The 70,960-nt window shown below is 38.4% G+C and overlaps 6 protein-coding genes across 11 annotated transcripts in view; 1 reads left to right on the plus strand and 5 right to left on the minus strand.

Annotated features, from left to right (window-relative positions):
* The first annotated feature begins 10,939 nt into the window (after window positions 1–10,939).
* On the plus strand, window positions 10,940–12,612 carry LOC115410114 (neurexophilin-1-like). Its single transcript, XM_030121560.1, has 2 exons — window positions 10,940–11,210; window positions 11,656–12,612. The coding sequence occupies exons 1-2, from the start codon at window positions 11,151–11,153 to the stop codon at window positions 12,391–12,393; spliced, it is 798 nt and encodes a 265-aa protein (XP_029977420.1). The 5' UTR covers window positions 10,940–11,150; the 3' UTR covers window positions 12,394–12,612.
* A 2,370-nt stretch (window positions 12,613–14,982) lies between these two features.
* spop (speckle type BTB/POZ protein) lies at window positions 14,983–35,393 on the minus strand. Of its 3 annotated transcripts, XM_030121557.1 has the most exons (11): window positions 35,283–35,377; window positions 33,697–33,856; window positions 25,972–26,174; window positions 25,755–25,876; window positions 24,787–24,938; window positions 24,519–24,646; window positions 21,733–21,910; window positions 21,490–21,545; window positions 20,240–20,362; window positions 17,209–17,351; window positions 16,576–16,720 (listed from the first exon to the last, which is right to left on the minus strand). In XM_030121557.1, exons 3-11 carry the CDS (start codon window positions 26,047–26,049, stop codon window positions 16,576–16,578), a joined length of 1,125 nt encoding a protein of 374 aa, XP_029977417.1. In that variant the 5' UTR covers window positions 26,050–26,174; window positions 33,697–33,856; window positions 35,283–35,377. The 3 variants fall into 3 exon arrangements, with proteins under 3 accessions (XP_029977419.1, XP_029977417.1, XP_029977416.1); XM_030121556.1 differs by lacking the exon at window positions 33,697–33,856 and having other exon boundaries at window positions 35,283–35,393; XM_030121559.1 differs by lacking the exons at window positions 33,697–33,856; window positions 35,283–35,377 and having other exon boundaries at window positions 14,983–16,720; window positions 25,972–26,049.
* A 2,950-nt stretch (window positions 35,394–38,343) lies between these two features.
* cenpt (centromere protein T) lies at window positions 38,344–45,299 on the minus strand. The gene is made up of 13 exons (XM_030163253.1): window positions 44,862–45,299; window positions 43,810–43,939; window positions 43,581–43,725; window positions 43,407–43,500; window positions 43,140–43,276; window positions 42,984–43,038; window positions 42,666–42,811; window positions 41,479–42,393; window positions 40,742–41,392; window positions 40,377–40,473; window positions 39,994–40,161; window positions 39,776–39,880; window positions 38,344–38,783 (listed from the first exon to the last, which is right to left on the minus strand). The coding sequence occupies exons 1-13, from the start codon at window positions 44,945–44,947 to the stop codon at window positions 38,654–38,656; spliced, it is 2,859 nt and encodes a 952-aa protein (XP_030019113.1). The 5' UTR covers window positions 44,948–45,299; the 3' UTR covers window positions 38,344–38,653.
* A 1,328-nt stretch (window positions 45,300–46,627) lies between these two features.
* ndufa4b (NDUFA4 mitochondrial complex associated b) lies at window positions 46,628–48,715 on the minus strand. Its single transcript, XM_030163009.1, has 4 exons — window positions 48,516–48,715; window positions 47,316–47,404; window positions 47,167–47,227; window positions 46,628–46,961 (listed from the first exon to the last, which is right to left on the minus strand). Exons 1-4 carry the CDS (start codon window positions 48,564–48,566, stop codon window positions 46,905–46,907), a joined length of 258 nt encoding a protein of 85 aa, XP_030018869.1. The 5' UTR covers window positions 48,567–48,715; the 3' UTR covers window positions 46,628–46,904.
* Window positions 48,716–50,928: 2,213 nt separating this feature from the next.
* Window positions 50,929–60,518, minus strand: LOC115410789 (protein FAM117A-like). Of its 3 annotated transcripts, none has more exons than XM_030122579.1 (8): window positions 59,882–60,518; window positions 58,714–58,859; window positions 57,993–58,088; window positions 57,525–57,641; window positions 56,690–56,818; window positions 56,033–56,219; window positions 53,697–53,868; window positions 50,929–52,779 (listed from the first exon to the last, which is right to left on the minus strand). In XM_030122579.1, exons 1-8 carry the CDS (start codon window positions 60,003–60,005, stop codon window positions 52,491–52,493), a joined length of 1,260 nt encoding a protein of 419 aa, XP_029978439.1. In that variant the 5' UTR covers window positions 60,006–60,518; the 3' UTR covers window positions 50,929–52,490. The 3 variants fall into 3 exon arrangements, with proteins under 3 accessions (XP_029978439.1, XP_029978440.1, XP_029978437.1); XM_030122580.1 differs by having other exon boundaries at window positions 56,690–56,812; window positions 58,714–58,862; XM_030122577.1 differs by having other exon boundaries at window positions 58,714–58,862.
* A 4,761-nt stretch (window positions 60,519–65,279) lies between these two features.
* Window positions 65,280–70,960, minus strand: part of rundc3ab (RUN domain containing 3Ab) — a 13,609-nt gene continuing 7,928 nt past the window's right edge. The window contains exons 7-11 of one of the 2 annotated variants that reach the window (XM_030122230.1): window positions 70,605–70,770; window positions 70,213–70,370; window positions 68,786–68,905; window positions 66,644–66,744; window positions 65,280–66,531 (exon numbers count right to left, since the gene is read on the minus strand). In XM_030122230.1, coding sequence (XP_029978090.1) covers window positions 66,389–66,531; window positions 66,644–66,744; window positions 68,786–68,905; window positions 70,213–70,370; window positions 70,605–70,770 — 688 coding nt within the window. In that variant the 3' untranslated portion in view covers window positions 65,280–66,388. The remainder of the gene's footprint in view (window positions 66,532–66,643; window positions 66,745–68,785; window positions 68,906–70,212; window positions 70,371–70,604; window positions 70,771–70,960) is intronic. The other variant, XM_030122231.1, reaches the window with a different exon arrangement.

Raw genomic sequence — 70,960 nt, forward strand, 5'->3', positions numbered from 1 at the left:
CCGCCTTTGGCTCTGACGTGGCCCATGACCAGTCTGGGCAAAGAACGCAGTACCCTGCCCTCTGCTGGAGGACGGCAGGGGGCTGCATGTCTGGCCTGAATGGTCATGGGCTACTAGACAGCCAGAGGCGGCGGGAAGGGGGCCGCCGCCTTTGGCTCTGACGTGGCCCATGACCAGTCTGGGTGAAGAACGCAGTCCCCTGCCCTCTGCCGGAGGACGGCAGGGGGCTGCAGCTTGGGCCTGAATGGTCATGGGCTACTAGACAGCCAGAGGCGGCAGGAACGGGGCCGCCGCCTTTGGCTCTGACGTGGCCCATGACCAGTCTGGGCAAAGAACGCAGTACCCTGCCCTCTGCCGGAGGACGGCAGGGGGCTGCATGTCTGGCCTGAATGGTCATGGGCTACTAGAGAGCCAGAGGCGGCAGGAAGAGGGCCACTGCCTTTGGCTCTGACGTGGCCCATGACTAGTCTGGGCAAAGAACGCAGTCCCCTGCCCTCTGCTGGAGGACGGCAGGGGGCTGCAGCTTGGGCCTGAATGGTCATGGGCTACTAGACAGCCAGAGGCGGCAGGAAGGGGGCTGCCGCCTTTGGCTCTGACGTGGCCCATGACCAGTCTGGGCAAAGACCGCAGTCCCCTGCCCTCTGCCGGAGGACGGCAGGGGGCTGCATGTCTGGCCTGAATGGTCATGGGCTACTAGACAGCCAGAGGCGGCGGGAAGGGGGCCGCCGCCTTTGGCTCTGATGTGACCTATGACCAGTCTGGGCTAAGAATGCAGTCCCCTGCCCTCTGCCGGAGGAGGAGGGCAGGGGGCTGCATCTAGGTGGCCCCTCACGGTTTGGGCCGCACTGTCTCTGGGAAAACAAAGTCCGCAACAGAGATGGGGGCCAGGCGGCGCCGCCCTCCCTGTGGGGGGACAAGGGCTGCCTGAACCCCAGCATTGGGGTCCAGGCAGCCACATCGTTTCCCCTGGGAGACAGGGGTCTTAATATAGCAGCTGCGCGCTCCCTCCGGGGGGACGGGGGCTGCCTTCACCCCAACGATGGGGGGAAGGAAGCCATGCCTTACCTCTCGGGGGACGGGGGCCGCCTTCACCCCAACAATGGGGTGAAGGAAGCTACGCCTTACCTCCAGGGGGGCAGGGGGCGTCTTCACTCCTACGATGGGGGGAAGGAAGCTGCTCCCTACCTCTGGGGGGACGGGGACGGGGGCCGCCTTACCCCCAGCAATGGGGGGAAGGCAGACGCACCGTCTCCCTGGTGCGTTCCGTCGGGCAGGGGGCGCGACCAGCTGCACCCCGGTGGTCCGGGTCAGGCTGCCATGTCCTTTGGCCAGGATGTCCGTGGCCCAGTGCGTGAGGTGGGGCTGTGGCAAGATTCCATTGATCATCTTTGGCTGTAAAGTAAGAAAACAAAGTAAGCATGGAGGGAGAAATGATTTTCAATTTTCAATTCAAAGTAGGCCTAGATAAAGTTAGTGTGTATTCAATAAGTCCTGAAGTTCTAAGTGGAGGTTTAATAAGTATCTACTTAATTAGTGTGACCTTAGTGAATAATCTGAAAAGGTTTTACAAGAGTTTTCATCACTTTTAATCCTATTTTAATTATTTAGATTAACTGACTAGTTTCAATTCAGTTTTTCTTCAGTATCATTTAATTTTATCTAAAACTTGCCAGATTATTGAATAAATCTCACATTTTCATCAGTTTTACTCCTCTTTTTAGTATTATTTAGATCAACTAACTAGGTTTTTAATCAGTTTCTATTTAATATCAGTTTTAGGGTTATCTAAAACTTGCCAGATTATTTAATAAATGTCACTTGTTCATCAGTTTTAGTCGCTTTTTGATTACTATTCAGATGAAATTAGTGGTGTTGGATGAATTTTGCTTAGTGTTATGTAAAACTAATTTATTCTTCCAAATATAACTCCGTCTATCTACAATATTTTTTTTTATTTCTATCAAATAACCTGACATGGTTTGCATCAGTTTTTCATCTTTTAGTCCTACTTTAAAGGTGGGGTGGGAGATGTTTTTCTGAAGTATTTTTACTATATTGCTTGAAATCCCCTTCACACCCCAATTACAAACAATTAAATGCTCTAACACAAAAATTAAATAAAAAACAAACAAAAAAAACCCTAAACTTTCATACATTTCCTGAAGGAAATGTAACCTGTGTCCTTGCCTCTTGTCGGATTGGTGGACTTGTGGCTAGGTGCAAAAGCAAGAACTAGCTCCCATTCACTTCATATGTGAATGTGTGTGTCAGTGTTTGTGGACTGACGTCACCACAGACTTTCTGTAGACCTGTATTCAGATGAGAAGCCTCTCCCACAGTCTGTGTCAGTCCTGTTAAAGCAGTGTTTAAATAGGCTCCTCTGACTGAATAGCTCCATGTGTATGTGATCCCAGCTGAGCTCATTCATTTCATATAGAGAATTTATGTGAAGTTTTTGAGCTTTATATTTTTATGTTTACTTTCATTGTATTCATTATTTATTATTTCAGTTTATTTATTTTTTGTTTTATTCATTCATTCATTCATTTTCTGAACCCGCTTTATCCTCACTAGGGTCACGGGGGTCGCTTGGAGCCTATCCCAGCTACATAGGGGCGAAGGCGGGGTACACCCTGGACAAGTCGCCAGTTCATCACAGGGCTTATTTTTTGTTTTAGTGTAGCTGTATTTTTTCTGCTTTTTTTTTTTGTGGAGCCTTAATTCCCCGTGTACTTGCATGTAATGCAAGGCACAGGCAATAAAGCTAATTAAGGCTCCACAAAAAAAAAAAAAAAAAAAAGCTGAAAGAATACAGATAAACCAAATTAAAAATTAATAAATTGAAATAATAAATAATGAATAAAATAAAAATAAATATAAGAAAACAGCCTTAATTAGCTTTATTGTCTGTGCCTTGCATTACATGCAAGTACACGGGGAATTAAGGCTCCACAAAAAAAAGCAGAAAAAATACAGCTACACTAAAACAAAAAATAAATAAATTGAAATAATAAATAATGAATACAATGAAAGTAAATATAAAAATATAAAGCTCAACAACTTCACATAAATTCTCTATATGAAATGAATGAGCTCAGCTGGGATCACATACACATGGAGCTATTCAGTCAGAGGAGCCTATTTAAACACTGCTTTAACAGGACTGACACAGACTGTGGGAGAGGCTTCTCATCTGAATACAGGTCTACAGAAAGTCTGTGGTGACGTCAGTCCACAAACACTGACACACACATTCACATATGAAGTGAATGGGACCTATTTCTTGTTTTAACATCGCACAAATCCACCAATCCGACAACAGGCAAGCACACAGGTTACATTTCCGTCAGGAAATGTATGAAAGTCTAGTTACCTTTATGGTCTACAGCTGTGCCACACAGACCGCATTTGCCGTTACCATGACAACGAGAACTGCATACACTGAAGACAGACAAAAGCATGCTCATTTGTGACTCTGAAATGAAACAGCTCCCGAACAGCTGCTAATTACGTAAAACCGTAAATGATAGGTGAAACCTAACATAATAGTGAGTTGCAGACAGACCTGGGGAACACACAGATGTATTTTTTTGCCCATACTGTGAGAAATGACCCAGTTATGTCAGTGTAAAAACAGTCAACTCACCAGGAGCAACACTATGTACAGGAGCCGAGAAGGGATTTACCCCTGAACTATACCTGCCATTTCACTTTAAAAAGAGCTAGGTCTCCAAACATGGGTTCATATGAACCCCAGGAACCGTGGCTACATCTCTGGAAAAGATCATTGACCTCTTATGTATGGTTTGGCTCGGAGGGCGAGTTGTTCCGAAAATGTTCAAGTGCAGTTGTTTGTAGAAGTCAGAAGTCATAAACAGAACACTAATAAACATGGCGGACAACGGTCCCCTGTGCCTTGCATTACATGCTAGCACATGGGGAATTAGTCACCTGTGGAACGGACAGGACTGAAAAAACACCATCCAATGATTTTTAGCGCCGGAACCGGAGCCGGTTTTGGGAGCCCCAGCCGGCCGGAGCCGGGCCTGCGTTGGAGCGCGAGCTGTGGCCGGCGTCAGAGCGGGAGCCGGTGCCGGTGTCGGAGCGCGAGCCGGACCGAAGCCGGGCGAATTGTTGGACTTGAATTTTCCAAATGCAGCTGCTCTAACCCTTTTCCTAACATCTCCTACCCCACCTTTTACTGTTATTTAGATGAAATAACAAAATTTATGGCCTTACCATGTCCATACTGCAGTGCGTCCGACCGATCCGTTGCTAGCTGATGAAGAACAGAGAACGTTATAAAGCTTCCAGCGTACTTATAGAGAGTATACGTGACGTCACGGCTAGCGGAAGTCACCGCGGTTCCGTCAACTGAGTGGCAGAAAGAGGGAGATGAGTAACAAGCGTTGGCTTCAATACTGTCTAAACTTAAGAACAATAATTTTTTTTTAAATGGGGAAGAGCTGTTGTGCGATTGATTGTATGAACAGGTTTGAAAAGCAGTCGGAGCTATGGTTTTACAGACACTGAAAGACAAAGAGACGCAGATGGATCCAGAAATCCAGGCAACGAAACCTAGATCTGTGGATCCCGTTTGGTGTCAGGTAACATTCATTTATGCTGTATTTTTGGGTCAAATCAGACCTTAAATGACGTATTGTTTTGGCTAACGTTACTTCCTAGTAAAGCTCTTGGTTTCATGATCAGATCTTTCATGGCTTTTGTCTTCATTTTGTGATTATGAACCTTGTGCTCCTACATGATGAGTAAACTAACTTAAACTGAGGCTAACCCAGTTTTTCAAATCCGGGGAACTGGAGAATAAAGCTACGACAGAGTATTAGGGCCACGTGAGAACATAAAAACACTTGTCACTATGAGTATAAAGTCATAAAATATCCATATTAAGCCCGTAATTTTATGATAATAAAGTCGAATACAAAAAGAATCACAATATTATGAGAATAAAGTCGTTATAAAAAAAAAGCCTCATAAAAATGTAATTCGTTTATGAGATTAAAGTCCTGATATTCCGACAATAAAGCCATAATATTACAAGAATAATGTCGTATTTTAAAAACAGGTGGGAAAATTACAATTACAAAATTACAAGAATAAAGTCGTTCCCTGCTCGTACAAAGCAGTAGTATCTGTGTTGTATAAGGTACTTGATATGAACTAGTCGTAAATCTCCTCAGTACCAGTAGATCATGCATATATTCACTGGGGTCAGTACACAGTCTGCTGTAAATGCACTTTGGATCAGCTGGCTCTTTGTTTCAGCTGAGGAGGGATTTACCCCTGAACTATACCTGCCATTTCACTTTAAAAAGAGCTAGGTCTCCAAACATGGGTTCATATGAATCCCAGGAACCGTGGCTACAATTCTGGAAAAGATCATTGACCTCCTATGTATAGTTTGACCCGGAGGGCGAGTTGTTCTGAAAATGTTCAGGTGCAGTTGTTTGTAGAAGTCAGAAGTCATAAACAGAACACTAATAAACATGGCGGACAACGGTCCCCTGTGCCTTGCATTACATGCTAGCACATGGGGAACTAGTCACCTGTGGAACGGACAGGACTGAAAAAACACCATCCAATAATTTTTAGCGCCGGGGCCGGTGTCTGAGCGCGAGCCGGGGCCGCGCTGGAGCACGAGCCGGGACCGGAGCCGGGCGAATTGTTGGGCTTGAATTTTCCAAATGCAGCTGCTCTAACCGTTTTTCTAACATCTCCTACCCCACCTTTTAGTGTAATTTAGATGAAATAACAAAATTTATGGTCTTACCATGTCCATGCTGCAGAGCAGTGTGATCTGGCAGCTGATTCGCCTCTGGAGAATGATGAAAAGGGAACGTTGAAAATATTCCATCGTATTTATGCGCAGTCCCGTAACCATGGAAACAGTAGAATTCCAATGCCATATTTAAGAAATGCTCGGCCTGACTCGGGCTCTGGGCTAGACCTGTGTAGAACAGTGCACATGCGCTGCCTTCTGGCGTTAGGTTCCAGTGGTGGAAGTACCTGGGTTCAACCAGGACATGGGACACGTGTTTACTTCTACCACTTAATACCAGTGTTGGGCAGTAGCATCGCTACTTGTAGCGAAGCGAGTAATTTACTATAATTTTCAGTAGCTTGGTGGTAACGTCACTATTTCCTGAATCAAGTAACGTTTCAGTAGCTTAACTCTTTTATTGATCAAGTAGCGGTAACGACCACAGACCTATTTTTATATGGTTTAACACAGTGGAGAAGCAGTTTGTAGACTAGAAAATGTAATTGTATAATCCACAACACAAGCACTCCTGATAGTTCAGAACGGGGCACACGCACACACACACACACACACACACACACACACACACACACACACACACACACACACACACACACACTGTCTGCACTGGATTCACTGTAAACCAGACCTCTCGCCCGGAGTGGGCGTGTCTTACTGGAACGTCGTCGTGCACATTCTTGGAAGCGCCGTGCCCGCGCTTGTGGACTGCAGAGCAATCTCTAGGCAGTGATGGAGCTTTTCCCACTTCCTGTTCTCTGACATCCTCCCGCAACGTTGCTGGCGGTATCAGTGAACGGACAGCAGATTGTAGTGATGGAACTTTTGGCTCTTTGAAGGGAGCCGTTCACTGAAAAGAGTCGTTCGAAAGACTGGCTCTTATATGTTTTTTGCATAATTTTGAAACACCAATGTTTTAATGACTAAACAGGCTACATGTGATGATTGACATTACATTTTAAAGGTGTGTAATTGGCGTGGCAGTAAATATTATCTTACCATAAAAAAGAATAGTTAGTTAAAATGATTGATCTGCCTTGGCGGAGGTCTGCGCTGTCTTTGCTAGAAAAGCACTTGTACCCATGTCAGTCTAAGACTTGGTCCTAATTGTGTCAGTTGTCCTGCATCACACTAATGCACCTTTTGTATCACAACCCCTGGTGTCAGACCCCCATGTACTTGATTCTCACTATATATGGTCTCTGCTGTACATAGCTGTTAATGACAATAAAGAGGATGTTTTCTATTATTTCACATTTACATTGTGAGATTTTTCACGGATATTTATTTCCTTTTATATTTCTTCAGCTTCAGTGAAACTTCTGAAGTTAAACCACAAACTAAATATAAATAACCTCTTGGAATAACTCACTTAACCTTTATAGTTTGGTTATTTACACAATTGAGTCAAGTTTTCTGTTTTGTAAAACCATCAGTAACGAAATAGAACTCAACTATCATACATAACTAATATAACTATGACGTATTCTAACCCATGAGGCTTATATGAAAGAACATTTACAAGCAGTATCATGTAAGGACACAATTTTTGTAGATGTCGGAGGAGGTTTTACAACCATTACAGTAGCATTAGTTAACTATTTCCTTGCTCACCAGTTTACACTTAAACAATAAATCTCCAGTTTCTAAGTCGACAGTTTGTTGTGGACGCCTTGAGAAAGGTTTGAACTTTACCTTTTAAATCCTCCATGGCGATCAAAGCCTTATAACCAAAAAAAAAAAAGGATTTGTTTCACATCAATCGACCATGTAAACCTGGAGATATTAATAGATAAATAGATCTACTTTTATTTGTTTTCATAGTAAAAAAAAATGTATTTTTTTCCCCAAATTGAATTCTGTTATTTTTGTGTATTGTTGGGTCCAATATGTTAATTAAGTAAGATAAAGTGTAAAAGAATTATCAGATAATATTGGTGAAATAGTTACTGTGTCCAAAGAACCGAATGGACATGACCGGGTCACCAGTCAGCTGACCACAGCCCGTTTATTTTCTATATTTCAGGATGAACTCCACTGTCAAAAGTTTGAGAATCACTGCCTTAGAATGAGGGAGGTAGCGATTCCCTGCTTTGGAGGCCACAGTGTTGTGACAGTGATATTCCAGCATGTCCTTAGAAATGACCTCCTTTTCTCCTTTTTTCTCTTAGAGCAAGTGGTATCCAATTATTGTCACCTCCTACACTTACACACCTACTATGTCTAAGTGTGGATCAGAGTTATTATCTCACATAGAATTCATCCCATAAATCACTATTTGATATTAGTTGTATAGCATTCATGTTATTAAACTGTAGTTGTCTTTTTTATTTTTATTTAAACTTATACACTTTGGTTAGTCCTGTGCAAAAGTCAATTGCCAGAATTAGCTTTGTTGGTTTAGTAAAGTATAAGATCCAATCTGGATATATGGGAAGTATGTTCAGCAGCAAAAACAAAGGTTTCAGGAAAAAGCAGCTTCTATAAACCAAAGAGGTTGTATTAAGTGTGCCGTCCCTTTGCACTCAACATGTCTTTAACCCTTTTATTCAGACAATATGAGATTTATCACATTAATTTCATTGGTTTCAGGTTTCATTCAACACATGTCAGATGTTTCTAAATGTTTATGCTGCTTCTTCTCATTGGGTCAGAGGTCACATTAAATCAATTCACAAATCATTTTAACCTTTATAACCCAGTTTTTGTGTGTGTGTGTGTGTGTGTGTGTGTTAAGGCTGTGCATATACAGCTCTGGAAAAACATAAAAGACCACTGCAAAATTATCACTTTCTCCGATTTTATCATTCATAGGTATGTGTTTGAGTAAAATTAACATTTTTGTTTTATTCTCTAAACTACCGACAACATTTCTTGCAAATTTCAAATAAAAATATTGTTATTTAAAGCATGTATTTGCAGAACATGACACATGGTCAAAATAACAATAAGATGCAGTATTTTCAGACCTCAAATAATGCAAAGAAAACAAGTTTATATCCATTTCTAAACAACACAATACTAATGTTGTAACTTGGGGAAAGTTCAGACACCAATATTTGGTGGAATAACCTTGATTTTTAACGACAGCTTTCACGTGTCTTCTCTCTCCACCATTGCTGTTGGATAACTTTATGCAGCTCCTGGCATAGAAATTCAAGAAGCTCAGCAATATTTGATGGCTTGTGACCATCCATGTTCCTCTTCATTATATTCCAGAAGTTTCCAAAGCGGGTTCAGGTCTGGAGATTGGGTTGGCCATGACAGGGTCCTCATCTGGTGGTCCGTCATCCACACCTTTATTGACCTAGCTGAGCCCAGGAGCATTGTCCTGATAGAAAACCCAGTCCTCAGAGCTTGGGAATATTGTCAGAGCAGAAGTCCAGTAGTTTTCAACAGTTATTTTTTGATCCCAATTACTTTTGTGGTATTAATAGCACTGTTTTTGCCTCTTATAAGAAGATAGTGATGGCCACAGTAATGGTTTTTATACTTCTCCTTCTTAAATAAGACATGGCTGATCAGGTGTTTATTCAGTAGAATAAGGTGTGCTTGTGTTGGAATTCAACAGACACAGGAATGGAATGGCTGTCATACATGCAGACATGCTGATTTCACAGGAAATTGCAGTGGTCTCTTAATTTTTTCCAGAGCTGTATTTCCTATATTTTCTTGTATCTGACGAAAACAAAATGAGAAATAAATATGTATGTTCATTTCAACCCAAAAAACAACAAAGCTAAAGGTGACGTAAGACTTTTGCACAGTACTGTATATCAACATCGCCTACCCACGGACATCTAAGTGCACAGCTGTGCATTCTGCATCCTCACCACTTGATGTCAGTACTTCTTTCTCCACACTGTATCTGTCACAGCAGAAAGCATTAATCATAATGACTGTACTTTTCCCACAATGCATAGTCATTAAATCTACAGTGAAAATTAGCAAATTAAGTTAACAGCTTTTAAAGAAACTCCTGTAACTTTACAACCCCAATAAAAATTGTATTTACACAGTTGTAATTGCACTGTTTTCACCACTTACACTGGTACATGTATACATGTCTGCTTACATACTACATTGTCTGCATTGTTATATTTGTACTGTTTACACAGTAACACTGTCACAAATGTTTACATTGTTTACACTATTACATCTGCACGTTTTATACTACTTAAAAAAATTTAAAATCTTAACCTTTCCTACAGTATATCTCTATTTTGTAGATATTATTCGATTGCACACTTTCTTATTTTTACTTTTTAAAAAAATTTGTCTGTATCTTATGGGGTTGCTACTTAAATGCCAATGCACTGTTGCTGACAGAGACCACCTGCAATTTCGTTGCACAGCTGGTGTAGTGACAATAAAGCCTATTCTATTCTATTCTATTCTATTCTATTCTATTCTATTCTATTCTATTCTATTCTATAGTCGCAGAAAAAAATATTAGACCATCAAAAGTCATCAAAAACAATGGTTATGCAATCAAGTACTAAATCCTGTGTGTATCATGTGACTAAAACAGACAGAAAAGAAGAATGTCTAGAAGCACTGTTTTTGTCAGTACAATACCATAGTTATTGATGTAAGAACTGAAGTGATTTTGGTTATTATCAAGAAAACATGGAACATGTCTAGATATCAGCTCTGAAATTAAACTCTTATGAGCTATTTTTGTTGTTATTATAATATTTGTCCAAACAAATGTACCTTTAATTGTACCAGGCATTAAAATGAACAAGAAATTGAAGAAAACAAGGGTGGTCTGATAATTTTTTCTGCCACTGAGCCTGTACTGCATTATTAGACCACATGATGGCAGCATTGCATCATCTCTAACATGTTTGCCTCCATCAATACTATGAATGAAAATTAATTGCTATGGGTTATTAAAAAATGCTGTTTTGCTGATGTGGCGACAGCCTATGATAATATAAGGTGTTCTTCAGTGACACAGAGCAGAAGAAGGGGACAAGGGGAAAGCGGGGGACGACTGCACAACGCTGTTGGTGCAAATCCACAAAGAAAACTGCATATGTGTGAGCGGTTGGTTTGCTGTGGGAGTGAGAGAGAGAGAGGGCAGACACAGCAAAACTGGGTGCTAAAAATCTAGAGGTCTGAGAAAGACTCCCAGTGAGAGTGTTGTGAGAGGAAGCAGCAGCAGCATCCTGAAGATTTTCCTTTTGGTAACAATGAGTGTTCCTCCTTGAGCTTGATGTGGGGATATAGATATTTAAGTTGGACTTAAAGGAGACTCAGTGCAGCTTGTGTTGACCCTCACATGTTGGCCAAAACGTGAATTTCAGGTGAAAGTGAATGGATCATCAGACAGAAACCTTCCATTATGAAGATGCTCAGCAGAAAGTGCTTTGTTTGGACACTTCTGAAAGGAGCCTTTTGTTTGGTAAGTATGAGCTCAAATGAGAGAAACCTAAGCAACTATGTGCAAAGTAAGAGTTCACTGCACATTTATTTACTATGGATTATTTAGAAATGCATTTTTACTCTGCTTTTACTAGACTATTTTGGTGTTTACTATTTTTGTTCAGGTGAAGGATGCAGTCAAATCATAAATGTTATTTTCAGGACATATTGATTAAAAATACAGGCTTTGCATCAGTGATTAAAAATATACCATTCCTCATTCTATAACTTGTTGTTTTGATGCTTAATATAAATTTTTTTGCATTTATCTTAACCTTAGTGTTTCCTACTTGAACTTAAGTAAATATTTTCACTGCACTCTTTGTTTTGAGTGGCTTCTCTTGGAATTAATAACATTGTCCATAACCGTCTACGTGCTGCTAGTTTCACTATCCATTCTCTCTTTCTCCTCATTTTCTGTCTAGTTGGTCCTTGGGCAGCGACAGACAAACAGCAACTTCACCTTCAGCAATAAAGCATTGCCTCATCTCAAAAGAGTCCAAGACCCTTCCCTACACAGGAACTGGGCACTCAAAACCAGGAGTGTGATTCAGAACACCAAATTATCTGTCAACCCCTTTATCCATCTCTCAAAGCATAGACTTGGTGACATACTTGGTGGAAGCTCTCCATCACACCTCAACCCTGAACCCTTGAAGATAAAGCTTCAGCCTATCATTAAAGTTCATGGAATTTCCAAATTCAGTTGGGGGGACTTTTACTCAAACATCAAGACAGTTAAACTGAATTTGCTGATCATGGGTAAGATTGTGGATCATGGGAACGGTTCTCTCGGGGTCTACTTTCGCCACAATTCCACAGGTGTAGGTAATGTGTCTGTCAGCCTTGTCCCCCCGATGAAAGAGGTGGAGTTTGACCTGGAACGGCAAAGTGTGGTTAATCCTAAAGACTCCAAGACGTTCAACTGCAGAGTGGACTATGAGAAAACTGAACGCAACAAGAAGGTGATGCTGTGTAACTACGACCCATCAAAGACCTGTGCTCAAGAGCAGACCCAGAGCCACGTGACCTGGATGTGCTCCAAACCCTTCCAGTTCATCTGTATCTACGTATCGTTCTACAGCACTGACTACAGGCTTGTACAGAAGGTCTGTCCAGACTACAACTACCAGAATGTTGGTGTGTACCTGCCTGCAGGTTAATCAGAGGAAAACACATGAATACATATTCAAATAAATCCACAAACAGGAATCAGGAGGAGCAGAAGTGATGCAGTAAAGGGGGGGGTCCTGGAAGACTTTGGGAGAACGTCTCATGGAAAATATATTTTATTGGTTTCACAATATAATAGTTTATATTGCAGTATCTTGCTTGATGTATAGTTGCACTGGCCTGTTGTTTTTTTTTTTTTTTAATTATTACTAATTAACCCATAAAGATCCAGTGCTACTTCTGCAGCAGTTCCCAAATAAATTTTTCTCTCTAACCTTTCTTATGTGATTTATCACCATTTATTATAATGTTATCCTCTGTATTTTGTGTTTCTTTAATAAAAATCTGATATTTTCCCATATTTAATTTAATGATCATGTAGATGTTCATAAAAGCTCAGATGAAAGTTAACTGTCATAACACCAGAAACAGGGAAAAATTAAGAAACAATGACTTTTTCAACAAAATGTATCATTAACTGAACATAAACCAAGTGTCTCCATCCACTGTCATTGATCCAACTCCATGGGTTTTACTGGTGAATCAATGTTGTAGAAGATGACAGTGTTTCCATGTTCACTGTGGAGCCTTTAAACGTCCAAATGAGTCATATCTGATGACCATGAAAAGATGACAAACTATTTTACACCAATTATTTACATGGATTGATAGGTTTAATGGATCAGAAGTTATTAAACATTTTATACTGGCAGATGATTTTGGTTGCCAGTGGTTGGATCTTTATGGGTTAATATAACTTTCATAAAATATCACTACCCAAAACAATGTATTTATAAGGGCTAATATACTCTATTTTATAGGTTTAAGTTATATGGAGGACAACCAACTCTTATCAGAATACTGATGGTAAAATGTACCAACATGTTCTGTAGATTCTGTTCAGTTGTTAAAATACTTGTAAAATATCCTCATTTTAAACTGAACAGATCTCCACAGTATTCATCAGTCTATAAGGAAAGGTAGAAAGCTTGTGGCTTTGAAGGTTTCAGTAGGAAATATAGGGAAGAAGTAGTCAGGACAACAACATCTGTTGTCATGACGATACAGTGTTCCAATGTCCATGGGTCCAGGAATATGCAAGCATTTGTAACAAATGATTTTGCTTTGCTGCTGTCATGCCATTTTAATTCATGCATTTCTTTACAGCCTTTACTGTGTATTGGCCAATAAAATATTAAAAAAAGAAACCAACCAACTGAAGCACTGCAACTCTGAAACACTGTAGAGTCACAGCAGCACTGAGAGGCCATGAAGGTCCTTTGCACCATCTGGGACAGTTTCAATAAACCTGCTTCGCAAACAAGACTTTTGTGATGTTAGCTGTTGGGAGTACACGGTTCATTTTTCCTTCAAGTCAAAGGGACTGATGATGAGGCACTAGTGTACGACCGGTGCTTTGGCTGACATTGGTGGACTTTATGTGCTCTCACCAAAGCCACTCCTGGGCATGAGAACAATAAAAACGGCCCAGTCTGTATCTGCATACTAAGGTACTGTCGGGTCTTGCCAGTAGGCAGAGAGAAAAGCTCTGCAGGCAAATGCTGTCCAGCATAACAGGGTGTGCACAATAGAGTACAGTATACTGAAGAAGTTTTTTTTCCCTCTGGAAAGAAGTCTTTGAGCTAGACTATATGTGACAGAAGTGATGCCTTGACCAAATCTTCACACAGCCTCAGCAATCATGTCTATTATGACCAATGATTAAGACAAGACTATTCTGTACATAGTTCACTCATTTTAATTTTGTATTTTCTTGTCTTTTATTTTCTTCAGCTAAATGACAAATAAATTCCTCACAGATTAATAAAGTTCATCTGGATCTGAATTACTCGTGCACTGCCATAGGTGGACTCATAGATCGCTGGAACCCCTGGATGTTTGGAAACTGCAGGTAAAACGCTCCTGTTAACACCAACAACTAAACCCCAAATTATAAATGAGCCACGGGTCTCAGCTTCCCTTTTCCATCTAATATGCTGCGCATGTTGCTTCTATTAAATCAGTAATAACCTTTCTGTTTGGAGGACTTCCTTGATTCTCCCACAATCTTTTTCACAGTGTATCATACAGAATACCTAAAGCCTGGCTTTATCTTACAGTAATGAAGCAGTCTATCAAACAGTATTTCTTTCCCATTTTCATCTCTGATGTATCAATTACTTGTTAAACCGCTTGTGAAACAGGTTTCACTCTGAGACCAGGATGTGTTCAGTAGGTCTGCAGGGACTTGAAAATAAAATATATACTGTATATATTGTGCATATGAATCCCAGTTTAGTGGAAATGCTTATTTTTGCATGGCATTTTCACTGAAAAAATCTATAAATCCCTAAATCCCTAAAATTCTACAGGTGTCTGTACTAAATCATACATTTCCTTCAGGATGTTGGTATCTTGAAAAATATTTTCCTTGAGTCAATAATTCCAGATATGACACTTGGCTGGGTTGTGATTTTTCTAATACTATTCAGCCCTACAGATGTGCCCTCTGTCAGCTTAAATGTGCTGATCCATTCCAAATGCATGATTTATACAATAACAGCCAGACAAACACTGAATTGCATTCAATACAAAATAGTTGTGGTTTATTCTTTTGGGAACAAAAAATGGCAACAACTAAGTGTCACTTCTCATAACCAGCGATATCTACAGGAAAGAAACAACGATGGTTCCTTCTATCAATTACCATTTTCCACCAGGTTAAAACGATAACTTCAAATGTATTTCATGTGGTTTGCCTCGGTGTGCATTTTTCACATTGTCTATTCTGAACATTAAAACGTGTTCATTCAATACCATTTCCCCTCAGTCTTCATGCCTGCAAAGAAAACGTCTGTCCGCCTATTCAATTTCACGGTTGAAAATGCTTTTTTGTTTACACAGCTTCAAAAACACTAGTGTCTGTACAAATTCCTATGAAAAAAAAATAGAAATGACACTTCTAAGGAGAAACAAATAAGAAATATTTCATAAAAGAACATTAACATGCCCGATTGAATCCTAATGTTCTTTTGAAACCATTTCTTGACTTTTTTTTCCTCCTGGTTGGTTCGTCTATTGACACCTTGGATTTTCTTCTCTCTCAAGGGTTACAAAGACAGATCCAGACACAAAATACATTTCCCCAAGAATGACATCCAGTTGTGCGTTGCTATTTTCTGTATCCTCTCTATACTGTTTTTCCCTCAGCTACTTGAAAAATGAAAACAGACACAGATGAAGCAGAGTTCTATATGGGAGTACATGTGTTGTCTTTGTCACTTTGCTGATAGATCATTTTAAAGGGTACTTGTTCTTGGTGGTCCAACTCGGTCTTTAGTCCATGAAGCTTGCTTCAACGTGTGCTTGCCTTGAGTATTTCTACTTGACTGCTGGTAAGGGTTGACAAGGGGTGACCTGTGACTTTAGTGCAATGTTTTCCCAACCTTCTCTGGGAAATTATTTTGATGATTTAGTCCCATATCTGCATTTTGACTAGCCCTTGGTTGTCTTCCCTGGGCGCTTCTAGTTTGTAACTAATAGGCCCGCTTTTTCGTCTTCTTTCGTCCCTCACAGGCCCAAGTGTCCTTAGTTTGGGGGCTTCTTCAACCACTCTACTCCAAGCACTAAGAGCAAAAAGAGGCCTTATGATAAAATAGACAGTTAAAGACTTTGTCTGCACTTCTCCTTTAAGCCTCTGAATTTCCAGACAGCTGGCTCTTATTGGGTTGATGTGTCCAGTTCTTCCTCCCGAACGGATTCCAAATTCCAAACAGGAACTAGCAGGATGTCGAAGGATTTAGGTCGAGTTTTCACACACGGAAAAGAGCACAACGTCAGACCTCACTAAGCCACAGCCAAGGAGTAAAGGGGAGGGGTGTTGTGGTTTTTGTAAACGACAAACATCCACTTCACGAGCCCATCTGTCCCTCTCTTCCATCTCCATCTCCTCCTCTTCCTCCTCCTCCTTCCCTCCATCTTTAGAAGAGACTAAATACAGCAGGTTTGGATGGGGCAGAAGGGGGAGATTAATGGGAGGCTGTAGGTAGTGTAGTAGGTAACAGCAAGGGGAAAGGTTATCCCTGTGTGTTTGAGAGGGGGATCTGTGTATTTTCGGTGTATATGTGTGTGTGTGTATATGCGTGTGTGTCGACGCCTTGCTGCAGGGGCTGTTAGGACTGTTTGAGGCGCTTGCGTGGGGGTCCAAGGAAGGGGCACTGGGCTGAAGCCAGGGAACGATAAGCTTCAGCCACCAAGTGAGGATGGGATGCTACCATGGACTTCCAACCTGCTGTCTCCATCACCTCTGCAGCATGGCTGGAGGACGGGGTGTGGGGAGGACACAAAACAAGAGGAAAAACAAGTTATGTCAGATCGGGAAAATTGGATTTGTGTAATATGCATAATGAAGTAATAATCTGGAGAAACTCTGCAGCGCACACACAAGCTCAGGATTATCATCACACATTTAGCTGAATCAACAGAGCAGGTGACGACAGTAGCAGTGAGGAGTCAGGTTGCCCTGATCCTTCTGAAAAAGACTTGACTGGGATGAATAATAACATAACTCAACGAGGGGACACTTAAAGTTTAATTACTAAATTTAACAGAGACACCAAGACATAAGGCGAGAGGGTGAGACTGAGCCCTGGCATCATCAGTAATGATGCCAAGAGAGAGAAGAAAGAGACTGAGAGGAATAGGAGAACAAGATGTACAGTGGACCCTGTGGATCTGTGAGTCTGTACAGAAGTTGTGGAGCCCTAATTAAATGTGACGATGTGACTTTCTGTGTGTGAACTCACTAGTTGATGAAGTCGACGGCTTGTGTTTTGAGCTGGTCGGCGCTGTGCAGGTCAGCCAGGATGAGGATTTCAGCAGCGTTTTCAACAGACAGACTGGTGCACAGAGCGTCCTCGCACATGACCTTCAGTCTCTCCAGAGCATACTAAAGGAGAGGAGACAAGAAGATGTGTGCACTTTCTTCTTCATCAGTATTCATGCAGTATGTGCTGTGACAGTTCAGGTGGTATCTGCAAATGTTGGTACCGACCTCAAATTATTGTGAACAGATTGGACTATAACTATAAATCCCTACTGTATGATTTTTTTAGGGATAAAACAAAGTACAAAGGCAAAACAAAACAATACAAAAAGAATTTTAACATTAGTTCTTCAATGGGGAGTCAAACGGGAGCCTCAAAATCAGCCTCCTATTTGGTGTCATGGAAGACTGAGATTAATGTGAAAGCACCCAACTGTCTCTAAACATGCAGATAGAGTCATTAGGGGTGTAATGGTGCACATGCATGAATACATGTAGCCTGTGTGAAGAACGCAAACACACCTTAAGTTTCCTCATGAACCTTGAAGCGGAACGCACACAGTATGAGCAGGGTGGCTGCAAGCCGAACCCATGCGCAATATTTGATGTCCTAGATCAGGGGTCGGCAACCTGCGGTTCTTCAGCCTCTTTGTAATGGCTCCCTTTACTGCGGTCAAGCCAGCCGCTACCATTTTTCTTGTGCACTACTCATTGGACAATTACGGTAGATGAGCTGCATGGAGTGAATGTGCCTTCCGGACAACAAAAGTAAGGGCTCATTTATGCTCCACGTTAAAGACGCAGACGGATATGGATGGAGGGTACTGTCCGTCCTTTGTATATTACTCACGTAATTCTGTCCATTTTCCGGGAGCTTCTGGATATGAACCCAGACGGAGAATATGGAGCAGTACAACTGGGAACTGCAGAGGCAGTGTTAAGTTTTGAAGAGAATCATTTCCATAAATAGCGATACTTTTCATAGAGCGACTATATGAGTATGAGTACTGTGTACTTTTGGGGTAATCCAACAACAGATTCCATTCCAAGCAACAAAAGTGTTTTTTCGTCTGAAATAAGCTTTAAGACTTAATTCAATGATGAATAAAATAATTTTTTCCAATAAGTACCTCATGAATTTGGTATATTTGGTTTTAGTACTTCATATACTATTAGCACAAATACTATGAACTACTCTTACCGTGTACTTTTGGAGTAATCACACTCAAAAATCCCTTCCAAGCTCCAAAAGTGTTTGTTTTTTCATCTGAAATAGGCTTTAAGACTAAATTCAATGATGATTAAGATTATTTTTTCCAATAAGTACCTCCCGAATTTGGTATTTTTGGTATTAGTACCTCATATACTATTAGCACAAATACTATGAAATACTTTTATGGTGTACTTTTACAGTAATCATACTCTAGAATCCATTGCACACTGCACTTCTGTTTGTTGTATTCAGTGGTTGTAACAGAAAAAATGTAAAAAAAAAAGATTAAAACTTTTAAAAGTTTATAAGCTCTGTTATTTTTTGCAGCTCCAGACTATTTTTTTTTTTTTTTTTTTTTTTTTTTGGTGGAAGAGGGGGCAAAATGGCTCTTTTGATAATAAAGGTTGCAGACCCCTGTCCTAGATGGACATCTAAGTGGTATGTGCACTATACACACACTGAACGTGACCCAGCATGGCAGCTCAGAGCAGAGTCACAGGTGCAAAGCCAGAGTTGGCAGACCCTCCATCTTCTCTAAGGTCTCTGATTTGGGAGTATTTCGGATTCCCTGTCAGTTATGTCAATGGAGAGAGACAAGCCAACAAAACAAGAGCAGTGTGCCGGCATTGTTTCGTGAAGATTAATTATCTTTAAAGTTTTTTTTTTAATGAAATTGGTCTCCTTCACTGTACCGGAAACATATTGAAAATCTCTGGAACTGAAGACCCCTGTACCGAAAAAATACCAAACCAAAATTTTTCTGCACCATTACTAGGGCTGGGTGATAAAATGATAACGATGTATACCACGCAATAACTCTTCCTCAATAGAAATATGAGACATGCTAAATACAATTTCATTAGAATTCATTTGTCTATGTTTTAACAGACATAAGAACAGCCGATCATAATTAAGTAGCGCCGCACCAGTCACGCTATAGCCACGTCAAGTTAGGTTGACGCACACATCACAGGTGTAAGAGCAGCCGCAGCACACACACTAATGTTTGGGCTGGAGTGGGAGATAATGAGTGCTCCCTCAGGAGAAAATTTGACCGAGAACTCTGGGTTACTGAAAAGTAGGGTGCGGCATAGAAGGTGATAGTCGGACGTTAAAGCGTGTCAAGTTTCATTTTTGGTTTACGCCAGTTATGGTAGTTATGGCAGTTATGGAACGCAACCCCACGTATATACCCCCGGCGTTGTTTTGTGAAGATGGTCTGTTTTTTTTTGTGTTCTCTTTTAAAACTTAAAAGCTTTTGCCTGTTGGTCAGACTTTTAGTTTAGTTTTAAATATATGTACCTGTTTTATTTATTTATCTGAAACAGTTGTATAATGTTCTTCAGCACATCTGTCATGTTCAACCTCTGACAGAAAATAAATCATTTTAATCAAAAATAACCTGATGTCTTCAGAACTAACTTATGAGTAATGGAAAATTTAAGCTTGACAAAAATAGTGATTTCATTTATATCATGATACATATTGATATTGTCTGATATGAAAAAAATTATGATATGATTTTTTTCCATATCTCCCTGCCTTAACCGTTACACCCCTAATTGTCATGTATTACTACAGTGAGTCCTGTATTATCTAAGGCCCTAATTAGTCCAATTACCTTCAGCTGTAGGATTATCTGTAATTCAGAGCACATGCTGCTACTGCTAAATAATGCAGCTCTCCTTGTAAATTAAGTCAAAACTGCAGTAAGATCATTAATAGCAATGTGTGGCTTAGTGTGTATTGGATGGTGAATGGTGTTCAAGTTCACTGATGTACAGGTGGAGTGGGTTACCTTGTCAGCAGCTGCGAGTAAGTCATCAGCCATCTTGTCCAGATTGGGAGCCTTGTCTGTGTAAATGAAGCACATCATCTCTTTGAAAACCTCTGGCTCCACGTCATTGATCTCCACACGGTTCTGAGACAGAAAGGGTTCGATTGAAGAATTTCATGATGACATGTCATAAACTAATCTATAAAAGTAAACAACGTTGGCATGTTGTCATGCTGTTCAGAGTCAGTAATGGTTTTCTTCCTGTTCTACTGATTCCCTCAATGCATCCTCAGAATCACTTCCCATAATGTGCAACAATCCCTCAAATGTGCATTATGTGCATTAAGTATAACTGCAATAATCGTCTGCCCTGATATAACAATGTAATACTTATTCAATATTTATCAAAAATAAATGTACTATTTTTATATGGACCTGGTTCATAGGTATACATACTGTTCTACATAGATATACATACTGTTAATATTGCTCAGATACACATACTGCACTAATTCATATTTTATCCAGTTCTATTTTTTTTATTCTACTAAGCTCTATTCTTATGTTATTTTGTTAAATTGTACATTTTTTAAATGATATTTTCTCATCTTCTTTTTAGTTTTTGTAATTTTATATTCACGCTATTCTTATTTCTGCAGCACTGGTGTTTGTAAATATTGCTGCACTGACTGGAGTTGCGTTCCTAATTTCATTGTACACACAATGACATTAAAGGCTATTCTATTCTATTCTATTCTATTCCATATTAAAGACCAAATAAGTTTGTTTCAACTCAATCTGTATAACATCTTTTATGGTATTACAACAATAATTACAAACCAATTATGATTCACACATTCAATCTAATTATCGTCTACTATATGTGCTTTTATTGTCACAGTATTATGTTCTTCCATTTATACAGATTGTACTTTGTCCTTGTTTTTAAAAGCATTTGGGCAGCATCTCCAGCCATTTCATTTCTTACAGTCACATGTGCACAAATGGAAAAAAGCAATTCTGTGCTTCTGAAACGTTGTCAGTGAAGGATGAATCCTAACCCTCATGTACAACAGGACAATTTCATTTCAGGTGGGCTATCATTCAGTTTCACTAAACAGTTCTGTGCTATTGCCATCCCACACCACACAATCTTTCACTCACTTTAACCCCTTGATACAGCTGTGAAAATCTGAACCATTGAACCACCATCGGCAAAATAAATTGAATTCTAAGAAGAAAAAAGGTTTGGGCCTTGGGCTTGGGCTCACCTTTTTGCTCTCTTCCATCTCATGTTCAAACATGGCACTGAATACAGGGGAACGTGCTGAAGCCAACAAAATGGAGACATATTTTAACAGGGGGACATTCATTCATTTGTAAGTAATTCAGGAAGCAAACAAAGTCAGACAGAAAGCTATGAACACACAGAATATCCAAACATAGTAAAGCATTTGAAACTGGCTGAAAAAAGGTACGGTGACACATGGGGTGTGTCTCGCTCATGTCTGTACCTGCCAGGATGGCTTTGTGGGCCTGAAACTCCTGGCCAGCCACACAAAGGGAACAGTCAGTGAAGCGTGAGTTCTCCCAAAGGCCCCCGAGCTCATCTGCTAACCGGCAGTCAGGCACCTTCACCATGTTCATCGTGTTCTGCCCAGATATGTTGACAGAGTCTTGTACCACACTCACCTGAGGAAAAGAAGAAATCACAGCATGACTCCAAAAGTCTGCATTTGGGCTCAAATAATCTTTGAGCTAGTCACTCTTGGCTGAATACCAACGCTGGGAAGATTACTGTGGAAATGTAACCAGTAAGAGTAGTAGTTCCAATGTTAAAATGTAATGTAACTCACACTCTGTAACGACTTCAACAAAAAAAGTCGCTGACAGGCTGAGGCCGGCGCTTTCCTTTGTCTGACACGCTTAACGGAAAAAAAATCACTGCGATACGAAAATAGGTTTAAGTTTTTATTAATAGAAAAAATGTATAATAAACTTATAAAACTGTGCATAAACTCATAATTAAAATGATCACAACGATCAAAGCAAATAGTGGTCAACAAAAAATACAGCATCCCCTGTTCACCCTCTCTCTCCGTCTACACAGGTGAGCAGGTACCTATATTAACACCTCTGCCCATATCTGTGACCTACTTATTCCCTCATTAACGTGATCACACAAAACCCTAAATAATAGGCCTGTAACGGTACACGTATCGAACTGAACCATTTCGGTATGCACCTGTTCAGTTCGGTACACAGCTGTACCGAAATGGCACAGTATGATGAGACAAAGAAAAAGGAATGAAAGATGTCGTTCGATGCGGAACTTTAAATCCGCGCAAGTTTCACATGGACATATTGAAGGAGCACACATTGACCCAAAATATGAAATAGCAGTTGATATAAGGTTAAAAAAAAAACAACAAATATGATGTGAACCTGGAAGGAAGAGACTGAAGACCCTCCACCATCAATACAGTCCAGTTTGGATTAGTTCAGGTTCAGGTGAAAGACAACGAGGAAAGAGACATTAATAGGACGGACGTTGTTTGGCCCCTAGGAACTACGGTAGTTCTAAAACACTTATACTAGCTCTGTCTGTCTGTCTATCACGCACACTGTGTAATAGAGGAATAAACAGAACGTTGAAAGTATGCAAAGTTTCACTTTCATTTCATGACAGCGTTCGTTACGTCGTTATGGACAGCACCCCCAGGTATATAACTGCACATCCCCCCCCACCCCGACAAAAAAAAAAAAAAAAATCCCCCGTGCACACAGGCACACACAAATACACACAGTGTCCTAAACAGTTTGTTCTCTGTCCTAAAATAAATAATTTGGTTCATTGTGTTGTCAATGTTTATCTTCAGTTTGTTTAAACAGAATACCAGTTTACCCTCTTGTTAATGTTGCATTTCATGTGGAATTTTTTTGTTATTTTCTGCAGAATGTGAACTGACAGAACTGTGATTAGATTTTTCTTGTTTGTTCGAAACTACCTTTCAGGGAAAAGTACAATACTAATATTTAAAATACATTTAGTAATATTAATAATTTATTTTATTTTCTATTTGATTTGTAGCAGCAGAATTATATTATTCCTGTTTTTCTATGTTCTATTGTCTCCAAAAATTGGGGGAAAAATGTTTAAAAAATTCATAAATGCATTAATAGACATTTTGAGGGGTTTTCTTTCTTCCTGTACCGAACCGTGGCTTTGAGAACCGAAAACGTACCGAACCGAAAATTTTGTGTACCGTTACAGGCCTACTAAATAATATCATAAACAATAACAAACCCCAATACTTAAACCCTCATACCCCTAGAAAATAAATCTAAATTAATTCATGGCTCCTACACACTTAATTACTTTTCTACCAAAGGTTTTAAATGCGGCAAAAAAAACACAAAAGTCCTAAAAACACACATTTTAACACTGTACACTAATGATAGAGCCCTTCTCTGGTTTCAGGAGGAAAATACTGTTGAATTTTCAGCACTGAAGCTGGTCGGCTGGCTAAAATGTTTGATAACTGCAATTTCATTTCATACTGTCTTCTGAGTTTATTACACTCACCACTGCTCCTTGTATTCTCTGTTAAACTGGCCTTCTCTCCACACTCAGATAAACTCACTGGTTCATTTTCATCTACAAGACTCTAATTGGGAAAACCATGTCATATTTACAGTCGCTGCTTAACATTCATACTAGAAGTCGTACTCTGCGTTCTAGCAGCTGCATCGATCTCCTCATACCCGAAGCCTGCACCTCCTTCAACTGCTCCTCTTTTCAGACTTTAAAGCTGAGCTCTTTCATTCCACTTTCCTCCGTCGAAGACTCTATACAGCCATTACTACAGAATCACTGCACTTGCTTTTGGCCATTTTGCTTTTTAATACATTTCCCCACATACACTGTATCTGTTTCTTTTAGCACTAGTGCGACATGTAAAACTGTATTATCTGTTTTTATATTCTTACTGCTAAAAACTAGTCGTTTAAAAAATATATCACTGTAAATACCATAAATAATACTCTCTTTCAGCACCCTTATGGCCTGTTATGTAACTTGTAACTTTGTTTTGGATTTTTTTTCTGTTTTATCTGCCTTCTTTACGACCTCTTTCCTGCCTCGTCATTGTATATGAGAACTGGTTCTTAACTGACCGACCTGGTAAAATAAAGGTTAAATAAAATATTATGTAATTTAATTACATACAGTAACTGGCAATTTAATTACATAACTGCTGAATGATGTCTAGTTTAAGCCCACCAGGACAAAGCAGCATACCTCACAGAAGAGTGTGAGCTTATCGTCAGGTAGAAGACCGTTGGCTTCATCTAGGAGGAAGTCTCTCCGGATGAACTTTTTAAAACCCCAGTCTTTCCCCTGGACAAAGCGATATGCTCTCTGGCTTTCTGCAGATAGAAACATACAGAAGTCATACTGTAAGTAACTTCAACCATAACTCCAATCAGCATGAACAATACAACTGAACAGAAATGTAATCTTACAGAGTCAGGCTTCTGTTCCAGTTAAAATGCTGCGTTTCACTCACCCATGGCTTTGGTCTCCTCCCCCTTGGCATTTAGGATGGAGAACTTGAACTTGGCGCGTACCTCAGCCTTTGGACAGCTGACCAGCAGCAGATAGAGAGACAGGTAATCTTTACTCTCTTCATCCAGGCCCTTTGGATTCACTCGCAAACACCTGGCGAAGGTAGAAATATAATACTGATAAAGTACAACTGCAGAAGGTAACACAATCTACCTGACGTTACTGATTTGGAAAAAAAATGTCGATATATTGTCTTATGTGAGGTATTTTATTTAACTTGAGACCAAAGCAGACAATGTTTTTATTTTTACATACACCAGGAATAAGATGTGCAAATGTAATTCATTTAACATAGTATTTCTATGTAAAAGTCATAAGGTGAATAATGACAAAGTGACATTCAGGTAACTTTCTTTATCATCTTTTCATAGTCTTGGAGAGTATTCACATGGCTTTGTCTATAAATCTTGGTTACGAGGCTATTATTTCTGTCTATAATCTAAAAATAACAGGTTTTAAAAAAGGATTAGACCAGACTTGTTAGTTATGTTAATTTAACTGACTTTGCCCATTGACAACAGAAGGGTGTATGTGTTTTTCAAGTGGCTCCCAAGTGGTTTACTAGAAAAATATTGACTGTTTTCTTGTTCTGCTGCAGCAACAAAATTATGACAAATGGCACGACAGATAACACAGACGGATGACAAACAAAATAGCAAAAGGCACAGGACGTAAGAGATAAATTGCACCAAGGTAAGTGAAAAAATTCTTAATGCTTTTCCAGTTAAGCTTTGAGACAAAATGATGATGGACAGGTAGACCGAGGGACAGACAGACATGCCACATTATATAACAAGCAATAATAAGGATTACAACATCTGCAGAACTAATTTTAAAGGAATTCTATTTCTAGAAGTTAAGCTAAAGTTTTTAGACTATAATTCCACATATATCACTTTTCCCACCCACCATTTCAGCTTGTCATTGGCCCCAGAGGAGAAGGTGGAGCTCTTGATAACCTCGCCCATCTCCTCACGACAGAAGCTGAAGTTGTTGATGGTCCACATGTAAGAGAACTTCACCACTTTGATCTGAGGGGAAAAAAACAAAAAGAAAATACTGAATAAAACTTAAGATACCCTTGATGTGTTGGAAGTTAATGAACAGATTAACAGTGTGATGTCACCTGTGTGTAGCACCAGCTTTCAGCCACAGGCCCGCTGGACATTTCCGCAGGGGGAGGGGGACTCGGGACTCTTGACATTGCCAGCGTGACAGAAGGTGTCAGGGGCAAGAGGGTTAGGAGGAGGATCCGTCACTTGCACTCGTCAGTGTTCAGCCCTAAAATCCATCTGCATCAGTACATGCCAGATGGAAGCAGTTTGCCCCCTAGAAACAGACATGCGGGAATTATTAATCAATCAGACCAGCATTTAAAATTAATCACCCCCAAAGTTGCACCCAAAAGTCTACCAATGCAGGCACTCACACACACGCCTCATGCAGAAAACCACTCTTTATTCATTAGGATGCAACACACAGGAGCTGTATTTTTCATTAATCCAGTTAAGCCTGGATATGGTTTAAATCATGTGGCCTCGCTGCCTGCTATTGAGGTTTGTTGTGTTGGGGTTAGATGAATTGTCCCTGACTCACTGGGGGACAGCAGGAGATCGATGGCCCATGCCTGTTGTGAGATCAATAGCCAGTGTGATTGCAATTAAGTCTCCGAAATGAACTGTAAATAAACAAGGTGGCAATGGGCCTCTTAGGATGGTGGTGCCGTAGGTTTGGGGTATGACTGGCCCCACATAAGGTCCCAAAATGACCTTCATTCATAGTCACGGGTCATGCAGATCTGTACTGCACACTAGCCTCCCCCAAATACAAAACAAAACCTCGTCAACGTACATTTCATCTAGGGGTGTGCAGGGTGGGGAAGCAAAATTTACAATGAACATTTAGTTGTTTTTTCTCAGCAGGCACTACGTCAATTGTTTTGAAACCAAACATATATTGATGTCATAATCATACCTAACACTATTATCCATACCTTTTCAGAAACTTTTGCCCATATGAGTAATCAGGAAAGCAAACGTCAAAGAGTGTGTGATTTGCTGAATGCACTCGTCACACCAAAGGAGATTTCAAAAATAGTTGGAGTGTCCATAAAGACTGTTTATAATGTAAAGAAGAGAATGACTATGAGCAAAACTATTACGAGAAAGTCTGGAAGATACTATTAAAGAAGAATGGGAGATGTTGTCACCCGAATATTTGAGGAACACTTGCGCAAGTTTCAGAAAGCGTGTGAAGGCAGTTATTGAGAAAGAAGGAGGACACATAGAATAAAAACATTTTCTATTATGTCAATTTTCTTGTGGCAAATAAATTCTCATGACTTTCAATAAACTAACTGGTCATACACTGTCTTTCAATCCCTGCCTCAAAATATTGTAAATTTTGCTTCCCCACCCTGTATATCAGCAAGAATCTGGTGATACAATACAAATCCCAATACAAGGATCATGATACACTATATCACGATATGTCATAATGCTGTTAACAAGGTGATATTTTTTGTTGGTTTTGTTTCAGTTTTTAAAAGATGATTTCCTGAAAAAAATTTAATTACACCAGAAATATTCACAAATACTAAACAAATTTTTATTTGATCAGAAAGGCTCTAATGTTATATCACAAAACTTTCCACTGTAAAAATTTAAGTGCAAGACTTGGATAAATAAAGTTTTAGAGTTTTAAGATCTGACATTACCAGTATAAAAAGCACAAACAAAAATAAATAAATAAATAAAATTGTGTTTTACAGACATTACAGTTTAAGATCCTGCTCAAATGCTCATATTCTATTAGTTGTGAAAAGAAAACATAGTGTATGTCTTCCAACATCATAACATCATTTTTGTGCCATCCCAACATCTGCCTCTTTCAGACAGTAAAAAGTGCTTTTAGGATGCTTGACATAACCATTATTTTAACAAAACAGTGTCATCAATTTAAAAAAAAAAACTACATGCATGACCTGCAATATCACAATATTAATTTTTTTTTAGTATATGAACTGAGCAAATACCCACGTGAATATATAAATAAAAGAGCTAGTAGGATTCACAAAAAATACAAACAAAAACAAAACCAAGAAACAAAAATTTACCTCCACCATGCCTGCATTTGAATAAATACCTAAAAATATTGATACAGTATTTTTTAATATCAATACAGTATCGTGAAATGACATGTTGCAATGAATCACGGAATCGGTATTGTCTTACATCCCTAGTGCAGACTGGGGAAAAATTCAGCAGTCATAGATATTTTTCAAGGTCAAATTCAAGCACTTTTCAGGGTAATTTTCAAATTTTTCAAGCACAGCACCTTATCACTGGGATCAAATACATGTCTGCAGGAACCCATATACTCGTGATTATCTTTTCACTTTTATCACAATGATGTACAATGTATTATGCTATAAATATCTAAAAAATTTTTGTTTCATAATAGCAAAAAGTTTACAAATTGAAGGAGAACACAAACTTTTATCCACCAAATAGGGAAGCCACTTGGCATTCTTCAGGCACACTCGCACCCAGAAAAAAAATTAAGATAAAAATGTATCTGGAGTCAACCTGAGAGCATTTGGTAATTTTCTTTTTTGACATAAAGTTTGGTTTTTCAAAATGTATCACCTCTCTGTAAGTAGCTTTGGCTTGGCATCTAACCTGGTAGAGATAATATAAAAAATAAATAAATAAATAAATAAATCACATCTGAGTTACAATTGCAAGCACTTAAGCACTGAAATTGAAGAACTTTCCAGACCTTGAAAACACAACACTGAAATTCAAGCATTTTCAAGGATTTCAAAGAAAAAAAACTACTTTTGTATGGTGTTGGGCCACCAGATACAAACTGAACAGATTCAATACTCTTTAGCATCAGTTCTGTAAGTCTCTGGAATCTACTAAAGGTATGAACACCATTCCACAAATTATATTCCCTCATTTGTTTTTTTAATCACAGTGGTGGGGACTACTGTCCAATACTGGGCAGAGAAGAAACAATGAATTCTCATAATTGGCCGCACTGTTGTTACGTGTGCACATACAATAAAATACACTGTCCCTACAGGTTTCTACAAATTTATTTAAGACTTTTTAAGACTACTTAGAACAGAATTTAATGGCTATTTCATGGTCATACTGGCAAAAATTCAGGACTCCTCAAATTTAGGAAAATGTATTTATTTACTCCAACGCCTTGATTCCCACTGTTTAGAGTCATTTCTCACAGGGGGCTGCAAAGTTAGCGATAATTGGTTCCTAATTTCAATATTAATTGTCAGGTTGGAACGGGTGGAACTGAGAACACCAACGTTACTTTCTTTCCAGTTTGGACATTTCCCAAACACATTTAAACACAACACAGCAAACATGTTTATGACAACATAACTTAAGACCTACCATGTCAAATTTTATACCTTTTACTGACATTTTTTATGGTATTAAATGCAGATTTGTACATTTAAGACTTTTTAAGACCCAGTGGGAACCCTAAAAATATCAGTCCAAAAGATCTGAGTTTGATTCAGACCTGGGCTGTAATTTTTTTTTACTTTTTTATGTCAAAGCATGACACATGATTGGATGTCAGTTGTTCCAGTATCTGTTTCTTAACTCTCAACATTCGTAACCCATCTGAACATGGACTATTCAACCCTGACATCTACTGTGTCTCTCAAGAATATGAACCGAAGCAGTGACCATTAAATGCCACAGTAATATTTCATCCATTTCATAAATCTCTGATGTTGGTCCACACAGGGAGATGCCAAAACAGCTCAATGCCACTGCTAAAGCTGCACAAGGACACTTTCTAATATTACTATACTGTTGCTAGTGTGTAAGGATGTTCTGCCCAGTGCTGGACACCGCCTTAACACAATGCCAGATTTACAAGCCTTTTCCATTTTGCTGCAAGGTCAGTCACTGAACAATGCAATGTATTCCACCTAAACACTCCTATATCATATTGGTCAGTTTCATTCTGGAGGCTCATGCAGTTAATCTGGGGTCAAATTCCATATTCAGCTCGCTCTCTATATATATTCTGTTCTCTATTTCATCAGTTCTCTAACGCTCCATCCATCTCCACCTCAAATCCCCAGAGACTTTAACATCTTTATCCATAAATTGCGTTTGGGTTAAAAGGCAGTGTAACAAAACAGGGAGTCTAGCTTTGTGGCTCTGAGGAATGACACTGACAAAAAAATATTAAAATTATAACAGACTCAAAAACAATATATATCTGAAGAATAGATGGTGACATTTATGGCTGATAAATGGTTTAGAATGTGTTTTCCTGGTGGGACCGAGGCCCCTGTAAATGAGTAGGATATTTTTCAATGCCACATACATGAAGCACCAACAAATCTACACTTGACTTTTTTTCCTCTTCAGTTTATTCTGATTATACCAAGACTATACGGGTTAGCACTTTAATTGACTTCTCCCAAGTCTTTAATTTTCCTACAGTGAACTTTGACCTGAGCACTTCAACACTTAACAAAATACATTTACATGCACAAACATATTCCATTGCACGACTTATTCCAAATCCAGCACTTTCTGATAAAGGTACATAAAATAGGCCAGTATTACTCAGCTCATTCAGAATGTGTGACTCAAATGGGGTTTTTACAGTTGAAGCAACACTTGTCTGTTTACTGTTAATTCTGTGCATTGTACACAACAAATATTTGACAGTTTGCAAGACTAAGGTATACAGTTGTCCTCAATATTATTCATACCCCTACCATTTTTTTTATTTTGTGATGAAATGAATGAGTTTCATCAAGTTTGTTTGTGACTTATATGTGATACATAAGTGAGGGAATAACAACAAATGATACTTGAAGAAATACTTTATTTCAGGAGTATTTTATTATAGATTTCTAAAAAAACGCCATGTTCAAAATTATTCATACCCTAGGTTTACTAAGTCCAATGTCTTTCCTTAATAGTCAACAGAGTAGTTTTGGTTCTGGATGATGGTTCCTGTAAGTGTCCACAAACTCTTTTTTATGTCTCCTGGATGACAATGTGAAAGCATCTGCTGAGAAACTCCAGATTGGTCCTGACTGGACGTCCCTGCAGGACAATGACCCCAAGCATACCACCAAGGTAGTGCAGTAGTAGTTCAAGAACATTGAACAGTCAAAGTCCTGACCTAAATCATACAGAGAATCTGTGGAGGGAGCAAAAGACCAGAGTGATGGGTAGGAGACCATCCAACCTGACCCAGCTGGAGGCTTTGGCCCAGGAAGAGTGGACCAAAATCTCACAGGAGATATAAGAGAGGCTGTGGACACTAACAGGAACCATCATCAAGAACCAAAGCTACTCTATTGACTATTAAGAGAACACATTGGACTTAGTAAACGTAGGGTATGAATAATTTTGAACATGGCTTTTTTTTTGGAAATCCATTAATAAAATACTCCTGGAATAAAGTATTTCTTCAAGTATCATTTGTTGTTATTCCCTCACTTTGTTTGCGACCTATCACATAGGTCGCAAACAAACTTGACGAAGCTCATTCATTTCATCATAAAAACAAAAAATAAATAAATAAATCACAAAAAATGGCAGGGGTATGAATAATTTTGAGGACAACTGTATACGGCCAACAGAGAAAATAAACATAAACACACCTGCTTATAAAGAACTTGCATATTAACTGGTTTTTGAAAATGCAAAAATATTACAATGCCACCATAAATGTGGACAATGTGATCAAAAAGGTTTCTGTGGCAAAACTTTGTCGGTTGATATTGATAATTTTCATAATGATAGCCTAATTATTTCTTCAAAGTTTAAAGGCTGACTTTGATTGAAAGCTGAAGAAAACAGTAGACTCATGACAATTATAATGATGCGTTTGTTCAGCATCAATATATACATAAGCAAAAAGTACAAAAACTAAACATTTTAACTGTTTTAGATGACAACATAAAAAATAAACCTCTTAAAACTGTACTTATCACAAAAATTTTATTTATCTGATCATTATCTGTGAAAATTATTATGGCTTCATCTTGAGGCCTTATGTCTACACTGATGTGAGAATGAGCAGCCAAATGTAAACACATCTGTGATTTCACAAATATCACCATGAGTCTGTTTACTTGGTTATGAAGGTCAATGTCATCAAATCTAAAATATTGTACAAGGGAGATTTTCTTTTTACCTGCACTGTTGGTGTCCACTTCACCTGGTTTCCACACCAGACAGTCAAATGACCATTCACTAAAATATTTTACTGAGAATTAATTATGGCTAGATGCAGAGAAAAAAAGTCTTGTTCTCACAAAGTTAAAGTGTAACTAATATCACATCATTGTCCTTATAAGTACTTTTATTCCAGTCTTGCTTCAAGTTGAGACACAAGGATTAATATGATCTAAACTAACCTTGACCAGTATCTGTTGTGCTGCTGAAATTATTCACTGTTCCAATTATATTCCGGAGTCTAGCCAACACAAAACAATCTATAACAGGGGCTTAGTTCAGCCTTGTTCCAAGGATTGTTTTCGAAGTGTTCAATGAATGAAGGACTGACCAATCTTCCTGATTCCTCAACAGCAGCAACTGGTAAGATGGAGTAAGACACTGGAAATGGAAAAACGGGTGTTGGGAGAGAAAATGAAAAGTATAGTGATAGAGAAGCCAAATGGAAAAACAGGTGGCAAATGAAAGATGGGCCAGCAGACTGCAGGACCATTTGAAGAGATAAATTGCCACAAAAAGAGGTGAGATGGAAGCAAAAGAAAATCAAACTGAGGTATGAGAGAGAATCTGACACAGATTTGTGGACAGGTGGATGAAGATGTAAAAGCACACTGAAATTAAATCTAAGGCCTTACTGCTTTTACAAACTAAGTTCATTCTCTAGAATCCATCCCTTAGACTGACACATGGAAATTAAGCACATATTTAATTAAGTAACAACCAACAGCAACCAAACTCTGGACGATCCATAGGTCAGCTGTACCTTCGCTTTAGTTTATAAAACAAAGAAGCAGAGGCCAAAGGCAGGGCTATAAATCCTAATAGTTATCAGCTGAACTTTCATCAGATCTATACACTTATCAGCAGGCAACTGTTACTATCTATGTTCAATATTTTGAGCAACTATTTCAGTCTTGAGAGAGTTTTTAGAACTTCTATTAATGTAAGTCATGTTGAGAGTTGCCTGAACTAAATTGTCAGTAATGTGAGCAAAACACAGGCACAAGAAGGTCAAGAAAATGCCCAAGAATATGAACCTGTAGGTTGAAAAGTCTAATCCTCCAACATCTCTGAAATCATGTATTAATGTATATCTGTAGAGATATGGCAAATAAGGTGCAGTTATGACCACACTGTTTTTTACCAGCATTTCATTTTCCTGACCTAAAAAAAAGGGGAAAAGAAAAATCAATCTCTGCCCTAAATTAAAGACTGGAGGTATAGAAGCATTTCAGACGGCAATTTCCAAGGGGGAAGAAAAAACTGCAGCCCTTGTCGAGCTGTCAGAGAACACAATGTCTATTTCCAAAGCGTTGGTCTTTGAGGACTGCAGTAAGCCACAGACAAACCTTAAAACTATAATTGGTACAGTGACCAGGGATCGATTGCACAGCGTGTGTTGGTCCTCTATGGGAGTGATTTCATATTCTGCCCTTGGTCACTGTGCTCCTCCTTTCCTAAAAACTCAATCTCAGAGAGGTATGAACTATTGATTTTGTTACAGCGATCAGCTTGCCTGCCTCTCATCCCTGACTTTGTGCAGACCCACAATTATATTGGAGGGGATTTGACAGGGCAAAAAAGCATCAGCACACAGGCCTCACCTCCTGCCTGTACTTCCTCCATAAAACCCTCCTCACTTCACCAGGCACGGGAGGTTAAAGAGAGGAGAGACCTCAATGCATATCTAATGTCTCCAGTCACCTGGTTCACACCAGGACCAACAGTTACACTTGACGTGTTGACCTCCAAGAGCAGACAATCCTGCAGGGGAAGAAATACTGCAAGTAGCCACAACACTTACATGGGATTTTTTAAAACAACAATAACACTACATCATCATTATCAGTTAAAGCAAATAATGATAAAGTCTCATGATTGCAATCATTTTTAGATAAAAAATCAAATATAAAAAAAGCCTGCAAAGATATTTATTTTGACTTGCCAGGCACACAGGCTAGCTTATTGTTATGTAACAAAGTACACTATGTTAAAAGGCCAAATGCTGTGTGGCTAACTTCGAGTCATTACACTCCAATCCCATATGCATGCTCAACTAAACTACATTACAATCTAAAAAGATAAGCAATCAATTAAACTGCATGTTCTCTCCAATGACACAGGCACTGAACATTATCACTGAAAATCACTCACAACTATTGTTTATCATTAACAGTACATTTATGTAAATAAGGGTTATGGATTTAAAATACACTAATAAAAGACACAGTTGAAAATATTAGATGGTTTGGACCTAACAGTGAAAATGTTCTGAGAGCTTTAGGCTATGTACCTCAACCTACACACACTAATACACAAACAATGACAAAAACGGTTTTATGATTCTTCCACATACTTTTGCATCAAAGCAAATAGACTAAATTGTGATGTTCATCAAGTATCTTTTTTTCTGTACTATTATACTGGGTTAATTCCAGCTGTTTCACTAACCTATCAGTGGCCAAATTTGTTCTGATAAGTTGACTGAACTTAATTAACCACCAGAACTAAATACATTAATAACATGAGCATCTTTAAGCATAATAAAACCACATTTCACTAGCTCTTATGGTTTACAGACTGGATCTAATGTAAAAACATAAGGGCCCAAAACAGAATTACCCCTCACACATCATCTCGTTTGTGGCATCTGTTTCAATCATGAGACATAAAACACTCTGTCGACCCGTCATCTCGACATACCTATATTGAACATATATCTGTTTAGTTAACCAGCTACTCTTACAATGTCATCAGATAATGTGAGGAACTGGAACTCAACACTTTGCGGATCAGCAGTCTGTGGCAGTGGTAGGTAACCTGCTATCAATATATTTATGTAATCGACAACAAAATTATATTTCGGATTGCCTCTTGACTGTAGACACCGGAACAGACCAGGTGGATAGTGGAGAAACATCCAGTTCGGCGACTACAGTGACTGATTCCGTTATAATAATTCAATAGTGTAAATAATCTGGATAATCATACGATAGCATGCTAGCTAACCCGATCGGAGCTTGATGGCTGCTGCTTATTCGTGTAGTAGCTGACTAGCGTTAAGCCAAACAAAAAGGTCGGGAAATTGTCGCAACAATTACCCCAGCGACACGACATAACGATCATTACTGTATGACTTAAGTCTTTAGTCCTTATATTACGACAATGTTTTATTTGACGACAGACTCACCTTTAATCGGTTAAGTTATACTGATTGTTGTCCGGGATCTTCTGTTGTTGTTAGCTAGCAGGCTAGTGTTAGCTGTCTGAGGAACTGGCAGATCCGATCAGTACTGTCTCGCAAAGAGCGCCCCCTGCTGCTTTGGAGTAGTATTTACACACCTCGAATCAACTTAGAAAGCATTTCTGTCCACTTATCTATCATTCATATCTATCATATCTATCATCTATCATTCAATATTTATAAGATATAGGGTGCATACCTAATTATATAAATGAGCTTAACATATTTGCCATAGCTCCTTTCCCTGCCCGCAGTTTGTAAAGTTGAAAATTCTCCTTCATTATTCAGGGTTCCTACAGGTTCAATTTAAGACCTTTTTAAGATTACTTAGATTAGAATTTAATGCCCATTTCACATACATACTGGCAAAAATTCACAACTCCTAGAACTGAGGGAAACATATTTCTGTACATCAGCAGAGATTATGATCACTTCTCACCGGGGGCTGCAAAGGTGGCGATGATTAGTTCCTAATTTCAATATAAATTGTTGGGTTGGATATCCAGATTATACAAAGGGTTTATGAGTAAAATAACATATTCTACACAATATGTGAAAATCAAATGGGAAAAGGACAGCACCACTATTATTACTGATGAAGAATGGCAAGGTTACTGTACATCTGTGTGGAAATGCACAAACTCATATTCTTGGAGGGAATTCAATTGGAAATGCTTGATTAGGTTTTTCATTACTCCTAAACAAAAAGGCCACTGTTGCGGGGAGGAGCTTAAGTGCTGGAGACAGTGTGGAAGCCAAGATGCCAATCACTGGCACATATTCTGGGACTGCCCAAACATAAAACAATTTTGGAAGGATATACACAAAAATATAGAATATATACTTAATGCTACCTTACCTTTTGAATTTGCCATCTTAATTATGGGAAAAACTGAAATTTTAGTGAACAATACCTGCTTGTATAGAATTTTAATAACTGCTGGCAAAAAGGCTGTGACCAGGCACTGGCTCCAACCTGAACCACCTAATCTGGAAAAATGGGTTGATATTGTGAATGAAATTTACCAGATGGAAAGACTAACCTTCTCCCTTTGATTACAAATGAACAAATTTTCAAATCTATGGTCAAAGTGGATATTTTTTGTTTACACTTAACAAACACAATCTGTTGGAACCCTAAATGTACAAGAAATGACAATATAATGACAATGTATCTGGAATTGTCTTGTTTTTTGTGTAATTAATTAATTCTACTTTTCATATTTTATTTTTTTTATTTAGAGAGAGGAGGTCAAAGTCTCTTGGTCTTTCGTATGTGTTTTCTTTATGTAACAATACATCCATTGTTCACTGTTCAATTGTTTTGTTTAACAAAAAAAAAACCTGAAATGTTGAGAATGGAAAGATTGGTCATATACTTGTTACGTTACCACAATGTAATTTAAATGTATGTTGAACTTTTCTCAATATTTCCAAATAAAAATCTGAAAAAAAAAAAAAAAAATGTTGGGTTGGAATGGGTGGTACTACACTGAACAAAAATATAAATGCCACACTTTTGTTTTTGCTCCCGTTTTTCATGAGCTGAACTCAAAGATCTAAAACTTTTTCTGTGTACACATAAGGTTTATTTCTCTCAAATATTGTTCACAAATTTGTCTAAATTTGTGTTAGTGAACACTTCTCCTTTGCTGAGATAATCCATCCACCTCACAGGTGTGGCATATCAAGATGCTGATTAGACAGCAGGATTATTGCACAGGTGTGCCTTAGGCTGGCCACAATAAAAAGCCACTCTAAAATGTGCAGTTTTATCACATAGCACAATACCACAGATGTCACAAGTTTTGAGGGAATATGAAATCAGCATGCTGACTTCAGGAATCTCCACCAGAGCTTTTGCCTGTGAATTGAATGTTCATTTCTCTACCATAAACCATCTCCAAAGCTGTTTCAGAGAATTCATGAAGAAGACTGCGTGAGGAAGATGGTGGTCACACCAAATACTGACTGGTTTTCTGACCCCCCTGGACCACCCAATACAGTAAAACTGCACATTTTAGAGTGGCCTTTTACTGTGGCCAGCCTAAGTCACACCTGTGCAATAATCCTGCTGTCTAATCAGCATCTTGATATGCCACACCTGTGAGGTGGATGGATTATCTCAGCAAAGGACAAAGGAGAAGTGCTCACTAACACAGATTTAGACAAATTTATGAACAATATTTGAGAGAAATAGGCCTTTTGTGTTCGTAGAAAAAATTTTAGATTGTTGAGTTCAGCTCATGAAAAATGGGAGCAAAAACAAAAGTGTGGCATTTATATTTTTGTTCAGTCTAAGTAGACTCATGTTAGTTTCTCTGCAGCTTGGACATTTCCCAGACACATTTAAACACAACACAGTGAACCAGTTTATGGCAACACAATTTAAGACCTATCATTTAAATTTATATATATTTTAAAGACTTTACGTTATTAAATGTAGATTTGTAAATTCAAGACTTTTAAAAGACCCCTCGGAAACCCTGGTTATTTATGTGGCTGGAGCTCATTCCTACGGACGCCGATGTTGCTGTTTAATTTAATTTTAGCACCAGTGAAAATTAATTTATCTTAATTTAATCAGCAGAGTAGATGGACTAAGGCTTCCCGCTAAGATTAACGTTTATCGACGGTTAAAGGGTATACTTAATTAAAATGTGGACGGAATTAATCTCTCAAATTTACCAGATGTCCTTGAAGGTGTCTTGAATACATCTTTAACCTCCAATGTCTTTGTACTTTGTCGGAGGGGGATAAACACGTGCTATGGGAGGAAAAGGGGAATTACAAGTCATTCTAATGCAGCTGCTGTTCTTTGTCAATCTCTGGAATAATTCATTGCAGAAAAATTTGAGGGTAACTGACTCATTTGCGCCATCTAGTGGACTTTATGGGTCTGACAGTTCAAAGTTTTATCTGATCAAATGACAGAAATGTGGGCTACTAAATCTGTTTTTTTTTAATTTGCAGTTAAATTCTTACTTGCTACCAATGATGTACACAAAATGTTTAACATGAAAACTTTATTTCAGTATTTGTAAACTTACAAGCCTTTGTTTCATACTAAGTGAATACAGTATACCCATGAAATTGTAAATGACAAAAGCGGACACTTACACTCATGTCATGTTAAGCGATAAGTGTCTTCAGCTCATCACTGCAGTGTACCAACATTCCTTCTCCATATAACACTGCCACGACCCAGGCATCAATCGTATACACAACAGAAATAAAATATGTACACATTTACATCAGGTTTTATGTATGTATTAACATCTATACAAGTCAGAGAAATGTAGCTGTTGATGAACCACTTATCGTCTTTTCTTAGGGATAACAACATTCCCACTGGTTGCAATTGGGATCAGGAGCTTGCGCTGTTCCATGCGAAGATATTTTTCAATGAGCACTTCCACCGGCACCTTGTCGTTCACATAACCCTGCCTAAAGAGTACAAAACACACCAGAGAGATTCAAGTGTAAAAAAACTGTAGTGGAAAATGTCAGTCCATTTGTAAACTCTGCTGCTTGTAAAATATGTCACACATCAGGTTTTCTATATTTCAGAATTACAGTAATCTGCCCTTTGTCAAAACTGGGCCTATCCCCTATTTACATTTAGCACTAACTTCCCATTCTTGACCTTGTACCTTATTCTTCTTGGTTTTGTCATACACAACTAGGTATTTTATTTGTTTGTAAGGTATAGAAAATATTTGTTGTGTCTTGATTTGTTCCAACTTTGTCTATGCTGCCCTCTTGGTTGGGTTATTCTTAGAAAAGGGATTTTCGATCTCAGTGATGACTTCAGCTGGTTAAATAAAGATATGTGCATGGACATTCAAGCAGAATGAGCTTACATCAGCCAGTCCAGATCAGAACCCAGCCAAAATTCAGCTAATACATTTTGATCATAGTCTTTACACACACAGAAAAACTGCTAAGCTATGAAAAAAAAATGTTAACAGGAGCTCAGTTCATTAAATAATTCAGTCACTTAGCTAATCTGTTCCAGGAGCCTCTGATGCCAAAACTATAAAGCTGTGATCTGTCATATTTATGAATTTACAATTTCATCCCCATTGTTGTCAAAATCATTATCATCATTATCCATATATTTCTTATTGATAAATATGTGCTACCTAGACTGCCCTCTCTTCTTTTGTCACAAAGCTCCCTGTTTTTGAAGTTAACTAAACACTTTGCGAAAATACCCACTAATGTTATGTTTTTGTACATACATGCTAAGATACAGTTTCTACCATCTTCTTCTACACAATAATATCCTGTGATTGTAAATCTAGCAAGTTACACTCTAAGAAACTCCAGAAAGATTATTAGTAGCAGCATGGGAATCCTTGTACTACCTATAAGTTTTTGTCATTTGATGTGATTTGAGCTTGATCTTACAGAAGAACTAAAACATAAATAGCTACCTTTTCAAGAGCAGTTCAGCATCTTCGACCTCTATTGTTTTTCTCCTTGCATGAAGTGCATATGCCTCCAAGTCCTTTGCAAGGCGGTCAAAGAATTTATCCATTCTGTGAAACCAATGACAAACATCAGTACCAGTACATGACATGTTACTGTGAGAAACCTGACTTTGAACTATTTCAGTAATTTCATTTCAGTGATATTAAACCATGTGACTTACATTTCTTGTAGGACAGGGTACACATCTGCAGAGACCTTTGTTTTGGCAAAGTGCTTAAACACGGCCATAAGGTAACTCTTAGGAAGGCCTGGTTCCTTCTTAGCTGGTCCAGCTTTCCTCCGTGTCCCTGGTTTAGGTTTAGCTCCAGGTAAACCTTCACTTATTTGACTGGTGACAGGACAGACATTGTGAAAGATTCTCACTAACATAGATTCTACTTTAACCTTTACTCCTTTACCTTCAGAGAAACTTAAGTTAACATTTACTTGTTTTTTGATTTTACATAGATTGTGAAATGTCTCATCAGCTGCAATTATATTAAAAGGTGTAGGTCAGTGTTCACAGTGAGAGGATGCTCCAGTGTAACAGGAAGTGAAACTTACTTGGATTGAATATTCTTAAGAACAGGTGATGCCAAAGGATCAGGACAAATAAAATTCCTTTTCTCTTTGACAAAGGCAGGAGTCTTCATGGGAATATCTGTAGAGGATAAAACAAAAACATCAGATCTCCATCCTCTACATCAGGGGTCGAGAGCCACTATCCTGCATGTGTTAGATGTATCCCCCTTCCAACACACCTGATTCAAATGATAAGCCTATCATCAAACTCTGCAGAAGCCTGATAATGACTGTCAGGTGTGTTGGAAGAGGGATACATCTAAAACATGCAGGATATGGCTCTCCAGGACCACGGTTGGTGACCCCTGGTCTACATTAAATAGATCTACTACAAGCATAAAACCTACCCTCATTTTCTTCATCTTCATCCTCCTCCTCATCCACCACCTCTTCTTCCCCCTCCTCCTCCACCCCCGCCACCATTTCCTCTTCCACCTCCTCATCCACCATCTCCTCTTCCCCCTCCTCCTCCATTTCCTCTTCCCACTCCTCCACCCCATCCACCACCTCTTCTTCCCCCTCCTCCTCCTCATTCACCACCTTCTCCTCCATTTCCTCTTCCCCCTCCTCCTCCCCATCCACCACCTCTTCTTCCACCTCCTCCTCCACCATCTCCTCTTCCCCCTTCTCCACCATCTGCTCTTCCTGATCCTCCACCACCTCCTCTTCCTCCTTCTCCATCTCCTCTTCCCCCTTCTCCTCCACCATCTGCTCTTCCCAATCCTCCACCACCTCCTCCACGATCTCCCATTGGCTCTCCTTCTCCTCCTCTTCCTCAGGGTCCTGAGCATCAGTGTCTTTCATTGAGTCATATTCAGTTGTCAGTGACAGATGAAATGTGCTCTTATCAACAGGGTCAGCCTTTGCACAAGAAGCATCGTTCCTGGTTGAGGACTTGGCCAAGTCAGTCATGTCATGACTGATCTCACCACTTCCTACGTCAGTGTTGCCGTGTAAATGATTAGCATCATGCGCTTTGGAGTTATCATCAGGAATCCCTGTTAGCAAACAACATTTAATCAATATCACTATGTGAGCTGCAGGTCTACTATGTACTTGGACATGTTATTTTTTATATACGTACCTGTTTCTGTGGTGTCTGGTGGAACCCCCTCTGTTCCTATAACACGTATGATAAGTCCACCCTCCGAGCGATGAGCCCTTCGACTGATGTATTCCAAGTTACCTCTGAGTCTGCCCTCTGAGCGATGACCTCGTCCTCTGATATACTCCAGATTGCCTTCCAGTTGTTTACTTCCCTGATCCTCTTCTCCTTCCACCTGTCTCACATCATCATCATCTTTGGACTGAAAATCAGTCACACTATCCACTTCCTCAGATCGCAAACTTGTAACAGGAACCTCTTGATCACTTTCTGCATCTTCCTCCTTCTCAGACTGAGAGTTGGCAGCAGCATCCTCTTCAGATTGAGATTCAACTGCACCTTCTTCTTCAGCCTGAGTATCTTCTACAAAATCTTCATCCTCAAATTGAGACCCGGCAGCAGCATCTTCTTCAGTTTGAGAATCATCCTGCTCTGCTTGAGGTTCTGCTGCATTCTCCTCCTGTTCAGACTCCGCTGGATCATCATTTTCTCTGGTCTGGGATTTTTTCATCCCCTCGTCTTCCTCTGATGTAGACACAACTTCAGCATCTTCAGGTTGACAATTATCTGCCAGTACTTCTTTCTTTGACTCAGACATGGTTGACACACATTCTTTAAGAGAGTCGGTCAAAATCCCTTCCTCAGAGGGCAATACATAAATTGATTTTTCCCTGTCAAGCTGGCTTTGCTCCATCTCTCTCTGAAGCTGTGATGCCATAACCATAGATTTGTCCTGAGTTGCAAGAGTTGAAAAATTAGATGTCACTGCATCAGTCTGGGCGTAGAGAGCTGTGTTACAGTTGACAATGTCAGTTGTGATATCGGGTAAGCTGAGTTTACTCAGGCTCAAAGTGAATCCCTCAGAGTGGACTGAGTCACTGACACCTTGCTCTGCTGATGCAAAATGGAAAAAAAAAGGAAGAGGAAAATCCATAAAGGAAATAAGAACATTAGCAGTGACAATGAGGACAGTGATTGTAGACATCTCACAATCTCCAAGCATACTCCATAAGTGCTTTTCTTTTCAAAAATGATCAAGCATCACCTGCTTCCTGTTGTAACTAGGGTAGGTATTAAAGATCAACACCGAGATATAATGTATGATAACAAGGTAGAATACATTTAATTTATGAACGAAAAAGTGGAGATTATATAGTTTAACCAACCATGGTAATTTCCCATCTGTCTTTTGTTTACAGCTGCACCAAATTCTTCCTCTGAGATTTTTCGACGGTTGGAAACTCTTCTCTGCAGGCCTTTTTTCTCAGTTCGAATATCCATGAACGGTGTTTTAAGGCTCAGTGAAGTGGAACTACAAAACATATCAGATAGCAGCATGTGTGTATTCAGCATTTTGTATTGTTATGCAAGTAGTGTAAAATTACACCTATTTTGTTTTTGATACGGCTACTAATGCACACTGTTTTACTGGATTTAATGTGTAACAAAAACTTAGCATAGTGGAAAAGCTTTATGCTGGTTACCTTGACAATGAAAGCGATGACTGGTCATCCAGTGACTCTTCGTTTTCTTCAACATCTGTAAAGCCAAACATCCACCAAAGAGGATTCAACAGTGAATATATACATTTCCTGTCCTATTTCAGCATTGAAGCCAAACACCACAAGCTGCATCCTCACCATTTCCATCTTTAAGGCGCTTTTCAAAAGCAGTGACGTTAAGACTGCGACGGGGTCTCTTTCTGCTCAGTCCCTTGACAGTGCTTACTACGTTGCCCATTGTTATATCAGGCAGCTCCAGTCCTGAAAGCTCCATACTGAGAATCAACACAATTAAAGTGCACATAAACAGCATATTTCAGCCACTCGTATAGAAATGCAAGTATTCCTAAAAAGACTGCAGGTCAAATGGATGTTATCACGAAGACACAGAATAACAATACTCACCTTGGACGCTTGCTTTGTAAGCTGGAGTTGACTGATGGCAGGTGTGGTACTTCTGACCCAGCTCCCTCATGAACCACCGGTGATTTCACCGGTTCTGAATGAAGCGACAAAGAATGTGATTAAAAATACAAGTCAGTGAGTCATGTGAGAATAAAGAGAGGCTTATGCACATACCTGTCAGGAGGATGTTCTTGAGTATGTGCCTTGGTGTGTCTCCATCATCAAACAGCACTGAGGCTGGACCAGGTGTGTTTGCCTTTTTGAGCACAAAAGAGGTTGTCCTCCTTCTCGTAGCAGGAAGAGATTTTCGGGATATACTCTGCATAAAAATAACAGTGAATATATATCATTTGTGAGACTTAACAGATTCAACATGAGGAATGGGCAAACTCATCTTACGCACCTCTTGTATCTTGTGTTTCAGACTGCGTCGTAGGATGTCCTGTGGTGTCTGGGCAACAGCATCTTTTATGCTGAGTCTATTGCTGTGCCTGGGACCACTGGTGCCACTGGTACTTTGTGCTCTGGAGGCCCTAAATATAGCGTAGCCCATAATTAGTTCAATGCAGGATAAAAACTCACTTAAAAGTAACTGCCTCAACTTAAGTTGTGGTAACACTCTCTTTTAAGTTTATTCCTTTACTGGAGCAAATATTGGTAGCAAAGACAAGCATTAATGTTTTCTCTTTTATTCCTCAAAGACCTAAAAAGCCACTGGCAACCAAAGGCATCCACTGATCTACAATGTTTTCAACTTTTGACCAAGTAATCCAAAAATCCTTCAATACACCACTACTAATACAATTAAATAATTCAGACAAAATGCAGCTTCAGTATTTCACTGACATCAGATGTTCTTCATTTGGATGTACAGAGAATCCATAGTGAATGTGGAAACTCAGTTATTTTCTGCAACACTGATTCACCAAAAAACTATGTAGTTTGACAAGTGACAGTGGTTGTAGAAGCATGTTCTAATGTTCAGTTAACGATATATTTAGTGGAAAAAGTCCCTTTTGCTTCAGTTTTCTTCTGTTCTGACATTAACCTTGAGTTTAAGCTTTTATGAATATCTACTTAGTCAGCAAGACGAATGTAGTAAAAGACCTGCTTCTCGCTGCAAAATGCAGAGGATGAAATAGTAAGCAGTGATAAGCCACAAAGAAAAGGTTATATGAATAGGAAAAAATAATTTGGACACCCACGTACATATTTTTGTACGACTGGAACCACACTCTTTTCTGTTACCGGTCACCTTTATTAAAGCCCTTTACCAAAACAATCTTGGACAAGTTCAGATTTAAGTTTTAATGAATGAGAGTATGTTTCAGTTTTACATGGTGGGGGGAGAGTTCAGGATGAGGAATGACAAGTTACTGTGATACAATAAAATCCAGTAGTGGACTGCAATAGACCACGTCAGGGTTGGATACCTGCTAAAGTAGAGTAACTTACCTGCGGGTAAGGGGAGTTCTGGGTGGCTCGATGGTGAGAATACGTTTCAGCAGAACCCGAGCAGATAAATCCTCCGTATGATCCATTTCGAAGCCGATTCAGCCGGCTAGCTGATGTTAGCTAGTGTTTCCTAACGTTTGCCAAGAGTAATATAGTAAAGTTGACCTTACAATAAAGTTATGGCGATCTTTCCGAATGACACAGGGCGAAAGACACAGAGCCAAACTGGGACTGAAGTCATAACTTAAAGGTAATGTTCACTTTAAGCATTGTTTACCATCTGCTGATAGTCGAAATATTCTCTGCTACACAACGGATTCACTACACATAGTCCAAGCTATCCCGCGTTATTTTAAGTTAAACCCGCAAATCTCGCGACAACTCGTCTTCTTCGTTTTTAAGAATAGAATGGCCGTTTGTTGACCTGACTATCGCCACCTGTCGATCAATCTGGGTAACGGTTCAAAATCTATCTATTTATAGTTAAAATCAGATTAAGATCCGTTATTGTCAGTATACATTACATTTTACCACACAATGAAATTCAACCTCTGCTTTTAATCCATCTCTATAACATGCAACATAATGAAATGTGCAGATGACGTTTACATCAGAGGGGTTAAAAATGAACCATTTTGACCTCACAACAGCACCATTTTAAAATGTTTGCATTTTCCAGACCTGACATATTTGATTAGAAATTTTGTGACTTTTCAAGACCTTTCATAACCATGGGAACATTGTTTTGGATAGTTTTACTTATATAATATTTATTTGTATTAAGAAGGAGATGAAAATGAAGATGCAGCTTTAATATTGTAGATGAAATCTGTGAAAAGAAAAACTATCTTTGTTCATGTGGCCAGTGTTTCATAATTAAAAAGTAGGCCAAATTAATAGCAACACTGCTTCAACAAGCAATATAGCCTCTTTTAGTATCAATTACACACAAGTCCCAAGGCCATTCAAAGGTTTATCCATATTCATTAGCTCTGATTTCTTTCCTTATCATCTTGTAGACACCTTCTATTATCAGTTTTCAAGATGAAACATCTTCTTAACCTAAATAAGTATCAGCTATTGTGCTGGTTCTAGAAATTGTATTACTTTAATTTGATTTAGCTCTGAGTTCTTTAATGTATTGGTTACAGTTTTACCCTGCATAATCTAATCTAATCTAATCTAATTCATTCATTCATTCATTCATTCATTCATTCGTTTGTTTATTCGAGCATTTGTAGAATACATGCAAATTCAAAATTCCAAAAATAAATAAATAAATAAAAATCATTCATTTATACTCAAAACGGAGTGGGAGGAAGAAAAATTTATTTAATCCCACCCCCAATTCTCATCTTCAAATAACTTAACATAATAACATTTTAAATACTCACTCCTGTCCTTTAACTTCAAGCCAGCACAATGAACAAAATAGAACAAAAACAGGCCTATACCAAATTAGAATAAACTCATTTGACAGTATTTACATTGCATAACCAAAATGTGAGTAAAAAAAAAAATAGAGGCAAAGTACATTCGTAATCTAATCTAATCTAATCTAATCTAATCTAATCTAATCTAATGTAGTCTAATCTAATCTAATAGAATCTATAAACTCTTTTTTTTTGCAATTACATCATTTCTTTGCCACCATAAAATCTGTAAGAGATCCATAAAAACTGATATGTTGATTCTGCATTGGGTTTTTCTTCTTAAAACTGTAAAACAAACAAACAAACAAAAAAACCATGCTTACACGTGAGAAGTTTGATTTAATGGTTTTAATAATTTACAACAGTGAAATCAAAAATATATTCAACAATTAGGAAAACAGGTTGTTGTGGCCTGTTTTATTGATACAATCACTGAAAAATGAATGATCCCTTCACCTTCCACTGGAAATAACCTGACTGAATGAGCACAGCACACATGTGATTTATCATCCACTCAGAGCCGTGGATTTATTTGTATTTGGCAAAAAGTGCAAAAGCTCCTCACACTGACAATCATGTCAGGGATACAGAGTTGTGAAGAACCGAGACTTTAGAAATCAGGCCTGTCCTTCTTCAGCTTGGAGTAGTCCATGTTAACTGTGAAAAGCTGTAAAAATACACAAAGTGAACACCCACATATTAACAGAAACACACACACGTACACAGAGCGCTCAGTTTGAACGTTAAAGCAAGATAACAGAACAGATAAATCTTATCCTCTGCAAGCTTGTGCTTTTAAGGTAACAGAGCTGCAGAAAGCATGTCCGACATGCAACAAGACTGGAGAAAAAAATGTGCATGAAGACTCTTACTTTGTATTGGTGATTCACATCCATTTTGTTCCAAGGCTCAGGGTTGTTCTTACGATCCCATCTGGCAACAAGAGAAAATGTTGAATTTTCAAGAGATTACTATTAAGTCTATTAAGTTGCCATCTCAGGTTTATAGGATATATACTTACGAGACATCAGGATTTTTGAGGGCCAGTCGACCCAGGTACATCATGGACATGGTCGCCCCACCACCAATGAAGATGAAGAGAGGGATCAGCTGGAGGGTAACGGATACAGAAATTAAAAACAGCACAGGTTTCATACAGAGTCCAGAGCTTATTGCAACACTTAGCTCGTTCTTTGTAATTTGCCAGGGTGCAGATTTCATGTAGCTTTCAAGTACATTTATAACATAACCATAGGCTGTTTACATGAATGACTTTTAATGTTTGATTGTAAATATTAATATTTGGCTTAAATACATCCTTATATATGACTCATTAAAACAGCAAAAAAAAAAAAAAAAAAAAAACATCATGTGGTTTACTTTAAAGGAAGCTGGAAGAATTACAGTTAAATAGGAAACAAATACATAATAACCAAGTGATCTATTAATATGGAGGCTGCCGTAAAGCAGACTGTTTCACCCTGTCGCCCTTGAATCAGCAGTACACTCTGCTGTATGTATTGGCCTTCAGTCGCACCATTATGGAGACAGTCCTGTACGTGCCACAGCCACCCACATACATGGCTGTGGACGTATAGCAAGCATGTACATATACAGGGAGGCAGTTTTCCTGATTTTTTTTAACATTAACTTTTTTTTTTATTTTTACATTAGGTCCGTTATTAGGACCTGTGTGAATGTCAAAACGCCCAAAAAGAGCAGCTAGAGGTGGTTTTATCCTAAAATCAGTCAGAGAAATGCGCAAAAATCAGCCTGTCGTGACGGTACATGGAGATGCCAGAGCATACAAGCTAAATATAAACCTCTACTGACGCAACAACATGAGACAAAAACACATATTATGTGAAAAAAATAGGAGGTAAATGACTTAGTTGTGGATTTGTGCTAATTGTTCTAATTTATTAAATTACAGCCGCAATTTGTGGCCATCTGTCGTGGACTGTCATCTCCACAGTCAAATATTAAACTGTTGGATTAATTTGTCTTATAAAACACTATATATTATCGTAAATCTGTACATTTGTGAATAAAAGTGATACTATAGCGCATTCTCAGGTGACCACACCACATCAAATCACGGACACGCATTTAGTGAAACGTGTGCGCGCACAACCACACCGCGTCCTCCGGCACACGAAGACACATTTCAATGTCACCGGCTTCTTCTACATTTGTTATTAAATGTATATTTTAGACTCACAGCCGGGTGGCTCCGGAGCTGTTTGGCGACGACTCCCAGCACAGACGGCATGGCGGACAATCCTCCCCAATGACAGAGACCGGTAAAGGCGAATATGTGCGGGTGAAAACACGCGCTTCTGCGTGAGCTGCGGGAGGCTGCTGGCGTTTCCTACAGGCCTGGACGTCCCCTGAACTGTACACCACCTCCTCTACTGTCAGCCAATCCCACAATGCAACGACAACAGCTGTATGGCCGGAGCCTGTGGATCATATGGAGCTCAGAGCGCCCCTTAAAGAAATCTGTCTTTTCGTCACAGAAAAAGTAAAAGAGAAAACATGTTTAAATATACAGTCAATAGTTTAATGCAATGACATTTATTTAGAAAGACCTGGCAATCAGTATTACAAATATACATGTAATTTTATATAATTATTGCTTATTTTTTCATATTTTTGTATGTGTATGTTAATCTCGTGCACTGTGGGTTAGAGAAAAACACTTTCAGTTATACCTCATCTCAGGTACATTTGGTGCATTAACCCTTTCATGCACAGTGGTCACTACAGTGGACATCTATTCTACTGCTGTTCTCTTGTATATCACTGGTCTACAAGGAAAATGCTTCCAGAATAAAAGTAATGAAATTTTACCACATGAGAGTCACTGATAAAGAAAAATCAAGTAAAAAATGCTGGTTGGCTGAACTTTCCAAGATACAGCCTTGGGTCAAAATGTGAAATTCAAGAATTAACGAGAGAATGGGTTTGACTCAAAAGGAATATTGGTCTCAGAGCTACAAGATCTACTTCAAAACACTGTCTGCACATTAGAATACATTCACTTTACAGGTTCTATTTAGTGGAAGATTTATAAAACTATTATATAAGTGTACATAAACCAATATACATGTGTAATAACACTTAATCATATACCTTGAAAACATCAACAAACCGGCACTTTTGTCATTTATTTTCCAATTAATCTTATTAAAATACGTAACATTTTGCACATTTAATCTCTGAAGCAAATCATTTCAAAAAAAAATTGTAGAGCAGTGTATTCATGTTTGGTTTTTTTTTTTTGTTCCATATCAGCCAGCACATTAAACACTCATGCACCATCCCATACACTGTAATTCATAGCATTACTGTAACTTTGCTGTTCTTGATGAATCTGATCTGCACTAACATGTTTGAGTGTAAATCAATTGCTAGTTGTTATTAGACTGTAATTAACAGTTTTCTTAATCAAAAATGGTTTCTTTTTGCATATTACATCCATGACATGAGTAATAACTAATATTAGAGTATGATAAAATGTGAGAAAATATCTGATTAGCTGCACTAAAAATGTTTTTATGTCATAGTTTTCACACAGTATATCACTGATGATGATGATGGGTTTTAAATTCATGTTTCTTTGCTTCATAAAATTAAACCCATGGTGTCCAGCTGAGTGGACATTTTTGTAACTCCATAAAAAATAGGTTCATAAAAAAAATTTCAATCGCATTGTTGTTTTCATGTCTAAAGAGGAATTTTTTTTTCTGTCTTGTTTTTGGTTGTTGGGAGTCTGATGTTTCTTTCCTGTGTTGAAAAACGTTGTCTTCAATTGAACGAATACTGTATATTTTCCTTCCAGAAAAATCAATGAATATATTTGATTTAAAAAGAGGAATAAAAAGACTCAGGACAAAAATCTCAATTTAAGGTTGTCATAATTTATGCATGAAAGGGTTAATAATGCTGACAATTCTCCAGTATTCAAGGATGGATATATATATATATATATATATAAATAATGCTAAAAACATATAGGTATTTGGCTTTATACACTGTTAATTTTTCCAGATGTTTATTTTTATGAGCGCTGTTTAAGAAACTGGAATGTGTAATAAATTAATCTAATCTGACAAATGGAAAAACTAAATTGTTGCTTGCCATGGTGCAAATCAAGGTTATAAAAACTTGAATCATCACTCTTAAATTAACAATGTTGGAGGCAGGAACGTACCCTGAGTTATGTGATGCAGTACTAAAATGTAGTGTAGTCAAGACTTTTGGAAAACATTTCAGGTGACCTCATGAAGCTCATCAAGAGAATATGCCAAGAATGCGCAAAGCAGTAATAAAAGCAAAATGTGGCCATTTTGAAAAATATAAAACATGCTTTGAGTTATGTCACACTTTAACTACATAATTCCATATGTGTTCATTAATTGTTTTGATGCATTCAGTGAGAATCTACAACGTAAATAGTCATGAAAATAGAGAAAAACCAGGTGAGTCCAAATCATTGACTGGTAGTGTAGACCATATTGAATACATATGTCTTCAACTTTTCATTTCAGTCATCTTTCACTGACATTCTTGGCTGTTTTACAATTAAAAAAAAAAAAAAAAAAATCACAAGGGACCCCTGAGAGTTATGGCTTAAGACCAATTTAATAATCAGAAGGACAACACGTTATCAGTCGTATTTATGTGGACAGATCACAGAACCTGAGATAACATCACATTCCCAGCATCCACACAGATTCATAAAACGGATGCTTATTTGGAAATGAGACGTTTCAATCCATCAGCATTTCACCAGGTTACTAAAACTAGGAGAAGTTAGTCAAAAGATCAGACGAATCAACTTTCCATCCACATGTCTGCACGCAAAACTCCTGGCAGAGACGATAAACCCAGAACTAATGTTTGGAAGAACATCTCAACTATAAAAACCCTTTTCCTGGAAGTGCATAAAAATCCACCCGGTACAAAATTTCATGTAACACCTGCCTTAATTATACTGACAGAACCAAACTAAAAGTAACAGGTTTTTAGCTTATGTTGCAGGTTTGGAAAGATGTACAAAATACACATTACTACTCTCTATTTACAATGAAGTACAAAAGTGAATATAAAAATAAGAATTGCAACTCAAAAGTAGCAGTTCAATTTGTGCAAACGTGTCTACCAGAAATAAAACTATCTGAACATCAACTTGTCAGCTTGGCAAAAGGAAAAGAACATCTTTAGAGAACACTAAGGATGACAAATCTACACCACTAAAACTGGTTAGGTAGTCAACTAGGCTGTGAAACCACAAAACTATACACACACCATCAAGCGTACATCTACAACATCAAAGAATATTGAGTTTACCCATTAACATGCACATGTGATTTTCTTTCAAGTAAACAAGGGAACAAAAAAATAAACATCTTTACAACTTTAAAGCAGGAATGCATAAGCTGAAGCTCCTAAGAACTCCTACCTAAATTGATGTTACCCAAAATTCCCTTCAGTCTACAATAATCTAAATGTGATTTAATCATGTGATGGTTTTCTCCAGGTGAATAAAAAGTATGCAACTGATTTGTCATGCTTTGTACACCACTAATGGTGCAAGGTCAAGTCAGGTAAAACAATCAAAAAATGCAATGGTGAAATGATAAATATCACTGAATACTTAAAAACAAGGGCTTTTGCATTTGTTTGCTAATCTTTCCAACTGATATGATTCTACAGTCAAACTTAGACAACAAGCATCAAATAAGTGATAAGATGCACATTTTGGCCTCTTTGGAGTGAACAAACAAAGCTGTGCAGGAAATGAGAGGATCAGCGAATCCCATCTTAGAGTTAAGTTCAGAAGAGGTGAGCAGTGCTCTTCAAAGGCTGTCCCACACTTGTGTTTGGCCCAAAAATATATCTTTGGATTTCAAAATGATAAACAACAGGCCTCAATTTGGAAATGTCACAACACCTGGAAACCCAAACAAGTAGCTTATAAAGCACATACTTTGGATTATGTATGAGAGATTCTTTTTAACATAAAAGGTTATTTTAGGCCTGTATAGAAAAGGAAAACTATGTAGTCTTTTCCTCAGATAAAAACATCACCAGCTAAACAGCTCAGACAACAAAGAGCTTGCTACCTTGCAGAGTACTGACAGTTTGCTTTATGCATAATCATATCCCAAGCAGAGATCTGCTGCTGTAATCACAAAGTGAGGCTCTCCCCAGGGTCCTCTGGCGTCACAGCGGTGGCAGGAGGATCTGCAGGTGCAGCCCGGTGCCCAGTGGAGGTTGCCTGGCAGGAGCCTGTTCCCTGGCCTGAGTAAGTGTTCGCTGGAGAGACCGAAAGGCTGCGGAACAAGAGGTCCACGGAGGGAAGCAGGGGCTTGAGGAGGCTGACGGGGCAGAAGGCCGAGCCCCCATGGGGAGTGAAGTTTACCTTATTGGGGTCTGGGCAGGAGGAGATGACTGCTGGTTTGGGTTGGTGTGGAGCGCTAAAGAACAACACAGAACAGAGTCAGACATAGTTGTAACTCATCACAGATACACTGTACATAAAATACCAGGAACATATTTGTAACTAATCTGTCTTTACTCTCTGAAAGGTTTCAAAATGTTAAGTTAGAAATCCACAATAAGGTTAGATGTGTTTCAGGAATTTAATACCCCCCCCCCTTTTTTTTTTTTTTCTAAGCAGTTTTATAACATAAAAAAACAACTCCCTATGATGTTAACTTACCTGTTAACATAATATCATTAATTAAAATGTAAAAGAACTAAGGTGGGCATTGGAATGTGTTATGTTCTTCTATACCTCAAAGTACCTAAGCACTTTGGCTGGTGATGTTCAAGTATCAAAGTGTGTTACCCATAAGTATAGTCCATCACCAACTACAGATGCAGCCTGTACTTGAGGTTTTACTCTGACATTTCACATATAAAGTAGGACAGACAACACAGAATAGGCAGTGCTCTGGCTGTGATGATGGTGTTGTGACAGTAAGGGTGGAGGTAAGACTGTTGGCTTTCATACACTATTAGTTCCCTGTTTTGTAAGTGAAATATTATAAAGTGAACTAAATTGTTTTGGGTGTACAACTCTGAAAAATATTGCACCTAACCCTACAGTTATGGTGTTGCAACTCTATAACCTCAACCAAATGTACTGGCACAATGCTTCAATGGCTGCTCAAGTACAGGGTATAAATCAAGATTTAAGAATATGAAATTATATGTGGAAACAACAAACTGGTACAATATTCAAAACTATTCACCACTAGAGGGCATCGCAACACTGACTCAGTTTAAAATGACATTTTCAAATGAACTATTAACTCCTACATTAAACATTTTGCTTACGGTTAGTTAGTTCCTCAGCAAGCAATAAGTTTCACAAATAGAATATATTTACCTTGTTTCCTCAAAGACTCGAACCTTTTCACAGCCCTCTGGAGGGTCTCTCTTGAAGCAGAAACTTTTGTTGGGCCCTGGAGAAGACGAGATCAGCAGAGGCAGGGGAAGGTCAACTTCACAGTGGGACGAGAACGGAGACAGGAGACACATGTCCGCACTGTCCGCCACCCCTGCAAGCAGAGAGAAAATTACAAGTTACACACTAGAACTGTAGATATTCAACCCTGGACTCTTGATTTAATGGGCTTTTTCATTATAAATTTGTCAAGTTAATTTCAGGGGAAAAAATAGTTGAGATATGTTAATTTTATATCTTAAAAAAAAGGTGTAAAATAACTAAGATGACAAAGTGTTTCAACAAATCTTGGTATGCCCATAACATATACTTTCAGACCATTACTGATGTAAGTGTGTTGCACTGAGAGTTCATTGCTTTCTGGATGTACTGATGTGTCAGTGTATGTGCAGAGTGTTTTTTTTTATTTAAGGTTATCAAACCCTAAATGGTTTTCTGCAACAGGTGTGAATGTTAATGCACAACACTTTACTTTCGGTTTATAGAAAGTCTCATACTTTTTAACCATCAGAGTCAAATTCACACAAGACTGTTCAGCAAAAATCCTGTTGAAGGATGTGGTAGACTGACAACAGACATGACTTGCATCTTGCAAATAAAACCAAGTCTTTCAGGTATCTTTATGTGTAAAGATACCTCTTACTACAGATCAATCATTGCTGGAATTATTTTAATTTCATAAGCTGCGTTTCTGGCAATGTAATTTTTTTTCATATTTTGCAGTGTCACCTTAGAAAAGGCTACTAGAATCATGCTTACTTTGAGGTAGACATGGAAAATAAATAAAGTGGAAAACATGGCACTTGTGGATCGAGGAAGTGAGCAAATAATTCCTCAGTGAGCCTATTACATACACACCAATACTCCAATCATTATCCGTTTTCTGGAGTTATCAGATTATTTAAGTGACCGTGTAAACAGTATAATCTGATATGTTTTATCAAAGGCAATAATCTGATTATGAGAAATCGGAGTAACAGACCTGGATTTGTCCCCAATACTCCAATGTCTTCCTGAATGTATACAGGTTAATCTGATGCATTTCCTTCTTTTATGTCTGTGCATGTGTAAACACAATTACAATCATAGAGAACACAAGTTACGTAATCAAAGGTCAGCGGACGACAACAAGAAGTTTGATTCTACCATCACTACATACGTACACCAAAAGAAATCCTATAATGGACTGGATCATCTAAACCAGGGTTTGATTGTCACGTTTCTTAAAGCTGCGTATGACTTTTGCCACCAATTTTTCATCATATCTGTAAAACCCAAGTCATAGCCTAAGTATCATGGATCTGTTAGTCTTTCCGTGATTACTCACCTGAATCTCTTCCCTTATGGTGAACAATTTTGAAGTGTACTTCACCATAAATGGAGTGCAGCTGCAGCAGCAATGAAGCAGTTTCTGTGTTTGTTGCCACTGCAGCCATAATGCAGCTGTGTGTAGCTCTGTTTCCCACAATGCACGTCGTGACAAATTTCCGAAAATGCCCGAGTGGCCTGCCACCTCTGTAAACAAATGGACTGTTTATGGTGGAGTACACTTCAAAATTGTTCACCATGAGGGAAGAGAGTCAGGTGAGTAATCACAGACAGACTTACGGATTCATGATACTTGGGCTATGACTCAGGTTTTACAGATTTGATGAACTGGTGACGAAAGTCATACGCAGCTTTAAGAGCATGTAAATGCATTAGATTTGATTATTACACTAGTCGCTTTTCCAGTATATATTACCCCTCCATCCCGTTCTAAATTAAAAAGTGATTTGGTTTCCTGGTGTGTCCACACATACCGCGCCATGTTTCTCTTAAAACTCTTCTTCGCTTGTTAAAGCGTCCGTCAACATCTGGGGTTTTTTATTCACGTGACTCTAGTTACGGAAAAAGGACTTTCCATTGCAGTTTTGCGTGATATACTATTTGCACCATGCCTGAAAAACAACCTCTTGCCAGCACAAAATCTTTTAATCGAAAAACGAGTACTGGCGAATTTGTCAATGGAAAAGTGACTAATTATCCAATTACTCTCGGTTATTGAACTTTTATGGTCATGTAAACGGGCTCAGTTATGTTTGTGGTCTACCATTTCAATTGTGAAATGTAGACTATGACAACATTTTTCAGCTCACTTTATCCCTTCCAAACTAGTTGATGAAAACACAACTACAGTACTTAGCATTATATTTTTGTCAGATCTGGTGTCTGGATAAATGCACTGTAACATTTGCCACAACTGCTGATAAACTAACCTTGGCGCGAGTCTTGAAGAGTATTTTCTGAGATGGATGGAGAAGTGGAGATGTAGGCAGGAGGAGAACAGGGTGAGGAGGAGGTGGAAGACGAGGAGAGCAGTGTAGTGGCTGGGTCACTCTGGGACCCAGTACTGCTGCTCTGAGGGGGGACGGGAGCCCGGTGGCCATCTGGAACTTCAAGAAGCTGACAGATGGTACAAAACACCATTAATCCAGTGTAACACAACTGACATCACATAAGAGTATCGCCACACTTTAAGAACAAGTGTAATGGCTTAGAACTGACATTTTCAGATCTATAAAAGGCAAAAATAGAAAACTAAACTACAGCAGATTTCCTAGAGACTGTGCAAATGTCATCATTTGAAATCATGAGTGAGCAACCGCCCTCCTGGCTTCAGTGTGACTGTCAGAGAAAAAGTGCTGAATGGTGCCTGATGACTGACAGCAGGGCCTGAAGGTAGTAGAAGCGCAGTAAAAGTAAAATACCATCAAATCAAACAAATACTGAGCAAAACATAGACACACTCATTTATTCTACCCCACATTAAATTCTATGGTTCCCCTCCTCCACTTCCTGACATTTTAGGCATTGAAAATCAAGTTGAAGACTTTAAGGACATTTAAAGATGTGTGGCAGTAGATGACACTCACTCCATGCTGTGAATTTGGAGGCTGGCAGATGAACATGCCTTCCAGCTCCTGGTTGAGGCCCTCTACACTGCAGCGTAGCCGAGGGACCAGTGTAGATAAGGGAGTGAGGGGAATGGGAATGGGCTGAGTCTAGGGAAACAAGTTAAATGGAAATTACTTACTCTTAAGCAGTAATAGTAAGTAGATCCAAAGTCACTTGGATTTTTTTCCTTGCAAAGCAGTTTGACCTGCCTTGTTCGCGTGAAGAGTCCTCCATAAATCAAGTATAATATATTACTAAAGTTTCTTAAGCAGTGCCTGGAGCACATTCTTCATGAATCAAATGTTAAAGCAACATGTGAGGCAGATATCAGACAAATTCATTAAGTTCATAAATCATTGTGAAAATTGGCAAGAATGCACATTCAGATCCAGTTATAATTTATTTACAGTTCTGTCAAAAAGTTTTCCTTCAACATAAACTAGGTTTATAAACCTCCATGTTGGTTTGTCAGGTTGCCACATTGAACAGCTTCGGCCCACTGGAGGGTGGCATACCAATAAGACAGCACTAAACAGCTGTGCTGGAAAGCAGAACTACGCATTTCACTCTGAAAAGCAGAAGCAACATGATGTAGTGGCCTTCCTGTTGCTTCAGTGTTGCATTTCATTCACTTCCTGTGATGAACTGCTATGTTTAGCCATTTACTGCAATTAATACAATAGTGATATATATCACTGGTGTATTTTGTTCAGTTATTTTTTACAATTATGCTAGTATTTACCCTGGCTTGTTGTCTTAAAAACCTCATACCTAATGCTATGAGGTAATGGGTGTGGAGAGAGGGTAAGGTACCTGTGTTGTTCCTAGGCTACCGTTCCCTTGAGGATAACCATGCTGGCGGTCTTTATCATGTCCCGCTGAGACTCCAGGTTTGCTGCGCTGCTGCAGCTGTTGTTTTAGTTTAGCAATCTGCAATGAACAGAGGTTACTGTCAGTCAAATCATCTTGCACAGAAGCACAGAGGAAGGAGTCCTGTTAACCTTCATATGTCACTTCACAACCTGCCTTCAGAAGTGTACAGTAAGCAGATTACTTTCCTGCTATATTCTGTTTTTGTTAAAGTTGAGATAAATAGATATGGCCAGGAGTGCAGGGCTTGTGAAGACTGTCAAAAAGAGAAGCGTCTTTTGAGATGAGATCATTTGGTCTCCTGTTGCTCAATGCTGTTCAAGTAAACGAGTCAGGCCTTTTTTTGAAGACCAGTTAAGCAAATCTGGCTGTCACAAACACATATATTGAGAAATAAAGGCTGAGATTCACCTCTCGGAGATGCTCAGCACTGCTCCATGATGCTGAACGTTTGTGGCTGTTGCTCCCTCTCCTATTTTGGGTTTTTTCTGACCGTGAGTCTGGAGTCTGAGGGGAAAGACAATACAGTATAAGCACTGCAGCCAAAAGAAGTAACAGCCTTTAAATGACAACACAGTTTCATCATGCTGCAATCTAAGATCAAGATGGTATTTCTAAACCACACATTACATTAGGACATGACAAACTGTGACAACATTTGCATTTAACACACATAAGCTTTTCATGCTTAAAAGGTTGATCAGAAGCCACACCACCCACAGACTCAGAGTTCACACTTGAAGAGCGAAAGAGCAGGAGAAACTGAAAAACAAAGAAAGGGGGGGAGGATGTGGGCAACCAAAGAGCAGTGGCGAGTGCCTGCACAGAGAGCAGAGAGGATGGGTGCAGCCAAAACGGCCTCGTCAGCTGACTTCAGGGACTGTTCTCATGGCTGTGGTTCTCACTCTGTAATAACTGTGCAAGCTGTGGACCATCCCTCCCCCTTCCATCTCCTAAGCAACTTTTTACTCTGTAAAAATTGCAAATGCCCCAACATGAACTGACACTACCATACCACCCATTATCCATTTAAAAATACAAGTAATATCAGTGGCAAACAAACGTATTCTGCTTATGTCTTAGATTATGCCTAGACAGATGCAATATGTGAATGTCTATACCGTAAGCTGACCTGGGTGGATTTGTCCTTTCGAGACAGGCTTGCCTGGCCTTCTGGTTCTTTGGGCCAGTGTCCCTGCAGGTATGGCCCAATGATGGCATCAAGAGACACTGTCCGCCTCATGCCAGAGCTCTGCTGATGTGCTTTGGCCTTTCCAGCTGCTGGTAGGAGACAACATTAACTATACATGTGGCAACAAAGGACATGTCATTCCACTACGTAATGCTCAAGGCTGCAAATCATAACACACTTGGTCCTGTATTCTACTGTATCATTTTCTTGCTGAATCCACTCATGACATAAACTGTTGCAATTCACTATGTTCCAAATGAACGCTTATGGTTTATCATCGATTGTTAAATGGAAACTCATGCCATAGTAATTGATTTTCTATCAGACAAAAATGTTGAAGTGACCAAAGTCTAGATTAACATGCATGATTTCCTTAAAATCTAAAATGTGATGGTGAGACAACTACCAGTTATTTGTAGTGGAATGTAACTAAATACTTAACGTTTTCCTCAAGTACTTCAATAAAGAAATTGTGCTTTGTGCATTTCCATTTTAAGCAGTTTAATACTTCAACTTCACTACATTTGTCCAAAAGCTTTGGTTAGTCTTCATGCTACAAGTTTCATCCTCCTTCCTGCCCTGTGGAAACTATGCTCGTGCATGTTTCTTTAGGGGTCGTGCTTAAACTTCTTCTAAATAAACTTATGGATTAGCTGGAAAATGCATCATCGCTAAGCTGAAAATAGGTTTTCTGAGCCAATAGACTTAAACGACAAAAAAAAAAAAAAATCTACATCAGTAAAATGCAACATACACATCAATTCAGCAGTAACTACTACTACTATTAGTGTTATTGTATAGTTTGTCTTAATGCATGCACATTTTTCTTGCTCTTTATTCTGTTGCTGCCTTGATCACTGAATTCCCCCATTGTAGGATCAATAATGTCTCATCTAATCTAATCTACAATAAAGACATTGACAGAGACAAATTTCACCTTTAGTTTTCATACTCTAATACATGTCGTTGATCATGTTTGGATCATGTTACTTCGATCACTTTGAATGCAGGTTTTCCTTTTATTTTCTTGATAAAAGAATGGGTCATCATACATGGGCTTTAATGTACAGTCCATACTGTGTGCTGTGACTGACAGGTGTAAACATACCTGACTTTCCATCTCTTCGGTTTGATCGGGTTTTGTTGGCCAGCTGATAGGGGATAGTGGCCTTAAGGGGCTGTGGACCCAAAGCAGCACCCCGGGTCTGTCCAATTCCACTTCGGCCGGACATCCTTCCAGTGGTAAATGTGTGAAACTGTGGCTCTTTGTGGGTGAACTTTTCAGTGGATGTCCTGCCGGATGGAAATCTGGGGGCGCTCTGCTGTGTTGACTGGCTACGGTACCAGCTGCAAACTGTGATGACTAACTAAAAAACCGTTACAAAGTCCAGCACTGAGTCATAAATATCTCATTTCCGAGTAGATACAACTACCAGCAACATATAGCTCGATAAAGCAGACGTTAGTGACAGCCTGTGACCCAAACCTCTCCGTGGATCATACTTTTTCTTGCTTGTGACCGAGTTAGCCTAGCAGCAAAGTTTCTTTGTGAGGATGTTGAGATATTTCACCCTGTTGTCGAACAAGGAAGCAGCTCCGGCTTCAAAAAGTCACTAAAACGTGAACTCCCACGTCTTCTGAGCCACTATATATATGTATTTCATTCTAATTTATCGGGCTGGACCGTGTTTTGTCAGGGCCAGAAAGTTGCGAGTCGGTCCCAGTCTTCCAGCCCTCCGCGTTCTTGTTCCAACTCCAAACACTTGCACCACCACGCAGGTGTGGATTTAATTATGTTGGGGACGAGCCAAGCTGTTCTGCTGACTTCTGATTGGCTGGTAGAGTTTCCTGCGGTGAGATGATTGGACAAACCACCATCAATCCGTCAAACTCGGACAATGAAACGTGCTGTCACCGCCCACAAATCATATCTCATCTATTAACTGAATTTTGACATTAAATTCCTGAATAAACGCCTCATTTTGGGGTTTATAACAGAACCTGTGTATATTTAAGACTTGGCACAAAAAATGTAAACTTGAAACTTGTAATTTAACGCCAAAAATCCTACTTTTATATGAACTTAAATTAAAATGTACCTACCTTGAGGAACTATAAACAACTCAAATAATGTCGATGGCCCTAAACAGTAAACTACCAAAATATATTCAGATTGTCAGAGAGGGATAGTATAATTTAAGAGGAAAGTTCAATTTCCAAAACAAATCTGTGTCATATAACCAGGAGAGGTTTCTGTAGATCAGTCATTGGAGGTATAGTTATGGAATTAAAACAATGTCCAAATATAAAACAGTTTAAAATGATTTCATAAGCTACATATAGGCATAGCACATATGATATATATGAATAAAATAGAATATTAAAATATATAGAATATTATACCATTTAAATTATGGTATATAAGGGCTGTCAATATAGAGAGATAAATGAGTTAAGATTGGATAATATACTATGAGTCAAACAACTGCTTTGGATCAGGAACAACACAGCAGAATAAATACAATGTTAGAATACCACGAAACATATTGAACAGTACATCATAGACTAGTGATTATTTGTTTGATGCGCTGGGAGTTTGAAGGTGATGCAACCTCCAAATAATAGTGAGATGTTTGGGCTTGAATAATTATAATGTCTCAGTTGAAAGTGTCTACATTTAGACAGTTTGCTGTTATTTGTTTATTTGCTGGTTTACTAAATAGTATCAAAATTTGTAGAAGGTGAGTATACAATATATACATACAAAAGTGTATTTTGTAGGTGTAAGTGTATAGTACTGTGTGCATAAGTCACTCTTTGCTATGTTTTATTTTTTTAGGTTGTAATGTGCATAATACCTATTTCTCAGTCTCTTTGTTAAAATACAACAAACTTAAAGGGGAATATTGTGGAGCAGTATTAAAAACTCAGAAAACTATAAACTAAATGGCTTCTACAGGAAACAGTATTTGGTGTGATCTCTGTTCTCATGTCAAAAAGTAATACAAACACAAGAAACATTGGACATGTGTGTGAATGAAACCTGTTATGAAAACACCAGATTAGTTCAGTAAATTTCATAATGTCTGCACAGAGGAGTTTAAGATATGTTAAGAACAAAGGTCACACTAATTACTGGATTCTTGAGTCTTCTTGTTTCTGATGCTGTTCTGTATTTCAGTTGTATCGTATTCCAGAAAGTGAGAAATACGTACATCCATCATAATATATCATTATACACTTACTAAAACAACAAACCTACTTGTTGTTTTATCATACATACATCCATACATTGAATATATGTATTTCATTAGAAAATGGCTTGAAGTTAGTAAAGAAGCCCGATAAATAGTACTGATTAACTTATGGAGAGGAGCTGTTTTCCTCAGAATGTACAATGTCGTACTTTTTTCCTCTATTTTCACTTGTGTGTAAGTTTTTATTTTTTATCTTCTTTACATGTGTGGAATAAATTTTAATTTCAATTTCAATAAATTCACCCAGAGATGGAAAGTACGTGGTATATAAGCCTATTTAATATATGGTGTAATTTATATTTACTTTTTAGTATGGTATATTTTGCAGGTTGTAACACAAACATCTTTACTTTCTACTCCTTACATGTTCAAATAAAGGCTCCATTACTTTTTTGTTTTAATTGATTGAGTATTATGATTAGTTATTATTATTATTTTTATTTCATTGCACATCATCCCAACATAGAGAATAAATGCTTGGGACATGTTTGGTGCACATCACACATGATATACTTCAGATGCACGCTCTGATTTTGTGATTTGGTGCTTATTTCGTACATTTTGTTTTGATTCAGCTCTTGGAACATTAAACTAATTAAATGAACAAAATGAGACCAGTCTGAGCACTTATTCCACAAGACAAAAACAGCATAAAAGATAAAATATATAATAGGATGTAACAAGAAAGAAAGACAGTAAAATGCAATGACTGGAAGATGTAAAAGATGTAATAAAAAATGTTTTTAAAAAAAGGTATAACAATGTAAAAGACAAAACGAGATAAATACAATATTAGAGGACATATCTATGAAAATGACACAGCATAGATGTAACAAGACAAAAATGTCGATGTGTGTCGATGAAAAAAAAAAAAGTGGATGTAATAAGATGGAAACTACTTACAAGAGTTAACAAGATAAAAACAGTGTAAATTACAAAAGTAAATGTAATGAAATGTAAATTATGTGAAAGACACAACACGACCAAACAGAGAGTAAGTGAAGACTGGACTGTGAAGAAAGGGTGACATATTGTTTCGACCTGTTCCTGACCCTAAAAACTGATTTGCAATTTAGAGCAAAATGAATGGTCAAAATTTTTTTAACATACTTTTTTTTTTTTTTACTTGAAGTTACGGTGCCTTAATACTGTTCACATTATATTATAATGTGATGTTCAGTAAGAAGAAGATTTATACTATATACTGTAGTTCAGAGCTTATACTTTTACTGCAAGAGAGAAGTCAAATCCATGGGTCTACTTTCAAGTGTACAAGTGTGTGTACTTTTATCACCTTACCATCAGAAGTAGCAAAAGAATATACTGGAATAAACATCTCCTGCAGATCACATACTGAAGTGTTCCATTGTGACCTTTATTCATTTATTTAATTGCATAAACAGTCTGTGTGTGCACCATCTGGATGAGGTGTGTCTCTACAGTCAGCTGATTTTGGGTGGTCTGCCTTAATGTTTAGGACAGTGTGCATTGTGGGAGATAAATGCCCCGAGCGTGTGTCTTAGGGAGTGCCAATGTCGGACCGCAGAACTGGGGAGAGATAACGACTTGTCCACCCTCACGAGAACCAAACCAAAACGGCCTTATTGCACATGTACCACATACCCCAGCCTATAGGGTTAGATAACATGTAAATGGCAAAAATGGGAGTGAATGTGTTTTATCAATTAGCTGTGACGCTCTGAACCACGTGTATCTTGGATATGAGACTACTCCCAAGATCTGATCCAGTCACCAACACACAATAAAGAGAAAAAGTATATATATTGTTCTGCCCGTCTTTGCTTTCAGTAGCCGCTCATTTACAGCCAGGTAGATAATTGGACTGTGTGCTGATGTGGAATGTGTCTCCTACATAATGTATTTCCACCGTTTACCAAAGGACTTCAGCTGCTGTTTGTTCAGCCCCGTGTATTTGTCTGTGTTAATGAACAAATGATCCTAACCTATGACCTAAGCTTTTTCAAACCCATTTAAAAGACAGACAATGTCAAAGCTAAACTACAAAAAGGGACACACACAGAGACAAAAAGTGACCTAGGCGCAAAGGTGAAAGATCGCTTATTAGTTTTCTGTGACCTACAGTAAATGGATTCACTTTGATGTCACTGATTCATTTGGACATTTTTTTCCCAATCAATAATTTTTTGCATCTCATTGTTTTTTATCAGAAAAAATGTGCTATTCCTTTTGAAAGGCAACTGGATTTGTACTTAGTGACATTTTACGACGTTCCCAAGTGGTCAAACAGAAACTAATGTGGTCAATGAATGAAATTTGATGAGAACATTTTGATGAAATGTATGCTGCTTGAAAATATCTGTATTAAAGGAGTGATATTTTGCTTTTTTAAAAATGGAATTATGCATTTTCAAACATTTCCCTGTGGTCTACGTAAACTGTAAATGCTATGCTTGGGTCTGAATTCTTCATTAATTCAACTCCACAGGTCCATCTTCAACCCTATTTCTCAGGAATGACACCAGAAAGGTCATTTTGAGCGCTGGCCCTTTAAATCCAAATGAGCCACTTCACGCCCCTCCCCCTTCAGGTTGTTGGCTGTGCTGCTCTGTCCCGTTCAACCAACAACTGAACATTTTAGGTAATCGGCTCGAAGTTTGGACATATTTTCAGTACAACTGCTGCGGCTGATAAACAATTATGGCGTACTGAGAGAAATGTTTGTCGTAAGTCTTGACCTTATATGTGCAAATATTGTGACGTAACTAGTTATAGACGTAACAAATTAAGCAGGAATTAAAACAGGTTGTAGAAATCCACTTGATTTTTGCTAAAATGTATATAAAGATAGCTTTGCAACACCTGGAGGGTTCAAATTAAAACATTTGGAACTATTAGGGTCCAAATACACAAATAAATGAGCCAAAGACTAATAAGAGTGGGTTTAGCAAAATATGACCCCTTTAAAGATATACAGACCAGTGACATATCAAAGGAAAATCCCCATGGGAGGGGTCTGAATGATTCAGTTAGTATGGAAATGTATTTATTGAATGTGTATGAATATTATTTGTGAGGGACAATGTACCATATTAAACATAAATGTTAGAACTTGATAGTTTCCTCAAGGTCAGCTTTCATCTTCAAAACTGATGAGAGATCTCAAATCATTTTAACACCTATTGGGAGATCTTAGTAACACTTTCAAGACCTTGCCGTTGGTTTTTCCTTTAATTTGTCAACCATCTGTATATACAATACATACCACAATTTAATGTTTCAAAAAAAGGCAGTTTTATTGCAGTTTTAAATACCACAATGTCTCTCAGATCTCAACAACACTGCATGAGATTGCATTTTACATGATGGGCAATGATACAAGTAAGTATGTAATGAAACAGATCTAATATAACAAGAACAGATCACTGGAGAAAATTAAAGGAAAATTGAGACCAAAGTTGAAATGAAACACGCTGGGCACATTCACTATTCCTGTCCTCTTCAAGCACTTCTATCAAGCCAGGTTTGTAGAAAAAGACAATGAAAACATTCATCCTGCATAGTTGCGATGCATTTTGCATTTGTATGCAATAGATAAATGGTTGTATATGTTCACATTGTAGTGGCTCTGCAAACCTTGGTAGCCTGACAGGCTTTTAAGTACCACCATTAACCTAAAACCTACGATTGAATAAGGCCTAAAATATCATTCATCCTAAAATCATGAAACTGTCTCTGTTAATTGTAAATAAATGTCATCAGCAACACCTCTGGCCACATTACAAAACTCTCTTTATGTCACTTATCTAACGGCTCTCTTATACTCATGTATTATAATAAGGTAAAACATTGTTTTTGCTCCTTTAAAGGTTATAACAGCTCATTCATCCTGCACTGACAGTGTTACATAACAAGCTGAATAAGATACACTGACAGACTGATAAGACACAGACATATGGACGAGCACACACACAACAACCCTATGGTGAGTTTTGATGAATGTGACCAGTGCACATACGTGACTGCAATTGCACAAAATCAAGCATCATGATGTAAGAGAGGTCAAACTTGAACCAGCTGTTTGCATTCCAGGAGGTTTAATCATGTCGGAACAATGAAAGACAGTGAAACTGAGGGAGGCCGTCAGGCAGTACAGCAGCTATTCCTGCATCTCTGGTGGACAGTCCCAAACAGGGAGGATACTATTTCACAAACAATGTGTTGTAGGTCGAGAGTTTGTTGAGTTCAGAGTAAAGGGACTCATGTTAGGGCCACAAAAGAGAATATTTTTCCGCCTACCAAAAGCAGTCTCCATTTTTGTCCTCGTGTTGAATTGTCTCAGAGTTTATAAGTGGTTGGCAGTGTCTCTTTTCCGCCCCCTAGCTGGGAGAGAGGGCAGGACTGTTCTCTGTGCTGATGTTGACCAGGCACTCGCTTGACTTGAGGCTAGCCAGGGACTTGCAGCTGGGAATGGAGGCCAAAGAGCCACACAGGCCCATCATGGAGGGGGTGTAGTCCTTTTCTGAAGAGGTGAAGACAGAGATACAATGGAGAGGTTTCAATTCACGTGGATGTTTACTCAGTTACTGCCCTGCTGATTATAGTATGGTATTAGGTATGAATGAATTTGCAACCTGTGCACCAGGCTCCTCCATTTTGTTTCCCCTCAATTCTCTGTGAGTCTGAGTCCAGGCTGATCTCTACTGACAGCAGCTCTGTGCTAGGGAAGCTCCTCCTAAGGGTCAAGGAAAGGACAACTGAGGTCAGCTACACAATAGACTGCTCCTAGGGAGGCCAAAAATGTACTGCTGTTGGGTTGTTTTTGTGTACAGTGATAAATCACCCAAAAAATCTGTTTCTATTTAACAGCTAATTTGTTTCCTACTTTAACAGTTACAGTTTGACTTTCTCGATTGTTTTAATTAAAAGTAATTGTCTTCATCACTGTGTATTAATAGAGCTTCAGAGCAGAATGAACAGCTCTGATATCCAAAATTCTTTAAGCCTTTATGTGATTTTAACATAATGCTGGAGGCTCTGTATCAGGAATTTTTTTACGATATCCAGAACTGTTGATTATTAAATAGCCATGTTTTATTCTTATTCTAAATAAAACATTAACAGAAAAGCCGTTTTAGCTGCATTTAGATAAACTACCACTTTAGTTTGTTTTGTCATTGTTTGTTGTGGTTTTTCTGTGTCTTTTTATGCATTTTTCCTTAGACTCCACTTTATTTTTTGTATAATTTTCATTAACTGTAATAACCCTCTAATAATGCTCTGTATGTTTAAGACTGACTGTGTGTTTGTATTAAAATGAATAAGCCAAACATACTAATAGTTATACAGGGTTAGATAAACTAATTGTAACATGCTGAAGTTGACAGCTGAGAAATGTAGCAAGCTCTCTATGGAAACATGGCAAAAAGTACTTCATTGAAAACTACTTTTTACATTTTTGCATTGAGTCAAGTCATTGTATACTGCATATGTATTTTATTATAGATCATTTAGCATTAAAATCTGTTTCTTTTATCTCATTGTTTTTGTGTTTTGATGCAAAGTGTTTACCATTACATTTTAATTTTGTCCTTTTGGTGTGAATAATACACTTTAGAAGGAGCATTATTATAATTAACTTGGTATGACTTGATTGAGTTTTACACTTTATTGTACCCTCTACTGACTAATATTAAAAGCTACAAGCAATGTTTTTAATAATAATCAAAATATCTAACATTCTTTTTTTTTTCTTTTTTTCTACTCTCTCATTTCTTCCATCTCTTTCCTCTTATATGCACTTTATTTAGTTTTGTATTTTACACACACACACACACACACACACACACACACACACACACACACACACACACACACACACACACACATATATATATATATATATATATATATATATATATATATATATATATATGTATATATATATATTATTTATTTATTTATTTATTTATTTATTTTTTTCCTCTGTTTCAGTTAAACTCATGTACTTTCCTTCTGAGTCAGTTCCTTTTTTATCCTCAGTGTTTCAGGTTCTATCATGTTTTCATCAACAAGGATTAGTCCTTAATATCTGCACCATAAATGTCAGTGTTTACGCTTCTCATATATCTATATTATAAAAGCCAAATGACCTCTGTGTGCACGTGTGTGTGTCCGGGGATTCACACAAAATCCGGAAAGAGCTGACTGCTGCAGTTTGACATATTTATGTATTTTTGGCCAAGGAAGAGACTAGTGAAAACAGTAAGTTGAAAGGACCAATATTTTTTGGAGATATTAGTAATGCTGGAATACAATAGCCTTATAATCACGTTGCTATGGCCAGAACACTTTGGACAAATGTGGTACAGCATGCATGAATGCACAACATCATAAAAAGTACCACATCTAGAACCTGTGGTTCCCCTCGGGTCAACGCGCTAGCGTCTGTATATGTTTAGAGCATCACTTATTCATCCTATATTTTACTTTACTTCCAACTTTGCTGTGTTTGACCTGAAAAATTTAACTTTCTTGAACGCCATCACACTACCTGGTCCATAAAGGTTCCTTAAGTACTGAGAAGCTATTTGATTTAGAAAGCAGTGTCATTACTCTCAGATTAGTAAATACAAGAAGGACACTACTGGTGTAACATAACATATAATTACAATAATAACTGAAAGAAGCTGAATTACATTTGATTGTATTCAACAACACCTTTCTGTTTTGACAGTTACACTACATGTGTGCTCATAGAAAACTCTCTATCAAACCTGCGAAACAGCTTGACATCATCTTGGCTGTTATACGGCTGCAGTGTCGGCCACTGGTTGACCAGGGGGATTGAAAGGTCTTTAACAAGGTGGTTAGAGTCACACGGAATCAAGCTTGTCCTGTCGAAAACAAGGGTACAATATGAGACACAGCTGCAAAATCTTTGATGATGTTACACAATTAGTCAAATCCATGAATCTGGTAGAGCTACACCTTTGAATGTCCAAATAAACTTACGGAGTCATATCAGTCTTATCAAATCATAGTCAAAATTATTAACAACTTATTCAGTTAATATTCTTTGCTTAAAGGGGTCATATGTAGTTTTGATATTCCAAACTATCAATAGCAGGGGAAAGTCGTGAACAGAAATACGGCAATTTCAGCATCAAACTTCTTTTTTTTTTTTCTTTTTTTTTTTTTTTTTAATTTGCAGCTGCGTCCAGTGGTGAAAACAATGACAAGGCCTCTATTTTATAAGGGATTGTCATTATCTTGGCCCTCTGCTGGCCATGTGAGGCCAGCAGAGGGACTCACTACTCCCTCTAGTGGTCACATACATTCACAGTAACACGTCCACCCATGGCTGTGAATAAATTCAGTGCATGTGTATTCAGTACAATAATCTGACCTCTTTTTGAACATTAGAACTCTTTATTGTAAACAGCTGAATGTCTTTTAGGTAATTTTAAATTTTTAAACAAGAAATACTGCATATAACCCCTTTAATATGTTATATTAATGTCAATATTAGTTTGGATTTCATTCCCCCATGATCAGTCTTGTGTAATATTTAATAGTGGATGTGCTGCTCCATAGAGTTTTTACCTCCTGACTCTTGTTGCTACTTCCTGCCTTCTTATTAGCTGTTGTGCATCAGCCTTGCAGCCAATCATCTTTAGCCATATGTAGATTTTCCATTTTGTTGGCCTTTTGTATGTGAATGTACCTCTGTTTGTAGACCCTGTTGGATTTTTTTTTTTTTTTTTTTTTCAATAATGGAATTTTTGTCCATCACATTTGGTTTGTTGGATTGTTCTTGTATTTGTTTTTCTGTCAAACTTCTATTGTTTCAGTTGTGAATAGTGGTTTATGATTTGGGTAATGTTATTTCCTTCTCAAATATATATTATTTGCTGTTTTAGTGTGTTTTTATGCAGGGGAGAGTTGCAATTTCTGTTTTTTTCTTTTTGTTTAGAAGTTCAGTTGTAGATGTATAAGTTTCTTTTTTCTCGCCTATTAAAATTGGATTTGCTTTCATTTTGGCCTTGTTTTGAGATTAATTCTGGCAATAAATTATATGTTATAATTCTGTCTTCCTCTTTAGTTGAGGGATGTAACAGTTTGTTGGTTTACTACCATCCTATGTAGCTTTGTGTTGCATCACACTGTTAGAGGTGTTATGCTGTCTGTCTACTGCACTCACAGTTGCTCCTGAAGCTCCAGAACAACAGCTTCCAGTTCCTTCTTTTCCTGTTGGCTTTGGCTCTGTAGTTCCTCCAGTCGCGTTTTTAGCCTCTTGTTCTCTGTCTCTGTGTTTTTTAGCTGAGACTCACGCAGACGCACAAGCTCCTCCAGGTATCCCTGACAACACAGAGCCACACTGGGTTAACTGAAAGAAACATCCACCCTCAAATACTCATCCATCTGTGATATTTAGTCATCAGCACTACTTATTTTTGGCATGCAGGGTGGGTCTACCTTCAACCTTATGAAGTAAATACATGAGAACACCGGCAGTGTTTAATATCTTTTCTCTGTTTCCAAAAGGTCAGGAGTCTTGTACATGTTTGAACACATAAAAACGTAACTGCACACCTTCTGCGCATTGACAATCTTGAACCGTTGCTCCATCTTACGACACTTTGTGCTCCAGCTCTCCTCATCAGTGACCAGTGGGATGTAAGGGTGTTCAGGTATGCTGTCATCACTTGCGCTGCTGTCAACACTGTGCCGATCATCGTCATCACTCAGGTAATCATAGCTACAAGAGAGGTGGCCATTTTTACTTTTTTTAATGGACATTATTCAGGTTGTTTTACAATTATCATTTAATAATCACAGCAAAAAAAATTAACCATGAAATACATAAATTATATTTGTTAAGTATTAAGTAACTGAAAAACTATTAGTGCTGCAAGACGTCTTTTCTGTGAGGGAAAACATACCATGAG

Source organism: Sphaeramia orbicularis, chromosome 19 (genome assembly GCF_902148855.1).
Source record: "Sphaeramia orbicularis chromosome 19, fSphaOr1.1, whole genome shotgun sequence".
Classification (NCBI taxonomy): Eukaryota; Metazoa; Chordata; class Actinopteri; order Kurtiformes; family Apogonidae; genus Sphaeramia; species Sphaeramia orbicularis.

What these genes read in the sequence shown, in the direction of transcription:
- LOC115410114 (XM_030121560.1), top strand. Translation starts at nt 11,151, where the DNA reads ATGAAGATGCTCAGCAGAAAGTGCTTTGTTTGGACACTTCTGAAAGGA. An exon ending in TGAAAGGAGCCTTTTGTTTG is followed by an intron (nt 11,211 to 11,655) that starts GTAAGTATGAGC and finishes TTTTCTGTCTAG; the next exon opens with TTGGTCCTTGGGCAGCGACA.
- cenpt (XM_030163253.1), bottom strand. Translation starts at nt 44,947, where the DNA reads ATGGATCATACGGAGGATTTATCTGCTCGGGTTCTGCTGAAACGTATT. An exon ending in GCGCCTTAAAGATGGAAATG is followed by an intron (nt 43,039 to 43,139) that starts GTGAGGATGCAG and finishes TTGGCTTTACAG; the next exon opens with ATGTTGAAGAAAACGAAGAG. An exon ending in TCATCGCTTTCATTGTCAAG is followed by an intron (nt 42,812 to 42,983) that starts GTAACCAGCATA and finishes TATGTTTTGTAG; the next exon opens with TTCCACTTCACTGAGCCTTA.
- LOC115410789 (XM_030122577.1), bottom strand. Translation starts at nt 60,005, where the DNA reads ATGTCCGGCCGAAGTGGAATTGGACAGACCCGGGGTGCTGCTTTGGGT. An exon ending in CCGAAGAGATGGAAAGTCAG is followed by an intron (nt 58,863 to 59,881) that starts GTATGTTTACAC and finishes GTCTCCTACCAG; the next exon opens with CAGCTGGAAAGGCCAAAGCA. An exon ending in GTAGCCTAGGAACAACACAG is followed by an intron (nt 56,819 to 57,524) that starts GTACCTTACCCT and finishes TTGTTTCCCTAG; the next exon opens with ACTCAGCCCATTCCCATTCC.
- spop (XM_030121559.1), bottom strand. Translation starts at nt 26,049, where the DNA reads ATGTCAAGAGTCCCGAGTCCCCCTCCCCCTGCGGAAATGTCCAGCGGG. An exon ending in GCCAATGACAAGCTGAAATG is followed by an intron (nt 24,939 to 25,754) that starts GTGGGTGGGAAA and finishes TACCTTCGCCAG; the next exon opens with GTGTTTGCGAGTGAATCCAA. An exon ending in GGAGGAGACCAAAGCCATGG is followed by an intron (nt 24,647 to 24,786) that starts GTGAGTGAAACG and finishes TTCTATCTGCAG; the next exon opens with AAAGCCAGAGAGCATATCGC.
- ndufa4b (XM_030163009.1), bottom strand. Translation starts at nt 48,566, where the DNA reads ATGCCGTCTGTGCTGGGAGTCGTCGCCAAACAGCTCCGGAGCCACCCG. An exon ending in AGCTCCGGAGCCACCCGGCT is followed by an intron (nt 47,405 to 48,515) that starts GTGAGTCTAAAA and finishes GTTACCCTCCAG; the next exon opens with CTGATCCCTCTCTTCATCTT. An exon ending in ATGTGAATCACCAATACAAA is followed by an intron (nt 46,962 to 47,166) that starts GTAAGAGTCTTC and finishes GTATTTTTACAG; the next exon opens with CTTTTCACAGTTAACATGGA.